The sequence below is a fragment of the Physella acuta genome, unplaced genomic scaffold, assembly GCF_028476545.2.
Source record: "Physella acuta isolate Inbredline_101_S28 unplaced genomic scaffold, ASM2847654v3 ptg000769l, whole genome shotgun sequence".
Classification (NCBI taxonomy): Eukaryota; Metazoa; Mollusca; class Gastropoda; family Physidae; genus Physella; species Physella acuta.
The window spans coordinates 207906-279994 of NW_026732287.1; the positions used below are offsets into that span (position 1 = coordinate 207906).

The following is a 72089-nucleotide window of genomic DNA, read 5'->3' on the forward strand; positions in this document are numbered from 1 at the left end:
ACACACCTACAAAACGAAGCGTTGATAAGGCGACCTCTGTGGAGAGTATGGTGCACCGTCTGCGACATATTACATCATTTTAGGAATTTTATTTTACGCAGGATGCCACCAATTCATCGCGACGAAAGTGATGTACGACTTACAATAACGAAACAATTGCAAACCATTTAGCGGACTTGAAATATTTTGGCCATTGTTGGGGAGACCCCGATTCCCTACAGCGTCACATACAAGCAGGACTGTTTTATTTAATTGATCCCAACCTCTCCCCACCCATGAATTTTGTTCTCATCACTTTTGTGGTGGCGAAAGACCCTAATTTAATTGACTTTTATTTCTTGAATTAAAAAACACAACTATTAACAAACAAAATAATACAACAAAAACTACTGAAATATTCATGAACGGATTAATTTTTTTGACCCACTTTTATTTCTGGGACTGATTTAAATCCTTTTATCTTTGGAAATGTTTTGATATCTGACGTCAGGAGACTTACCGTCGGGCGGGTGAATAGACAGACCGCCAGACGTGGGGCTGTGTAAGGCCAGCTCGAGAGAACAACTCTCTACAGATATTACAGATACTTTATTTCCTTAAGTAAGTGGGGAAGTCACATCGGAAACAAAAATCTCACACGAAAGTACACAAGAGAAAAAAGCACATACAAAACTATGTGTGTCAGGAATCACACCATAGATATTCTAACAACATAAATAAAATAAGATTACATCAAAAGATAAAAAATACAAACTTTTATTCAATTTTAAAAATAACTGAAAGCTAAAAATTGGGTATTTAAATAACAAGCATCCTCTGTGGCTAGAAGCTGCTTGTTATTATTGCTACATTAGTGTGATTAGATTTCATTTAAACCATATAGAAAAATGCTTTATACATATTTATAATTAATGTCATCATATTTTCCTTTTTGTGCCCAAGATACATGGGGCCGCTTAAATCAACTGACATCTGTAATAAAATATTATGATACAAAATCAGTTGGATGAACGTTGTGCCTGCAGTGGTTTGTCATGAGAACTGTTAGGGTGAAGTTTGTCATGGGAACAGTTAGGGTAAAGTTTTAAAACTTGGACATCAAATGGACGACAGCCATGAAGACGACGTTGATGTAGCGTGTGGCACCACCACAGATGGTGATGGCGTTGTTCCGGCGTTTGTCACTGTCCAGCTCATCTGTCCCTGTGAAAATAGCACGTGATGTTAGCTCAACGTTAGAGTTAGAACACAATTATAATAGCACGACATGTTAGCTCAGTGTTAAACTTTCATTAAACACAATTATAATTACACACACACACACACACACACACACACACACACACACACACACACACACATATATATATATATATATATATATATATATAGGCGAAAGGAGAGGGGAAAGGCGGAAAGGTACATATATCACCGGGCGTCGACTCTAGGGGCGCCAAAATGGGTTGGAAAAAAATTAAAAGCTCATTTTAGCTGCTGTTTTGAACTATAATCATAAAAAAAATATATAGGGGGGGGGGGGGGGCACCAAATTGAAAGATTGCCCCAGGCACCGGGTGGGGTCGCTACGCCACTGAATATATATAATTATATAATAAGTATATATAATGTACATATATATGTTATATATTTATATATATAATATTGATTTCATCTAAAATTTAGGGATCTATAACATAATCGGGCTGGTAGTGTGTCAGTCCTTCCTTCCTTCTGTCATTGGTATAGACTCTAGAACCAACACCACATGCCTTGATTTTATTTTGCATAGCCATTGTCTTATTTTAATAGAGTTGGGTCTATTTATGTAACAACTTATTTGCATACGTCAACAAAAGAACGTAAAGAAAATATTAAATACACACACATTGCAAAACATATTAAACAAATCAATGTCGAATATTTTTGCTTATATTCCTAGAAAAATAATGATTCATTTAAATAACAGTAGTGTCGAATAAAACGAATCAATTAAAATGTTTAATTATTATGCCAGGAGAGGTAATTTAAAAACAAATTCAACTCACGCGAAATATTGCAACTAAGTAATTCTTTTTTTTTACTTCTACCTTATTGATTAGATTATTTATATTGTTTTCTGATTTGTTTTATAGGTTTTTAAAAAAAATATTTCCGTGATCTCTTAAAATCACTATTTTGTTATTATTATTTTTTAGTGTTATTAGAAGGGATGGTTAAATTAAAGAATGTGAGAAAGGCTCTCTCTGGGCGCGGACGTCCCGTAAAGAATAATTCGTGTGTGTTTTCTTTTGTGTTTTCTTTTGTTTTTTTCGTTTGGCGTCGTGTTTGCGTTTTTGTTTGCGTGTGCGTGTCGCGGTTCTTTTGTGTTTATTTTTGCGTTCGCGTGTTGCGTTTGCGTTTTATTCTGTGTTTGCTTTGTGTTCGCGTTGACGTTATGTTTGCGTTTTTGTTTGAATTTGCGATTGTTTGCGTTGTGTTTTCTTTTATGTTTGTATCTATATGGTGTTGCATTGTGTTTGTGTTTGGTTTTGTTCTGTTCCCAAGTTGGTACATTTAAAAAAAAGATTCAACGTGACGAAGCACGGGTATGCAGCTAGTCTTTAAATACACGTACATTTCTCTATTCCACTAGTATGGTTTAACATGGTCTAACAGTATGTTAACACCCCGCTACCGTCTCGGGTCACTGACTGTCAGAGTTGAACGGATGCCAGTGTGACACGCATGAGGTGACCCAGCACGTAGGGCGCTGAATGGTCATCTCTCGCTTACAGGGTATAATGTAAGTTACAGGCGTGGAGTGTACGTCCGGTACAATGTTTGCTACAGGCATGGAGTGGGTAAAGATTAGCAGTAGACCAAAGTATAACATTTGATGTTTGAGGTAAACAGGCAATGATTAGCAGTAGACCAAAGTATAACATTTGATGTTTGAGGTAAACAGGCAATGATTAGCAGTAGACCAAAGTATAGCATTTGATGTTTGAGGTATAGGCTACAGGCAATGATTAGCAGTAGACCAAAGTATAGCATTTGATGTTTGAGGTAAACAGGCAATGATAAGCAGTAGACCAAAGTATAACATTTGATGTTTGAGGTAAACAGGCAATGATAGTCCAGACCAAAGTATAACATTTGATGTTTGAGGTAAACAGGCAATGATTAGCAGTAGACCAAAGTATAACATTTGATGTTTGAGGTAAACAGGCAATGATGAGTTCTTACAGTGGATCTCTTGGTTTTTGATGTAGTTCAGGTATCTGGTTTTCAGAGATTCACAATTCTCTAAAGTGGTCTCACATTCCACAGCGCTGGCACATTCGTAGAACTTGAAGGCGTTTTCTCTGAAAATATGAGAACCGTTAGGAGGAAGGAAAACGTGTTAGTTGCAGATTGTTGTCATGGTTACAGTTATTCTCAGAGCGAAGATTTCTTCACGTTTTAAAAATACTTCACACATTTTTTTTAACGATTGATCTCTCCTTTGATTTTTCTGGTCCATACCTTGTATTAGAGGGGTGTGGGAGTGAGGGAGGCGTATTGGGAAGGAAATGTGCGGCTAGCTTAGAAACACAAATTGGATTTAAAGCAATGTTGGGCTAGTCTAAAGCAATGATTGGCTAGTCTAAAGCAATGATGGGGCGAGTCTAAAGCAATGTTGGGCTAGTCTAAAGCAATGATGGGCTAGTCTAAAGCAATGTTGGGCTAGTCTAAAGCAATGATGGGCTAGTCTAAAGCAATGATGGGCTAGTCTAAAGCAATGTTGGGCTAGTCTAAAGCAATGATGGGCTAGTCTAAAGCAATGATAGGGCTAGTCTAAAGCAATGATGGGCTAGTCTAAAGCAATGATGGGCTAGTCTAAAGCAATGATAGGGCTAGTCTAAAGCAATGATGGGCTAGTCTAAAGCAATGATAGGCTAGTCTAAAGCAATGATGGGCTAGTCTAAAGCAATGATGGGGCTAGTCTAAAGTAATGATGGGGCGAGTCTAAAGCAATGATAGGGCTAGTCTAAAGCAATGATGGGCTAGTCTAAAGCAATGAGGGGGCGAGTCTAAAGCAATGATGGGCTAGTCTAAAGCAATGATAGGCTAGTCTAAAGCAATGATGGGCTAGTCTAAAGCAATGAGGGGGCGAGTCTAAAGCAATGATGGGCTAGTCTAAAGCAATGATAGGCTAGTCTAAAGCAATGATGGGGCGAGTCTAAAGTAATGATGGGGCGAGTCTAAAGCAATGATGGGCTAGTCTAAAGCAATGATGGGCTAGTCTAAAGTAATGATGGGGAGCCACTACCCCTCTATGAGCACGAATGTAACGCATCTGTTGGGAGGGGGGGGGGGGGCTCACCTACCCACCCATGAATTTGCTAATGTGTAATTCATGTATAAAGGGGTCATCTCCCCCACCCCTGAATGTGCACCTGTGTAAAGGGTTCCCCTCCCCCACCCCTGAATGTGCATCTGTGTAACACACCTATAAAGGGGTCCCCTCCCCCACCCCTGAATGTGCACCTGTGTAACACACCTGTTCTCCCCCGCTGCCAGGTACTGCATATGACATTCCCTCATCCCTTTGTCGTAGTTGCCGGGTGGGACGGTGGTTGTCACAACAGGTGTGCCATCTGTGGTGGTTGTTGTAGTTGTGGTGGTGGTGGATGGTGTCGACTTGCTCGTTCTTGTAGAAGTCACGCACAGAGATCCAGAAAACAAACAAGCTGGGAAATTATTGAAATATTAATGTCCAGAAATTATTGAAATCTTAATGTCCAGAAATTATTGAAATCTTAATGTCCAGAAATTATTGAAATCTTAATGTCCAGAAATTATTGAAATATTAATGTCCAGAAATTATTGAAATCTTAATGTCCAGAAATTATTGAAATATTAATGTCCAGAAATTATTGAAATATTAATGTCCAGAAATTATTGAAATCTTAATGTCCAAAAATTATTGAAATCTTAATGTCCAGAAATTATTGAAATCTTAATGTCTTGAAATTATTGAAATATTAATGTCCAGAAATTATTGAAATCTTAATGTCCAGAAATTATTGAAATCTTAATGTCTTGAAATTATTGAAATCTTAATGTCCAGAAATTATTGAAATCTTAATGTCCAGAAATTATTGAAATCTTAATGTCCAGAAATTATTGAAATCTTAAGGTCGTGAAATGATTGAAATCTTAATGTCGTGAAATTATTAAAATCTTAATGTCTAGAAATTATTGAAATCTTAATGTCCAGAAATTATTGAAATCTTAAGGTCGTGAAATGATTGAAATCTTAATGTCTTGAAATTATTGAAATCTTAATGTCCAGAAATTATTGAAATCTTAATGTCCAGAAATTATTGAAATCTTAAGGTCGTGAAATGATTGAAATCTTAATGTCTTGAAATTATTGAAATCTTAATGTCCAGAAATAAATCTTAATGGCGTGAAATTATTGAAATCTTAATTTTCAGAAATTATTGAAATCTTAATGTCGTGAAATTATTGAAATCTTAATGTCGTGAAATTATTGAAATCTTAATGTATAGAAATTATTGAAATCTTAATGTCAAGAAATTTTAAAATCTTAATGTCCAGACGTTAGACCAGAATAGTTAAAACCAGTCTACTAGACATGTTCATCATATCCTGAAGTTATATTAGCCTAGTCATATCATTGTGAAATAAATAAGAACGTAAAATCATTTAGGTAATTTTGCTTGGATGGAAAAGGACCCGGGTCCTGACACTGGCCGTAGTCAGGTCCGAACATCCTTAAAATATTAACTACAATTGTTAAAAGACAAAGATTTCAGTGAGATTGTTTTGACAAATAGTTTCAGACTGGAATCTTTGGGCTTTGTTTGACCTCGTGACTTAGAGTTTGTGTTAGTAAAACTGGGGTCGTACACCAAGTTACTATTGTGTGAAGGTTTTTTAATGACTTAATTAAATATCTTTATCGGAAGCCAAATTGGAGATAGGAAGTAAGCTGAGCATTAAATAAATTATTTTAAATTAAAAAGATTTATATTTAAAATATTTTAAATCTTTCAGGCCCTTAAATATGGCCCAATCCTTTCTACGCTAACTGTCGCTAGCAGACTTGGCAAGCAGACGTACACGAATGATTACGTCACAAGATAAATGTGGCGCCCTGATAGCTGAAGTCGATGATGTATTCAGTCATTGAGTTGTCTCTGTCATAGCTGACAGTCATTGAGTTGTCTCTGTCACAGCTGACAGTCATATAAGTCATGATACCAGTCTTTGTCCAATCATTCGATCTGCATGTCATCTAGTTTACACCCAGCTCATCAAGTCTGATTTAAGCCAATATTTTTTTGCTCATCAAGTCTGGTTTAAGCCAATATTTCTCAATAAAAAAAACGAATTATTGCCTATTATTTTCCAAGAGATATTTTACAAACACACAAGAATAAGAACAAGTTAGGGAAAACTTACATAGAAGGAAAACAAGGGTGTGTAAGAAACTCAGGAGATCCATCTTGTACAGTAAAACAGTCGGCTCCACGCAGAAGGACAGTCGGCTCCACAGAGAGTAGGACAGTCGCTCCACCCACAGATATCCAGGGAACACTCACAGTTCAGTAGAAACTGCTGACTGCAGCAAAATTAAATCTAAATATTTTAATGTTAATAAATAATGCTGCACATCAGTATTTGCTGTGTATGTACACAGTACATGTGTGTGTACACAGTAGATGTGTAGGCTGTTGTACTCGCCCCGCCCCCATAAGCCAATTGACCACAGGCTGGGTCAGTTGGTCAGGTCACAGCGGTTCCCACAGTGATGCCAGCACCTCAGTTGTCATGGTAACTGTCTCACAATGATAGCAGCACCCAGTTGTCATGGTAACTATCTCACAATGATAGCAGCACCCAGTTGTCATGGTAACTGTCTTGTCGTCATACGCCTTTGTAATTTAGTGAAAAAAAATTTATAAAAGTTAATTAAAGAATATCCACAATGTTTGATTAAAAGACCAATTTAGCCCAAGATGAAACAACAGTTTATGTGCATGTCATCTCGGAAAATAAAGACCATCAAATTCTGCTTGATAAAGATATATAATTAATTGAGGATAAAATCAACCGCTTGTTTAGACTGTCCTTTTTACAAGATTTTATTTAGTTCGCAACGCCTGTTAGTGGGTTTGTGGCAAATCTTGTAAGTCATTTTTGACCCACTTTTAATGCAGCGATTGCGTTCAAACTTTCCAAATACGTCTCACTTAGATAACAATACAAGTCTATCTACTTTTTAAATTTAATAAGATGTTTAATTAGTTATTAAAATTAATTAAACGGGTTCGAAACTGAGGGGAAATAACAATTACATGTATCAATAGATTGACCCTAACATGAAGTGACCCGAACACTTTCAAGTGGGCTTGACATGGCCTAAGTTTAAATATGGGAGGCTGGACTTTTGTCGTCGACATTTCTTCTCCTGACAATCTGGTCGCCCCCACAACAATCTAGTCGCCCCCACACCAATCTAGTCGCCCCCACACCAATCTAGTCGCCCCCACAACAATCTGGTCGCCCCCACACCAATCTAGTCGCCCCCACAACAATCTAGTCGCCCCCACACCAATCTGGTCGCCCCCACACCAATCTAGTCGCCACCACACCAATCTAGTCGCCCCCACACCAATCTGGTCGCTCTCACACCAATCTAATCGCCCCCACACCAATCTGGTCGCCCCCACACCAATCTAGTCGCCACCACACCAATCTAGTCGCCCCCACACCAATCTGGTCGCTCTCACACCAATCTAAACGCCCCCACACCGATCTGGTCACCCCCACACCAATCTAGTCGCCCCCACACCAATCTGGTCGCCCCCACACCAATCTAGTCGCCCCCACAACAATATAGTCGCCCTCACACCAATCTGGTCGCCCCCACACCAATCTAGTCGCCCCCACACCAATCTGGTCGCCCCCACACCAATCTGGTTGCCCCCACACCAATCTGGTCGCCCCCACACCAATCTAGTCGCCCCCACACCAATCTGGTCGCTCTCACACCAATCTAATCGCCCCCACACCAATCTGGTCGCCCCCACACCAATCTAGTCGCCACCACACCAATCTAGTCGCCCCCACACCAATCTGGTCGCTCTCACACCAATCTAAACGCCCCCACACCGATCTGGTCACCCCCACACCAATCTAGTCGCCCCCACACCAATCTGGTCGCCCCCACACCAATCTAGTCGCCCTCACACCAATCTGGTCGCCCCCACACCAATCTGGTTGCCCCCACACCAATCTGGTCGCCCCCACAACAATCTGGTCGCCCCAACAACAATCTGGTCGCCCCCACACCAATCTAGTCGCCCCCACACCAATCTGTTCGCTCTCACACCAATCTAGACGCCCCCACACCGATCTGGTCACCCCCACACCAATCTAGTCGCCCCCACACCACTCTGGTCACCCCCACACCAATCTGGTCGTCCCCACACCCCCACACCAATCTAGTCGCCCCCACACCAATCTAGTCACCCCCACACCCCTACACCAACCTTATCGCCCCCACACCAATCTGGTCGCCCCCACAACAATCTGGTCGCCCCCACACCAATCTGGTCGCCCCCACAACAATCTGGTCGCCCCCACACCAATCTAGACGCCCCCACACCGATCTGGTCACCCCCACACCAATCTAGTCGCCCCCACACCAATCTGGTCGCCCCCACACCAATCTGGTCGCCCCCACACCAATCTGGTCGCCCCCACACCAATCTGGTCGCCCCCACACCAATCTGGTCGCCCCCACAACAATCTGGGGACCGCTGTCCTCTCACAATGTTTGCCATGTGCAGCCATGCATAGCGAGCAGGGTCAAGGACCTTAGTTTAAAGGTGACCCAAAACTTGAGGCAACCGTCACGGTTGATCAAGTGCACACACCAGGTGTGTTTAAATACAGGGTATGTGGGGATCTATTTTTAGCAACACAGCTCTGATACGTAGGTCGAGTTGTGATAACACATTTTTTATAGTCAACAGACAAGACTTGCCCTGGTAAATAGAGAGGAGTGGAGTGGCCAATATAGTGGGGTGGCCAATATAGTGGGGTGGCCAACATAAAGGAGTGGGGTGGCCAATATAGTGGGGTGGCCAACATAAAGGAGTGGGGTGGCCAATATAGTGGGGTGGCCAATATAGTGGGGTGGCCAACATAAAGGAGTGGGGTGGCCAATATAGTGGGGTGGCCAACATAAAGGAGTGGAGTGGCCAATATAGTGGGGTGGCCAATATAGTGGGGTGGCCAACATAAAGGAGTGGGGTGGCCAATATAGTGGGGTGGCCAACATAGAGAAGTGGGGTGGCCAACATAGTGGGGTGGCCAAAATAGAGGGGTGGCCAACATAGAGGGGTGGCCAACATAGAGGGGTGGCCAACATAGTGGGGTGGCCAACATAGAGGGGTGGCCAACATAGTGGGGTGGCCAACATAGTGGGGTGGCCAATATAGTCGGGTGGCCAACATAGTGGGGTGGCCAACATAGTGGGGTGGCCAACATAGTGGGGTGGCCAACATAGTGGGGTGGCCAACATAAAGGAGTGGGGTGGGGTGGCCAACATAGTGGGGTGGCCAACATAGTGGGGTGGGGTGGCCAATATAGTCGGGTGGCCAACATAAAGGAGTGGGGTGGGGTGGCCAACATAGTGGGGTGGCCAACATAGTGGGGTGGCCAATATAGTCGGGTGGCCAACATAAAGGAGTGGGGTGGGGTGGCCAACATAGTGGGGTGGCCAACATAGTGGGGTGGGGTGGCCAATATAGTGGGGTGGCCAACATAGTGGGGTGGCCAACATAGTGGGGTGGCCAAAATAGAGGGGTGGCCAACATAGAGGGGTGGCCAACATAGAGGGGTGGCCAACATAGTGGGGTGGCCAACATAGTGGGGTGGCCAAAATAGAGGGGTGGCCAACATAGAGGGGTGGCCAACATAGAGGGGTGGCCAACATAGTGGGGTGGCCAACATAAAGGAGTGGGGTGGGGTGGCCAACATAAAGGAGTGGGGTGGGGTGGCCAACATAGTGGGGTGGCCAACATAGTGGGGTGGGGTGGCCAACATAGTGGGGTGGCCAACATAGTGGGGTGGGGTGGCCAACATGGTGGGGTGGCCAACATAGTGGGGTGGGGTGGCCAACATAGTGGGGTGGGGTGGCCAACATAGTGGGGTGGCCAACATAGTGGGGTGGGGTGGCCAATATAGTGGGGTGGCCAACATAGTGAGGTGGCCAACATAGTGGGGTGGCCAACATAGTGGGGTGGCCAACATAGAGGGATGGGGTGGCCAACATAGTGGGGTGGCCAACATAGTGGGGTGGCCAACATAGTGGGGATGGCCAACATAGTCAAGTTGGGTGGCTAACATAGTGGGGTGGCCAACATAGTCGGGTGGCCAACATAAAGGAGTGGGGTGGCCAATATAGTGGGGTGGCCAACATAGTCAAGTTGGGTGGCTAACATAGTGGGGTGGCCAACATAGTGGGGTGGGGTGGCCAACATGTGGAGTGGGGTGGGGTGGCCAACATAGTGGGGTGGGGTGGCCAACATAGTGGGGTGGGGTGGCCAACATAGTGGGGTGGCCAACATAGTGGGGTGGCCAACATAGTGGGGTGGCCAACATGGTGGGGTGGGGTGGCCAACATAGTGGGGTGGCCAACATAGTGGGGTGGCCAACATGGTGGGGTGGCCAACATATTGGGGTGGCCAACATAGTGGGGTGGCCAACATAGTGGGGTGGCCAACATAGTGGGGTGGCCAACATAGTGGGGTGGCCAACATAGTGGGGTGGCCAACATGGTGGGGTGGGGTGGCCAACATAGTGGGGTGGCCAACATAGTGGGGTGGCCAACATGGTGGGGTGGCCAACATAGTGGGGTGGCCAACATAGTGGGGTGGCCAACATAGTGGGGTGGCCAACATAGTGGGGTGGCCAACATAGTGGGGTGGCCAACATAGTGGGGTGGCCAACATAGTGGGGTGGCCAACATAGTGGGGTGGCCAACATAGTGGGGTGGCCAACATAGTGGGGTGGCCAACATAGTGGGGTGGCTAACATAGTGGGGTGGGGTGGCCAACATAGTGGGGTGGGGTGGCCAACATAGTGGGGTGGGGTGGCCAACATAGTGGGGTGGGGTGGCCAACATAGTGGGGTGGGGTGGCCAACATAGTGGGGTGGGGTGGCCAACATAGTGGGGTGGGGTGGCCAACATAGTGGGGTGGCCAACATAGTGGGGTGGCCAACATGGTGGGGTGGGGTGGCCAACATAGTGGGGTGGCCAACATAGTGGGGTGGCCAACATGGTGGGGTGGCCAACATAGTGGGGTGGCCAACATAGTGGGGTGGCCAACATGGTGGGGTGGCCAACATAGTGGGGTGGCCAACATAGTGGGGTGGCCAACATAGTGGGGTGGCCAACATAGAGGAGTCGGGTGGGGTGGCCAACATAGTGGGGTGGCCAACATAGTGGGGTGGGGTGGCCAACATAGTGGGGTGGGGTGGCCAACATAGTGGGGTGGGGTGGCCAACATAGTGGGGTGGCCAACATAGTGGGGTGGCCAACATAGTGGGGTGGGGTGGCCAACATAGTGGGGTGGCCAACATAGTGGGGTGGCCAACATAGTGGGGTGGGGTGGCCAACATGGTGGGGTGGCCAACATAGTGGGGTGGGGTGGCCAACATAGTGGGGTGGGGTGGCCAACATAGTGGGGTGGGGTGGCCAACATAGTGGGGTGGCCAACATAGTGGGGTGGGGTGGCCAACATAGTGGGGTGGGGTGGCCAACTTAGAGGAGTGGGGTGGCCAACATAGTGGGGTGGGGTGGCCAACATAGTGGGGTGGCCAACATAGTGGGGTGGGGTGGCCAACATAGAGGGGTGGGGTGGGGTGGCCAACATAGTGGGGTGGCCAACATAGTGGGGTGGGGTGGCCAACATAGAGGGGTGGCCAACATAGAGGGGTGGCCAACATAGAGGGGTGGGGTGGCCAACATAGAGGGGTGGCCAACATAGAGGGGTGGCCAACATAGAGGGGTGGGGTGGCCAACATAGAGGGGTGGGGTGGCCAACATAGTGGGGTGGCCAACATAGAGGGGTGGGGTGGCCAACATAGTGGGGTGGGGTGGCCAACATAGTGGGGTGGCCAACATAGAGGGGTGGCCAACATAGAAGGGTGGGGTGGCCAACATAGTGGGGTGGCCAACATAGAGGGGTGGGGTGGCCAACATAGTGGGGTGGGGTGGCCAACATAGTGGGGTGGCCAACATAGTGGGGTGGGGTGGCCAACATGGTGGGGTGGCCAACATAGTGGGGTGGGGTGGCCAACATAGTGGGGTGGCCAACATAGTGGGGTGGGGTGGCCAACATAGTGGGGTGGGGTGGCCAACATAGTTGGGTGGCCAACTTAGAGGAGTGGGGTGGCCAACATAGTGGGGTGGGGTGGCCAACATAGAGGGGTGGGGTGGCCAACATAGTGGGGTGGGGTGGCCAACATAGTGGGGTGGCCAACATAGTGGGGTGGCCAACATAGTGGGGTGGGGTGGCCAACATAGTGGGGTGGGGTGGCCAACATAGTGGGGTGGGGTGGCCAACATAGTGGGGTGGGGTGGCCAACATAGTGGGGTGGCCAACATAGTGGGGTGGGGTGGCCAACATAGTGGGGTGGGGTGGCCAACATAGTGGGGTGGGGTGGCCAACATAGTGGGGTGGCCAACATAGTGGGGTGGGGTGGCCAATATAGTGGGGTGGCCAACATAGTGAGGTGGCCAACATAGTGGGGTGGCCAACATAGTGGGGTGGCCAACATAGTGGGGTGGGGTGGCCAACATAGTGGGGTGGCCAACATAGTGGGGTGGGGTGGCCAACATAGAAGAGTGGGGTGGGGTGGCCAACATAGTGGGGTGGCCAACATAGTGGGGTGGCCAACATAGTGGGGTGGGGTGGCCAACATAGAAAAGTGGGGTGGGGTGGCCAACATAGTGGGGTGGCCAACATAGTGGGGTGGGGTGGCCAATATAGTGGGGTGGCCAACATAGTGGGGTGGGGTGGCCAACATAGAGGAGTCGGGTGGGGTGGCCAACATAGAGGAGTCGGGTGGGGTGGCCAACATAGAGGAGTCGGGTGGGGTGGCCAACATAGAGGAGTCGGGTGGGGTGGCCAACATAGAGGAGTCGGGTGGGGTGGCCAACATAGAGGAGTGGTCAACATTGAGAAATATACGGAAAAAGTCACAGGAAAAAAATGTGTGTTTGTATTGAATTTTTTAAATCCTTATATCCACTAAGAAATGAGAAAGTGCATATCAACATATCGCGATTTGTCTGTATAAATTCTTATGCTCTATTTAATATCACACGTACAATTTTTAGTGTGAAGAATGTAGTTTTTGATTCCGATATACATATAACATTTCATAGAATTAAGTGAATAGAATGTTCCAACCTCCTCATTTTATTTTCATCTTTTTATCTTCTCGTATATACGAAGTATAGAGAAAGTATTGTAATCGTGCACAAAAATCACTTGAAATTTTAACAATTTTCACCGTATTACACCTCAGTCCTTCATCACATCCGAAGTATAGAGGACTTATTTTAATCGGGCAAAAATTATCAATCCAGATTTATCAAAATTAAGAGGTTTTATGCGTAATCCAGTCTGAAAAACTGGGCTTTGCAATTCTGTCCGTATGTCTGTGTGTCTGTCTGTCTGTCTGTGTGTAAACACGATTACTTGAGTACCGTTACAGCTAGGTTGATGAATTTTCATATATAAGTATTTTATCAAAATCGTAGATCCGTATCAACTTTTGAGCGATTTCCGATAACCGGAAGTGGTACTTTTTCTACTTTGAATTTTTCAAAAGCCTATAACTTGAGTACTATTTCAGATAGATAAATGAAATTTCACATGTAAGTATAAGATCTAATTCTCTACCTTCTGTTAAATTTCGAGTAATTTCCGTTGACCGGAAGTAGTAATTTACGCTACTTCCGATTTCTCAAAAAACTAATGTAAATTTTTAATGTACTAAAAATATTGCGCACTATTATGCACTTTTTTTTTATTTGGCATTCACTTGGTGTGCAATTCTTTTGTCTACGAGATTTTATTCTATTTTTAAAACTTTAAGTATTTAAAATGGATTAAAAATCATGTCTATAGCCCGAGTTCCCATCCCATGTTGTTTTATATAAGAATATTCGAGAAAGTTTAGGGGAGATCATTCCCGGTATATTTAATTAAAATACTAATTTTGAATCGGCTAGATTAAATAGTAAGAAAATATAGTTGATGTGATTTGCTCTCCTAAACTCGTCGCAACTATTTGTTCAATAATCACTACTGCATACATTTACCACGTTCATTACTTAACACAGGATCACGACAAAATAATAAAACACAGGATCACGACAAAAAGCCGACAACATTTTAAAGTCAGGTTAGGTCCAAAACGTTAACAATGCACAATGTGGAGAGACAAGACCGAACGATAAAGACTATTAATGAAGACTTACAGTTAAAACACATAAAACACAATGGTGTGTCTCAATTTCTTTTAGAACTAATTTATCTATCAGGGGTTTTATAAAATTAATGTAACACAATTTAAGATGAAAGCTAGATTATTATTAAAAAACCATAATGTAACATGTGGTTGGACTGTAGTTTAACTGAACAGTGTGTGGATTAACTGAATAGTGTGTGGTTTAAGTGTGTGTGGTTTAACTGTGCAGTGTGTGGTTTAACTGTGCAGTGTGTGGTTTAACTCTTTAGTTTGGCTTCTCTAGAGGTTATTGCGTGCACAAAATCTCTCAATCTACAAACAATACTTCATTCGTTAAAAGCAACCAATCTAAAGCATAACAGTTTTAATCAACCAAAAACATTTAATTTGTCCTAAATGTCTAACAATGTGTCTGTCCAATTAGTTCAACATGCGCACCCTGTTAGTTAATTACAAATTGTTTTTAGTTAATTACAAATTGTTTTTGTCTACATCAAGCTGTTAACAATTAAATGAAATGTATAACAGGAATACATACGAGGAATAAACCAATATTGGAAATGTACAAACGTAATTGTCACTACATCGAATACATCTACAAGAAAGTACATTGTCTACTGTGGCCGATAAAAATTGTAGACAGGTGGTATAATTAGGAATGTCTAGAGTCATAAATGTTGCGTCAAAATGTCGTCTACTCATCGACAGTGCCCTTTTTTTTGTAAATTAATGCCTTATTGATGATAAGTAATACGTCCCCTCAATGTCCTTCTAATGTCCAGATTTTTCTATGTCCCAGTAATGTCCCGATGTTTCTGGATGGTTCTCTAATGTCCCAATTTTTTCCGGTCAATGTCCCTCTAATGTCCCGATGTTTTAATGTCCCTCTAATGTCCCGATGTTTGTCCGGTCAATGACACTCTAATGTCCCGAAGTTTTTCCCTCAATGGGTCTAGTTATCCCTCTAATGTCCCTCTAATGTCCCCCCCCCCCCAAAGTCCAGATGTTTGTCCCAGTGTTTACTGCCACATCAGTCCCACGAGTGTCGCGACCAGCAGACAGCAGCCCGTCACCACCACGGACATTCTAGGGGATGTAACTCCAGAAAATATATCATCAACAACACCTGAAAAAAAAATACTTCCCTTTAATAAGAACCGAGGCAGCTAACTTAACTTGCAAAACTAAATAAAAAGGCCTTATTTTTTTTTTTAATCGTGACCTTTCCATTATGTCTACATCAGAAAATCACTATTGACCGCGGGATTTGGATAAAATCTGGCAAAATCTGACCGGCCAAAGCCTAAGGTCAGACACGAAAAAACTGGCTGGTCAGTTCACTAACTGACCGACATTGAGGCCGTAATACACACATTGTGTGTGTGTATGTGTGTATGTGTGTATGTGTGTATGTGTGTATGTGTGTATGTGTGTATGTGTGTATGTGTATATGTGTGTATGTGTGTATGTGTGTATGTATGTATGTGTGTATGTGTGTATGTGTGTATGTGTGTATGTGTGTATGAGTGTATGTGTGTATGTGTGTATGTGTGTATGTATGTATGTGTGTATGTGTGTATGTGTGTATGAGTGTATGTGTGTATGTGTGTATGTATGTGTGTATGTGTGTATGTGTGTATGTGTGTATGTGTGTATGTGTGTATGTGTGTATGTGTGTATGTGTGTATGTGTGTATGTGTGTATGTGTGTATGTGTGTATGTGTGTATGTGTGTATGTGTGTATGTGTGTATGTGTGTATGTGTGTATGTGTGTATGTGTGTATGTGTGTATGTGTGTATGTGTGTATGTGTGTATGTGTGTATGTGTGTATGTGTGTATGTGTGTATGAGTGTATGTGTGTATGTGTGTATGTGTGTATGTGTGTATGTGTGTATGTGTGTGTGTATGTGTGTACAACTTATTTCTAGAATGGCACCGCACGATGCCTGCTGCTCATCTAAGAGCGGAACTGACCGTTCAAGACATCATCAATGGACTTGAGGGCCTGCTGCTTGAGATCCTCGCCCACGGCGTCCAGGTAACAGTTGACTATCTGCACACACGTCTTAGCGGCCGCGGCTGTTTGTCTGCACTCGTACAAACAGGCAGATTTAGTCAGTGGTTCAGTCAGTGGTTCAGTCAGTGGTTCAGTCAGATTTAGTCAGTGGTTCAGTCAGTGGTTCAGTCAGATTTAGTCAGTGGTTCAGTCAGTGGTTCAGTCAGTGGTTCAGTCAGTGGTTCAGTCAGATTTAGTCAGTGGTTCAGTCATTTAGTCAGTTGTTCAGTCAGATTTAGTCAGTGGTTTAGGCAGATTTAGTCAGTGGTTCACTCATTTAGTCAGTGGTTCAGTCAGATTTAGTCAGTGGTTCAGTCATTTAGTCAGTTGTTCAGTCAGATTTAGTCAGTGGTTCAGTCAGTGGTTCAGTCAGATTTAGTCAGTGGTTCAGTCAGTGGTTCAGTCAGTGGTTCAGTCAGTGGTTCAGTCAGTTTTTCAGTCAGTGGTTCAGTCAGCTTTAGTCAGTGATTCAATTAGGTGAACATAAGAACACTTTAAATATCTACTTAGGTATATATATATATATATATATATATATATATATATATATATATATATATATATATATATATATATATATATATATATATATATATATATATATATATATATATATATATATATATATATATATATATATATAAGAGAATGGTTGTAAAAGACCTACTGGTTGACCAAGGATGCTGTAAAAGCCACGAGACACTGGTTGATCTGTGGTTGACAGTCGATGACCTTCTGTGTGGTGGGGAACAGGTTGGAGAGGTCAAGCTGGGCCTGGGTACTGGGCAGGCAGCACGTGACTGGTGACGACACAAGGTTGACCAATCACGTGACAAGACGACATTTTACAAGAATTAATGTTTATAGACGTGTGTTTTATTAAAAATAAGCATTGTTAAACTTATTGCAGAAATACAGAGACAATTTTACAAGAATTAATGTTTATAGACGTGTGTTTTATTAAAGATAAGCATTGATGTTTATAGACGTGTGTTTTATTAAAGATAAACATTGTTAAACTTATTGCAGAAATACGAAGACATTTTTTTTTAAAAATGTTGATCACTTGAATTAGTCGCAGGTCCACGACTTAGAAATAACTCTGGTAGCTAGTACAGGTTAATTTGGTCATCCATTTTAACTTAAACCGACGAGAAATGGAAGTGGGGGGGGGTGAGGTGTTAATTATTAGGTTAACGTCCACAGGCTAATTAAACTCTCTGCTTACATACTATCTTTAGTCTTACACTAAGCTCCTTACATCTTTCATTACAGCCAACTGTTGTCGTACACTTAGCTCCTGTAGCATATTTCTGTCCTGGTTCTGTTCACGAATCACATTCATCATGACACATTCTGTCAGCCAACAAGTCAAGGACCCAAATGTCAGTAGCCAATATGCCAGTAGCCTATATGTCAGAAGCCCATATGTCAGAAGCCCAAATGCCAGTAGCCTATATGTCAGTAGCCTATATGTCAGGAGCCCATATGTCAGTTGCCCTGCTAGTCAAGGAATTTATCGGGCGCCGATGTTGTTTTAGCATTTTCTCGGTACTCAAAGAATTCGGTTTGGTTGATTATTAAATTCCTTGGAACCCATTTGAAAAGCTTTTTAGTCGCTGTCGTTGTTTAGTCTGTACACAAAAACATTGAATATAACATTGACAGTTTTTCTAAGCTCAAATTGTAGTTCACATAAAAGCCCCCCCCCCCCCCCTTTCTGTATTGCTGGAAGAAATTCTGTTCTTTCGCATTTCTCTCCATAAGGAAATACTCCTTTGTTGTAAATCATAAATTTGTTGTAAGTTATAAGATTGTTGCAAGTCATAAGTTTGTTATAAATATGTCATAAGTTTGTCATAAGTTTGTCATAAGTCAAATCTCTGTCACAAGTGAATAGTGTCTGCAGAAATAAAGTTATCGCGGTGAGGTCACGCATGTAAGTTAGTTACTGAGTACATGTTGATCAATCTATGTAGTGTAAAATTCTTGTTAGGCTATCGAGTTCTCGTTTTACTTTCTCGTATTTGAAGTATAGAGGAAGTATTGTAATTGTGCAAAGAAATCTATTTTCACAAATCTCGACTTTTTTCACCTCCCCGAGTCGGAAAAACATGGTTTTGCAATTTTGTCCGTGTGTCTGTGTATATCTGTATGTCTGTGTATGTCTGTGTGGTTTTGTGTCTGTGAACACGATAATTTGAGTAACATTACAGCTAGGTTGATGAAATTTATTATATCAAATATTATATCAAATTTGTACTTCTGTATCAACTTTCAACCGATTTCCGGTAACCGGAAGTGGAACTTATTCTACTTTAGGTTTTTCAAAAGCCTTTAACTTGAATTGCTTGAAATAGATAGACGAAATTTTACATATACAAGTAAACTATCTAATTCAGTGCCTTCTATCAAATTTTGAGTAATTTCCGTTGACCGGAAGTAGTACTTTACGCCATTTCCGATTTCTCAAAAAAAAAAAAAACCGCTTATGAATTTATTAAGTACTAATATTCCGCATTATTATACATATAATGTTGGCTGTTCACTTGGTGCGCAATCCTTTTTTTTTCCTGCGAAATTCTATTCTATTTTAAAAGTATTTAAAAATGGATTAAAAATCTTGTCTATATCCCGAGTTGCCATCCCCTGAGTGATATCAGAAAATTCAAATAAGTTTAGGGGAGATCACTCCCGCTATTTTAGCTGATGTGAATAAATATGCAAATGTCTTCTATAATAGACTTACCCATATATGCACAGTTTTAGTACCGGTAAGTAAAATTGTCATAATAGTTTTTTTTTTAATTTTGTTTTATAAGTTGTATCGTTGTAAGATTATGAAATGTGCTCTCTCCTGATGAAACTTCTTTAAACTTGTTAAATAGACATGCAGGTTAATTAACCTCATAGATTCACTTTATTTTACTTTCAGATACAATTTGTTATACGCTTTGGAAGCAATTATTATTTATTATAGTTTATTTATATTTTGTAAATCTGTATCAGTCCTCACAAGCCGATGATGAAAACTGTAATACTAAAGCGAACACACAACTGACGCTGTAAATTACATGTCTGAGGCAAAAAAAAAAAAATTATAAAATATTAACTCCACTTAATTACTATAGATCTAGATCTATATGCAATTGATGTTCATGTCTTTGATGCTGTGTAAAACTATTTTAAATGTTTAAAACAATTAAATTAATTAAAACAAAATAATTATAGTTTATTTTTTAAAGGTATTCAATTTGTATTTTTACTCCCCCTTTTTAAATAAAAATAAATGAAAAAATAAAATTTTCTTAAGTGATACGTGAATGTTAATGTAACACTCTATGTGTATGTGATGTATGTATGTGTGTGCTGTGTATGTGTATGTGTTTGTGTGCTGTGTATGTGTGTGTGTGTGTGTTGTGTTGTGAGTGTTTGATTGAATTGAGTACAAGCGAATGAGTTTGTTTCACCTACTTTTAAAGATAGGGTGTTAAAAAAAGTTAATACATCAAATATTTTCAACGCAGTAAGTTATTTTATTTGTTATGAACACATATGGTATCCATAATCACATAATCTTGAGCTCCTGACAAACCAACATTAAAAAAAGGTGTGGATCCTTTAAAAATTTCGGTTTTGTGTACCTTCTAGTAATTTAAAAGAACGCAGAAAAAAAAGACAAATACACTTTACGGAAAGTTTCAGAAAAAAAGAAAAATACACTTTACGGAAAGTTTCAGAAAAAAAGAAAAATACACTTTACGGAAAGTTACAGAAAAAAAGAAAAATACACTTTACGGAAAGTTACAGAAAAATCCGAACGAGAGACAAAAACACAAGTACTCACCCAGGAGTCCAAACAAAATCCAAAACATTTTTTTTCTTCAACCACGCGTCAGGTTTGTATTGCGTCTGCCGGAGAATTGGTCCGGGTAGCTTACTGTTGTTGCAAGTTCTAAAGTGGTCGGGGTAGCGTAATGATGCAGTAAGTTGTGCAACCAGTCACATTTTGGTGTGCAGCCTCCCCCTCCCCATACGTATCTATATTTAGTGCGTCACGACTCGCTAAAGTTGGTGCACTAAGTACATTCTCCAAGACTTTCTCAAGCCCTCCCCCCGCCATCCCCTACCTCTATCACCGAGTTTATAAAGAAAAATGCGCTGCTAGTTATCATGGCTGATTAACAAGCAAGAGATGTTGGGCTATCAAAACATTTTATAAGAAGTGGTTTATGAATAGCTATAGTAATATGTTCGTGATTCACACACGCTTGAAGGCCCATCAACACGGTAACGCTATGGGAGATTTGTGAAGAGTTTGCCCCAGCAACATGGTAACATTGTAGGGGGGGGTGGGGGGTGGGAGATTTGTGAAGGGTTTACCCCAGCAAAATGGTAACGTTGTGTGTGTTTAAAAAATATTTATAATTCAAAATAACAGCTAAAATGAGCTTATTTTGGCGCCCCTAGGGTCGGCGCTCGGGGACATATGTACCACCCTGCCCCCCCCCCCCCCCCCCTGTCGCTACGCCTTGGGGAGGGGGGATTTGTGCACAGTCAGAAATATGGTGAGAGCAACCGCTGATGGTAGACTATTCTTGAGTCACATGCGCACTGAGAAGTGACGCGGCTAACCGTTGCCAATTAACATATTTAATTAATCACTCAACATGTGTATAAACTAAAAGTTGAATGTGAGCTATTGAATGTATTATTTGTATTATTATATTTTTGTGTGTGAATCGGTGCGTGAATGTTCTACTGGACAGTGGCTGAGGGGTTTCCCTTTCGGCTAACCGGGTATTGAAGGCCGAATGACTGCTAGGATTGTCCCTTATTTACCCAGAATGTAGATCTTATCAGAGCGGATTGTGTTAAATGTGATTCAAATATTTCAGGTAGTGTATCACCCTATTGACAGTTTGATTAAAATATTTCAGGTAGTGTATCACCCTATTGACTGTTTGATTCAGTTTTAACCGTTGCACCACCCCCCCCCCCCCCCGCATGACTGAGCTAGCACATAAAGTTTTTTCAGTATCGTCATTCATCCGTCATACGTCATCCGGCGATAAAAGACCAACGAAGGACTCTAGTTGCGTCAGTCATACATGACTTGATTCCCGGAGTTCTTGCTGGAAGCGTTTCAACCGTCCCTCCAACCGTCTCTCTAACCGTCTCTCTAACCGTCTCTCTAACCGTCTCTCTAACCGTCTCTCTAACCGTCTCTCTAACCGTTTCTCTAACCGTCTCTCTAACCGTCTCCCCAACCGTCTCTCTAACCGTCTCCCCAACCGTCTCTCTAACCGTCTCTCTAACCGTCTCTCCAACCGTCTCTCTAACCGTCTCTCTAACCGTCTCTCTAACCGTCTCTCTAACCGTCTCTCTAACCGTCTCTCTAACATTTCTCTAACCGTCTCTCTAACCGTCTCTCTAACCGTCTCTCTAACCGTCTCTCTAACCGTCTCTCTAACCGTCTCTCTAACCGTCTCTCCAACCGTCTCTCTAACCATCTCTCTAACCGTCTCTCTAACCGTCTCTCTAACCGTCTCTCTAACCGTCTCCCCAACCGTCTCTCTAACCGTCTCTCTAACCGTCTCTCTAACCGTCTCCCCAACCGTCTCCCCAACCGTCTCTCTAACCGTCTCTCTAACCGTCTCTCTAACCGTCTCTCTAACCGTCTCCCCAACCGTCTCTCTAACCGTCTCTCAAACCGTCTCTCTAACCGTCTCTCTAACCCACTCTCTAACCATCTCTCTAACCGTCTCTCTAACCGTCTCTCCAACCGTCTCTCTAACCGTCTCTCTAACCGTCTCTCTAACCGTCTCTCTAACCGTCTCTCTAACATTTCTCTAACCGTCTCTCTAACCGTCTCTCTAACCGTCTCTCTAACCGTCTCTCTAACCGTCTCTCTAACCGTCTCTCCAACCGTCTCTCTAACCATCTCTCTAACCGTCTCTCTAACCGTCTCTCTAACCGTCTCTCTAACCGTCTCCCCAACCGTCTCTCTAACCGTCTCTCTAACCGTCTCTCCAACCGTCTCTCTAACCGTCTCTCTAACCGTCTCTCTAACCGTCTCCCCAACCGTCTCTCTAACCGTCTCTCTAACCGTCTCTCTAACCGTCTCTCTAACCGTCTCTCCAACCGTCTCTCCAACCGTCTCTCTAACATCTCTCTAACCGTCTCTCTAACCGTCTCTCTAACCCTCTCTCTAACCGTCTCTCTAACCGTCTCTCTAACCGTCTCTCTTCTCTAACCGTCTCTCTAACCCACTCTCTAACCGTCTCTCTAACCGTCTCTCTAACCCACTCTCTAACCGTCTCTCTAACCGTCTCTCTAACCCACTCTCTAACCGTCTCTCTAACCGTCTCTCTAACCGTCTCTCTAACATCTCTCTAACCGTCTCTCTAACCGTCTCTCTAACCGACTCTCTAACCGTCTCTCTAACCGTCTCTCTAACCGTCTCTCTTCTCTAACCGTCTCTCTAACCCACTCTCTAACCCACTCTCTAACCGTCTCTCTAACCCACTCTCTAACCGTCTCCCCAACCGTCTCTCTAACCGTCTCTCTAACCGTCTCTCTAACCGTCTCTCTAACCGTCTCTCTAACCGTCTCTCTAACCGTCTCTCTAACCGTCTCTCTAACCGTCTCTCTAACCGTCTCTCTAACCGTCTCTCTAACATCTCTCTAACCGTCTCTCTAACCGTCTCTCTAACCCTCTCTCTAACCGTCTCTCTAACCGTCTCTCTAACCGTCTCTCTTCTCTAACCGTCTCTCTAACCCACTCTCTAACCGTCTCTCTAACCGTCTCTCTAACCGTCTCTCTAACCGTCTCTCTAACCGTCTCTCTAACCCACTCTCTAACCGTCTCTCTAACCGTCTCTCTAACCGTCTCTCTAACCGTCTCTCTAACCGTCTCTCTAACCGTCTCTCTAACATCTCTCTAACCGTCTCTCTAACCGTCTCTCTAACCCACTCTCTAACCGTCTCTCTAACCGTCTCTCTAACCGTCTCTCTAACATCTCTCTAACCGTCTCTCTAACCGTCTCTCTAACCCTCTCTCTAACCGTCTCTCTAACCGTCTCTCTAACCGTCTCTCTTCTCTAACCGTCTCTCTAACCCACTCTCTAACCGTCTCTCTAACCCACTCTCTAACCGTCTCCCCAACCGTCTCTCTAACCGTCTCTCTAACCGTCTCTCCAACCGTCTCTCTAACCGTCTCTCTAACCGTCTCTCTAACCGTCTCTCTAACCGTCTCCCCAACCGTATCTCTAACCGTCTCTCTAACCGTCTCTCTAACCGTCTCTCCAACCGTCTCTCCAACCGTCTCTCTAACCGTCTCTCTAACCGTCTCTCTAACCGTCTCTCTAACCGTCTCTCTAACCGTCTCTCTAACCGTCTCTATAACCGTCTCTCTAACCGTCTCTCTAACCGTCTCTCTAACCGTCTCTCTAACCGTCTCTCTAACCGTCTCTCTAACCGTCTCTCTAACCGTCTCTCTAACCGTCTCTATAACCGTCTCTCTAACCGTCTCTCTAACCGTCTCTCTAACCGTCTCTCTAACCGTCTCTCTAACATCTCTCTAACCGTCTCTCTAACCGTCTCTCTAACCCTCTCTCTAACCGTCTCTCTAACCGTCTCTCTAACCGTCTCTCTTCTCTAACCGTCTCTCTAACCCACTCTCTAACCGTCTCTCTAACCGTCTCTCTAACCCACTCTCTAACCGTCTCTCTAACCGTCTCTCTAACCCACTCTCTAACCGTCTCTCTAACCGTCTCTCTAACCGTCTCTCTTCTCTAACCGTCTCTCTAACCCACTCTCTAACCGTCTCTCTAACCGTCTCTCTAACCGTCTCTCTAACATCTCTCTAACCGTCTCTCTAACCGTCTCTCTAACCGACTCTCTAACCGTCTCTCTAACCGTCTCTCTAACCGTCTCTCTTCTCTAACCGTCTCTCTAACCCACTCTCTAACCCACTCTCTAACCGTCTCTCTAACCCACTCTCTAACCGTCTCCCCAACCGTCTCTCTAACCGTCTCTCTAACCGTCTCTCTAACCGTCTCTCTAACCGTCTCTCTAACCGTCTCTCTAACCGTCTCTCTAACCGTCTCTCTAACCGTCTCTCTAACCGTCTCTCTAACCGTCTCTCTAACATCTCTCTAACCGTCTCTCTAACCGTCTCTCTAACCCTCTCTCTAACCGTCTCTCTAACCGTCTCTCTAACCGTCTCTCTTCTCTAACCGTCTCTCTAACCCACTCTCTAACCGTCTCTCTAACCGTCTCTCTAACCGTCTCTCTAACATCTCTCTAACCGTCTCTCTAACCGTCTCTCTAACCCTCTCTCTAACCGTCTCTCTAACCGTCTCTCTAACCGTCTCTCTTCTCTAACCGTCTCTCTAACCCACTCTCTAACCGTCTCTCTAACCGTCTCTCTAACCGTCTCTCTAACCGTCTCTCTAACCGTCTCTCTAACCCACTCTCTAACCGTCTCTCTAACCGTCTCTCTAACCGTCTCTCTAACCGTCTCTCTAACCGTCTCTCTAACCGTCTCTCTAACATCTCTCTAACCGTCTCTCTAACCGTCTCTCTAACCCACTCTCTAACCGTCTCTCTAACCGTCTCTCTAACCGTCTCTCTAACATCTCTCTAACCGTCTCTCTAACCGTCTCTCTAACCCTCTCTCTAACCGTCTCTCTAACCGTCTCTCTAACCGTCTCTCTTCTCTAACCGTCTCTCTAACCCACTCTCTAACCGTCTCTCTAACCCACTCTCTAACCGTCTCCCCAACCGTCTCTCTAACCGTCTCTCTAACCGTCTCTCCAACCGTCTCTCTAACCGTCTCTCTAACCGTCTCTCTAACCGTCTCTCTAACATTTCTCTAACCGTCTCTCTAACCGTCTCTCTAACCGTCTCTCTAACCGTCTCTCTAACCGTCTCTCTAACCGTCTCTCCAACCGTCTCTCTAACCATCTCTCTAACCGTCTCTCTAACCGTCTCTCTAACCGTCTCTCTAACCGTCTCCCCAACCGTCTCTCTAACCGTTTCTCTAACCGTCTCTCCAACCGTCTCTCTAACCGTCTCTCTAACCGTCTCTCTAACCGTCTCCCCAACCGTCTCTCTAACCGTCTCTCTAACCGTCTCTCTAACCGTCTCTCTAACCGTCTCTCCAACCGTCTCTCCAACCGTCTCTCTAACATCTCTCTAACCGTCTCTCTAACCGTCTCTCTAACCCTCTCTCTAACCGTCTCTCTAACCGTCTCTCTAACCGTCTCTCTTCTCTAACCGTCTCTCTAACCCACTCTCTAACCGTCTCTCTAACCGTCTCTCTAACCCACTCTCTAACCGTCTCTCTAACCGTCTCTCTAACCCACTCTCTAACCGTCTCTCTAACCGTCTCTCTAACCGTCTCTCTTCTCTAACCGTCTCTCTAACCCACTCTCTAACCGTCTCTCTAACCGTCTCTCTAACCGTCTCTCTAACATCTCTCTAACCAACTCTCTAACCGTCTCTCTAACCGACTCTCTAACCGTCTCTCTAACCGTCTCTCTAACCGTCTCTCTTCTCTAACCGTCTCTCTAACCCACTCTCTAACCCACTCTCTAACCGTCTCTCTAACCCACTCTCTAACCGTCTCCCCAACCGTCTCTCTAACCGTCTCTCTAACCGTCTCTCTAACCGTCTCTCTAACCGTCTCTCTAACCGTCTCTCTAACCGTCTCTCTAACCGTCTCTCTAACCGTCTCTCTAACCGTCTCTCTAACCGTCTCTCTAACATCTCTCTAACCGTCTCTCTAACCGTCTCTCTAACCCTCTCTCTAACCGTCTCTCTAACCGTCTCTCTAACCGTCTCTCTTCTCTAACCGTCTCTCTAACCCACTCTCTAACCGTCTCTCTAACCGTCTCTCTAACCGTCTCTCTAACCGTCTCTCTAACCGTCTCTCTAACCCACTCTCTAACCGTCTCTCTAACCGTCTCTCTAACCGTCTCTCTAACCGTCTCTCTAACCGTCTCTCTAACCGTCTCTCTAACATCTCTCTAACCGTCTCTCTAACCGTCTCTCTAACCCACTCTCTAACCGTCTCTCTAACCGTCTCTCTAACCGTCTCTCTAACCGTCTCTCTAACCCTCTCTCTAACCGTCTCTCTAACCGTCTCTCTAACCGTCTCTCTTCTCTAACCGTCTCTCTAACCCACTCTCTAACCGTCTCTCTAACCCACTCTCTAACCGTCTCCCCAACCGTCTCTCTAACCGTCTCTCTAACCGTCTCTCCAACCGTCTCTCTAACCGTCTCTCTAACCGTCTCTCTAACCGTCTCTCTAACCGTCTCCCCAACCGTCTCTCTAACCGTCTCTCTAACCGTCTCTCTAACCGTCTCTCCAACCGTCTCTCTAACCGTCTCTCTAACCGTCTCTCTAACCGTCTCTCTAACCGTCTCTCTAACCGTCTCTCTAACCGTCTCTCTAACCGTCTCTATAACCGTCTCTCTAACCGTCTCTCTAACCGTCTCTCTAACCGTCTCTCTAACCGTCTCTCTAACCGTCTCTCTAACCGTCTCTCTAACCGTCTCTCTAACCGTCTCTATAACCGTCTCTCTAACCGTCTCTCTAACCGTCTCTCTAACCGTCTCTCTAACCGTCTCTCTAACATCTCTCTAACCGTCACTCTAACCGTCTCTCTAACCCTCTCTCTAACCGTCTCTCTAACCGTCTCTCTAACCGTCTCTCTTCTCTAACCGTCTCTCTAACCCACTCTCTAACCGTCTCTCTAACCGTCTCTCTAACCCACTCTCTAACCGTCTCTCTAACCGTCTCTCTAACCCACTCTCTAACCGTCTCTCTAACCGTCTCTCCAACCGCCTCTCTAACATCTCTCTAACCGTCTCTCTAACCGCCTCTCTAACCGTCTCTCCAACCGTCTCTCCAACCGCCTCTCTAACATCTCTCTAACCGTCTCTCTAACCGTCTCTCTAACCCACTCTCTAACCGTCTCTAACCCACTCTCTAACCGTCTCTCTAACCGTCTCTCCAACCGCCTCTCTAACCGTCTCTCTAACCGTCTCTCTAACCGTCTCTCTAACCCACTCTCTAACCGTCTCTAACCCACTCTCTAACCGTCTCTCTAACCGTCTCTCTAACCGTCTCTCTAACCGTCTCTCTAACCGTCTCTCTAACCCACTCTCTAACCGTCTCTAACCCACTCTCTAACCGTCTCTCTAACCGTCTCTCTAACCGTCTCTCTAACCGTCTCTCTAACCGTCTCTCTAACCGTCTCTCCACATACCCATGGCCTTACATCTTGTAGTCTGGGCAGGGCTACAGTCCACCCCCCCCCCCCCCAGCCCCTCCTCCTGGGGACTTAAGAAAACCTGTTCTTTTGTTTCGGTTGGGTGGTGCTGATCCAATATGGAGGTACAACTTTAGTGATGGCGGTTGTCATTTATCTACGTCACGTGACTGTTTTTCAGGGCCTGCAGACTAGTGCGTGTGTGTGGGGGGGGGGGGGGGGGGGGAGGGAATGGTGGAAATGAAACGCTCGAATAAAATAATACCAGTGGCTGCATACTTCACTGCCTGCAAACCTCACTGCCTGCATACCTAACTGCCTGTCTACTTCAGTGCCTGTATACCTCACTGCCTTCATACCTTACTGCCTGCATACCTCACTGCATACCTCACTGCCTGCATACCTCACTGCCTACATACCTCACTGCCTACATACCTCACTGCCTGCATACCTCACTGCCTGCATACCTCTGCCTGTATACCTCACTGCCTGCATACCTCACTGCCTGCATACCTCTGCCTGTCTACCTCAGTGCCTGCATACCTCACTGCCTGTATACCTCATTGACTGCATACCTCACTGCCTGCATACCTCACTGCCTGCATACCTCACTGCCTGCATACCTCACTGCCTGCATACTTCACTGCCTGCATACCTCACTGCCTGTATACCTTACTGCCTGCATACCTCACTGCCTGCATACCTCACTGCCTGCATACCTCAGTGCCTGTATACCTAACTGCCTGCATACCTCACTGCCTGTATACCTCAGTGCCTGTATACCTAACTGCCTGCATACCTCACTGCCTGCATACCTCACTGCCTGTATACCTAACTGCCTGCATACCTCACTGCCTGCATACCTCACTGCCTGTATACCTCAGTGCCTGCATAGGGGTCTACCATAAATGATGTCACGCTTCTTTTGACGATTTTTACCTCCCCCCTCCCCTCCGTCACACATTGTCACCCTATAACCCCCCTCCCCCTCATCACACACCGTTACAAAATTACGGACCCCCCCCCTTCCCCCTTTCGAGTGTGACGTCATTTATGGACGACCACATACCTCAATCTCACTGCCCCAAAACGTCACAAAAATAAAACAAACAGCGTCTTTAAATATTTATTTGTATTTAAAACAAAAATCTACATGCTCCTGATTTATTAGTTGACCGTTTTTTTTAAACAAATAATTTGAGATTTTGTTGTGCGCATCATCAACAAAATCAAATCACGTGATCAAACAGGACACATGACACAAATAAATGCTGCTAAAATTTATTACCCGACTAATTTGTATTTTTTTTTTTTTTGAAAAACCTGATTTAAAAAAAAAAAAATGGAATCAATTACATTTCAAATATATATGTATTAGTCAAAGATAAAAAAAAACACCCCAGAGGTTTAATTTAAAACAAAAAAAAACCTCGTGAATCAAGGGGAATAGTCCAGGATCTACCTACACTTTTATAATTACTGTAGAGTTACCTAACTTGTAGAGAAGAACGTAGAGACCAACATACAGACTAGCAGCTGTAGAACTGTGCACATGAAGCTGAGATACGTCATAGATATTTCTCACCGGTTACTACACATCAGATTTATCTCTTCAAATATTGGAAGTTACATTCACACGGTCTTGAAAGGTTTACAAAAAAAGTATCAAGAACAAGTATCCGCCACACAGAAGAACAAACTTACAGCGAGAAAGTTGTATGGTGAAATGTTAAAGTCACACAAAGTTGTATGGTGAAATGTTAAAGTCACACTGAACAGCAGACAGCCAGCGTCACGTTACACAGGTGTGAACATTTCCGCCAGTCATCTAACTCAAGTAATTGAATCACTTTTGGTTGTCGAATGAATAGTTACATCACTTTGTTTTCAAATACCACGTGACGACTTGTGTGCCACATGACCCTTGACCTCGCGACCTTTGACCCTAAAACTACTGTCAGGACTGTCACGAGGAGGTGTTGAGGTTCGTGAGCCACAATGTCAAGGTCACAAGGACGGCGAGCAGGGACATGGTCTGTCTGGAAGCTCCAGCATATTGACCGCCGTCATCTGTAGGTAGAGGAGTGGATGTTGGCGTCACAGGACACACGCAGGACACACACAGGACACACACAGGATACACCATAGGACACACCACAGACACACCATAGGACACACCACAGACACACCACAGACACACCACAGACACACCATAGGACACACCACAGACACACCACAGACACACCACAGGACACACACAGGACACACACAGGACACACACAGGACACACACAGGATACACCATAGGACACACCACAGACACACCATAGGACACACCACAGACACACCACAGACACACCACAGACACACCATAGGACACACCACAGACACACCACAGACACACCACAGGACACACACAGGACACACACAGGACACACACAGGACACACACAGGATACACCATAGGACACACCACAGACACACCACAGACACACCATAGGACACACCACAGACACACCACAGAAACACCACAGGACACACACAGGACACACACAGGACACACCACAGGACACACCACAGACACACCATAGGACACACCACAGACACACCACAGACACACCACAGAACACACACAGGACACACCACAGACACACCACAGACACACCATAGGACACACCACAGGACACATACAGAACACACACAGGACACACCACAGGACACACACAGGACATACCACAGACACACCATAGACACACCACAGGACACACCACAGGACACACCACAGGACACAGTAGGTAGAAGGGTGGATGTTGGCGTCACAGTACACACCACAGGACACACCACAGGACACACCACAGGACACACATAGGACACACCACAGGACACATACAGGACACATACAGGACACACCACAGACACACCACAGACACAACACAGACACACCACAGACACACCACAGACACACCACAAACACAGAGGGAACTCAAATTACCACCTTTACCGACAGCAGCCCAAGTCTACCCAAGGCCAGGGAACAGTGTCGAAGCATTAATCCTCAGGCCACAGTGCTTATACTCCACCCCCAGGTGTCAACAACCCACCCTCAGGCCAATAGTGTTTATACTACACCCTCAGTGCAACCCCCCACCCCCCTACCTCAGTGCTAACCTCCTACCCCCATGCCCTAGTGTCCACCTCCACCCCAATGCCTCAGTGCCAGTCCAACTCCCAAAGCCCCAGGGTCCACCCCAAAACCAAAGCCCCAGGGTCCACCCCCACACCAAAGCACCAGGGTCCACCCCCACACCAAAGCCCTAGTGTCCACCCCAACCTCAATCCCCAGGGTCCACCCCTACACCAAAGCCCCAGGGTCCACCCCCACTAAAGCCCCAGGGTCCACCCCTACACCAAAGCCCCAGGGTCCACCCCCACTAAAGCCCCAGGGTCCACCCCCACACCAAAGCCCCAGGGTCCACCCCAACCTCAAGCCCCAGGGTCCACCCACCCCCAAGCACCACAGACTTACTACACAGCGAGAAGGTGAGCACTGAGTCGAGCGTTTGTTGTTGAAGACCGTGACCGTCAGCATCGCTACATTGTGTCGTGTTCTTCACACACAGGTAGTACTCGAACACTGCTCGTCTACAAGACAGGTGGGCCGTTAGACAGGTGGGCCGGTAGGTGGGCCGTTAGACAGGTGGGCCATTAGACAGGTGGGCCATTAGACAGGTGGGCCGTTAGACAGGTGGGCCGTTAGACAGGTGGGCCATTAGACAGGTGGGCCGTTAGACAGGTGGGCCGTTAGATAAGTGGGCCGTTAGACAGGTGGGCCGGTAGGTGGGCCGTTAGACAGGTGGGCCATTAGACAGGTGGGCCATTAGACAGGTGGGCCGTTAGACAGGTGGGCCGTTAGACAGGTGGGCCATTAGACAGGTGGGCCGTTAGACAGGTGGGCCGTTAGACAGGTGGGCCATTAGACAGGTGGGCCGTTAGACAGGTGGGCCGTTAGATAAGTGGGCCGTTAGACAGGTGGGCCGTTAGACAGGTGGGCCGTTAGACAGGTGGGCCATTAGACAGGTGGGCCGTTAGACAGGTGGGCCGTTAGATAAGTGGGCCGTTAGACAGGTGGGCCATTAGACAGGTGGGCCATTAGACAGGTGGGCCGTTAGACAGGTGGGCCATTAGACAGGTGGGCCATTAGACAGGTGGGCCGTTAGACAGGTGGGCCGTTAGACAGGTGGGCCATTAGACAGGTGGGCCGTTAGACAGGTGGGCCGTTAGATAAGTGGGCCGTTAGACAGGTGGGCCATTAGACAGGTGGGCCATTAGACAGGTGGGCCGTTAGACAGGTGGGCCATTAGACAGGTGGGCCATTAGACAGGTGGGCCGTTAGACAGGTGGGCCGTTAGACAGGTGGGCCATTAGACAGGTGGGCCGTTAGATAAGTGGACCACTAGACTGATAGACACAAATAATGACAACAGGTTGTATAGATAGACATGAATGACAACAGGGTCGTATATTTACCTTGTACTGGGGGAGGAGCGGTAAATGAGGCCACATCCATCGATGTAGCTCGAGCAGGCTGTGGGTCGGGGTGTGGTAGTTGACTGGGCAGTGGACACCCCCACACTCACGCCACACACCACTACGTACAGAAACAAACGCAATAAAAACAATTGAATCAAATAGGCAAGCAGATTATAGAAAACATAGAATGGCGAGGGTTTGACTGGAACAAAATATTCAGTTACAGTTTACGTCCAGCATCGCCCCCCCCCCCCTTCCCCAACTCTCAATTAATGTCCGTCGCACATCTAAGCCTGCGTTGTCTGAATATAACCGTCAGACAAAACAACAAACGATCTCATGTGTCAAAGGTTACATCAAATGTGTGACCCACCACTCTGTGAAATATTCAACACTCTCTTTACCATTCAACGTACAAACAGTTGACTTAAGTATACCCTTTCAATGCACACCTACCGTTGACTTACGTAAACACCCGCTTTATTTCTGGCACTTAGTGTCACGTGACACGCCCCCCTGGCCCGCCACCCTGGCCCGCCACCCCTGGCCCGCCACCCCTGGCCCTGCCCACATCTATCTAAAGTTGCGGCCTCTCAGCTTTGACTGCCGCGCCGAGCGAGTGGCTTCCATGGTCTACTGACGCCAGTTGATACAACTAGTCACTGCAGGCTGTAGGTAGTTGTGTAAGACGTCACATGGGCTGTCTGTGACTAGCAAATATTGTAAGACGTCATAGAGACTGTGACTAATAAAGACTTGTAAGACGTCACATTGACTGTCTGTGACTAGCAAATAATTTAAGACGTCACAATTACTGTCTGTGACTAGCCAATATTGTAAGACGTCACATGAGTTGTCTGTGACTAGCGAAGACTGGTATGACTAAGCGTATTTTGACGCCTTGTAAACAACTTTAGGCTGTGCTCAACTTAAAAGGTCTTTGAGGAGAACTTGTTTTTTTTTAATGCGATTGAAGTTCTTTAATTACAAACACTTTAAAACCTTAATCTATCAATATTTAAGTTGAAAAATTTAAATAAAAAAACCAGTATGGTTTGGCTAGAAAAAACCTCGAACACATTCAAAATCTCCCCTCACAACTACAACTACAAGAACACACAAACAACGACAACAACTACAAGAACACACAAACAACGACAACAACTACAAGAACACACAAACAACGACAACAACTATAAGAACACACAAACAACGACAAGAACACACAAACAACGACAAGAACACACAAACAACCACAAGAAAACACAAACAACTACAACAACTACAAGAACACACAAACAACGACAACAACTACAAGAACACACAAACAACTACAAGAACACACAAACAACGACAACAACTACAAGAACACACAAACAACTACAAGAACCCACACAAACAACGACAACAACTACAAGAACACACAAACAACTACAACAACTACAAGAACACACAAACAACGACAAGAACACACAAACAACTACAAGAACCCACAAACAACGACAACAACTACAAGAACCCACAAACAACGACAACAACTACAAGAACACACAAACAACGACAACAACTACAAGAACACACAAACAACTACAAGAACACACAAACAACTACAAGAACACACAAACAACGACAACAACTACAAGAACCCACAAACAACGACAACAACTACAAGAACACACAAACAACGACAACAACTACAAGAACACACAAACAACTACAAGAACACACAAACAACTACAAGAACACACAAACAACGACAACAACTACAAGAACACACAAACAACTACAAGAACACACAAACAACTACAAGAACACACAAACAACGACAACAACTACAAGAACACACACACAACTACAAGAACCCACACAAACAACGACAACAACTACAAGAACACACAAACAACGACAACAACTACAAGAACCCACACAAACAACGACAACAACTACAAGAACACACAAACAACGACAACAACTACAAGAACACACAAACAACGACAACAACTACAAGAACACACAAACAACTACAAGAACACACAAACAACTACAAGAACCCACACAAACAACGACAACAACTACAAGAACACACAAACAACGACAACAACTACAAAAACACACAAACAACTACATCAACTACAAGATCACACTAAGAAAGAAGGAAAAAGATAGCACTATTAAAGCGGACAAGAGGTCATCACTCATCAGAGGTCAAAGCCGCCCAAAATACAGGACACACTAAGTCAGGCGTATCAAAGCTGATTTTTGAGTGTATGTGGACTGATGTACTGCTATGTGGTAGGTTTATGTGCTATGTGCTATGTGTGTTATGCTTATAAAAGTACAAATATCAATGACGTCTCGCGGTCAGTCATGCGTGCAATAGTTTAGAGCATAAGTATTTACATAAATATATTTAATTGCATTTATACCTAAACATGTTCCAAACCTTATTGATAAAACAGAATATCTAAACGCTTAGCCATACCCACACCTTCCTAATACATCTACATCTACATATCTGTTTACACATAACATACACACACACATATATACATATATATATATATAAATATTATATATATATATATATATATATATATAAAATTAACGAAAACTGTAATTGAAGTAGCAAATTGAGCGCTACGACCTAATGTACTCACCAAGAACTATAACCACCGCTAGTGTCTGCATTCCATCAAGGGAGACAAATCCACAGACAGCACCCCACGATGGATTGAAAGTTGAGGGTTAGCAAACTTGAGGAGAATTCACCTGAGTTGCTAGCGTGCGACAAATGTAGGGGATCTAACCCAACTTCACTGGAAGATTAGTCGTCTGACACCAGCAGGGGTGGGGAGGGGGGGGGGGGCGGTGGGAGTGTCACATGTAGGCCTGGTTTGTTTACTTATTCATGGGGGCGTTTCTCAAGTTTCCCAACCTAGGGTCTATTCGTTGGATAATTGTATCAGGCCATACATCTAACCTAGGGTCTATCCGTTGGGTAATTGTATCAGGTCAGTCATCTAACCTAGGGTCTATTCGTTGGGTAATTGTATCAGGTCAGTCATCTAACCTAGGGTCTATTCGTGATTGTAGGAAAAAAAGTCACAGGAAAAAAAGTCACAGGAAAAAAAGTCACAAATATATATTTACTTGATATTTGGTAATACTTTTATGTATTAAATATTTAGAGAGTGCAAATTAACTTAGGATTAATTAAATTTAATGTAATGTGTGTAGGCTGTATACGCATAGTAATTTTTATAATTCATCTAAAAATATTTAGTAAGAAGTATGTAGATTGTAATTATTTTAAACTTAAGATTAGTAGCATTTAATAGAATGCTCCAATGTCCACGGTTTTCATCGTGTTTTTTTAAATACCAACATTAAATTACCGTGAAATGGTAAGTTCATCTGACTTGCTGTCCTCAACTCATGGCAACAATAGTTATATTTAGTTCAACCACCCTTACTGCCCACATTTATCACGCTCATTACATAACAAAACTTAGGATCAAACAGAAAGCCGACAAGGTTCAAAGGCTGTCATTGACGCATAACGTCAACAACACAAAATATGTTCGGACAATGCCTACTGAGGAGAGGCCGACCAGAGAATAGCCTACGGCAAAACTTGCCTAAATTTCTTTTATTAACTTTTCTACCGCGTATTTAACTAAATACGTAGCAAAAGTTGATTGTTGTGTAAATTATCTTAGAGTATTTTTTACTTACAATTGTTATAAACCATAATGCTTTTAACGTCTATAAATAATTTATGCTATCAAAAATACAACCCACAACAATAAACATACAAAAAAATCAAAATATTTCTAAAAAGATTTTTGTGACTTTTTTTCTGTGACTTTATTTCTGTGACTTTTTTTCTGATAAAATTTTTCCACTGTGACTTTTTTTCTGTGACTTTTTTTCCTAGCAAAAACTGTGACTTTTTTCTGTGTTTTTTTTTCCTGTGACTTTTTTTCCGTTTACCCTATTCGTTGGGTAATTGTATCTGGTCAGTCATCTAACCTAGGGTCTATTCGTTGGGTAATTGTACCAGGCCATACATCTAACCTAGGGTCTATCCGTTGGGTAATTGTACCAGGTCAGTCATCTAGCCTAGGGTCTATTCGTTGGGTAATTGTATCAGGTCAGTCATCTAACCTAGGGTTTTTCGTTGGGTAATTGTATCAGGTCAGTCATCAACTTTAAACTAGGGTCTATTCGTTGGGTAATTTTACCAGGTCAGTCATCAACTTTAAACTAGGGTCTATTCGTTGGGTAATTTTATCAGGTCAGTCATCAACTTTAAACTAGGGTCTATCCGTTGGGTAATTGTATCAGGTCAGTCATTTAACCTAGGGTCTATTCGTTGGGTAATTGTATCAGGTCAGTCATCAACTAGGGTCTATCCGTTGTGTAATTGTACCAGGTCAGTCATCTAACCTAGGGTCTATTCGTTGGGTAATTGTATCAGGTCAGTCATCTAACCTAGGGTCTATTCGTTGGGTAATTGTATGAGGTCAGTCATCTAACCTAGGGTTTATTCGTTGGGTAATTGTATCAGGTCAGTCATCAACTTTAAACTAGGGTCTATCCGTTGGGTAATTGTATCAGGTCAGTCATCTAACCTAGGGTCTATTCGTTGGGTAATTTTATCAGGTCAGTCATCAACTTTAAACTAGGGTCTATTCGTTGGGTAATTGTATCAGGTGAGTCATCTAACCTAGGGTCTATTCGTTGGGTAATTGTATCAGGTCAGTCATCTAACCTAGGGTTTATTCGTTGGGTAATTGTATCAGGTCAGTCATCAACTTTAAACTAGGGTCTATCCGTTGGTTATTTGTATCAGGTCAGTCATCTAACCTAGGGTCTATTCGTTGGGTAATTGTATCAGGTCAGTCATCAACTTTAAACTAGGGTCTATTCGTTGGGTAATTGTATCAGGTCAGTCATCTAACCTAGGGTCTATCCGTTGGGTAATTGTATCAGGTCAGTCATCAACTTTAAACTAAGGTCTATTCGTTCTTAATTATACGAGTCAAACATGAACTTTAACCTACGGTCAAACATTTGGTTAATGGTACAAGTTAAAACATACACTTTAGCCTAATCTGTTATGTGGTTATGTTTTGAGGCAAAGAAGTGTGGAAAGGAGAGAGAGAGTTTATGTTTTTGTTTGTGGTTGAGATTGTGGTGAGGGTTAAGGTTTATGTTTATGTTTGTGCTTATGTTTGTGTTTATGTTTGTGTTTGCTTTTATGTTTGTGTTTATGTTTATGTTTGTGTTTGCGTTTATGTTTGTGTTTATGTTTGTGTTGATGTTTGTATTTATGTTTGTGTTTGTGCTTTTGTTTGTGTTTATGTTTGTGTTTGCGTTTATGTTTGTGTTTATGTTTGTGTTTATGTTTATGTTGATGTTTGTATTTATGTTTGTGTTTGTGTTTATTGTTTGTTTTTGTTTGAGTTGATGGTTATGTTTGTGTTTATGTTTGACCAACGGATTGACCCAGGGTTAAAGTTGATATTTGACCTGGTTGTTTATTTAGACGTGGAAGGGCGAGGAGGGGAGAAGTTTCATATTGATGTTTGTGGCTGTGTTTGGTTGGGGTTAGGGTTATGTTTAGAATTAAATTTAGGGTTATAGATCGCGGTTCTCTACAGCTAAGTTTTTTTCACAGTCGTTAGATCGGAGAGCTTGAGTCACTGGCTGGTGTTGATTGACTACTCGCATTCATCAAACGTCCTCGACCTTGCTTTTTCAAGTTTGCTTAGCCAAACAAGACCTCACATGAATCCTGCAGGGTACTTACGGGAGGTGGCAGACATTTTGTATTGACCTCTTAGTGGGGCAGACATTTTGTATTGACGTCTTAGTGGGGCAGACATTTTGTATTGACGTCTTAGTGGGGCAGACATTTTGTATTGACGTCTTAGTGGGGCAGACATTTTGTATTGACCAGATAGTAGGGCAGACATTTTGTATTGACCAGATAGTAGGGCAGACATTTTGTATTGACCAGATAGTGGGGCAGACATTTTGTATTGACCTCTTAGTAAGGCAGACATTTTGTATTGACCTCTTAGTAGGGCAGACATTTTGTATTGACCAGATAGTAGGGCAGACATTTTGTATTGACCTCTTAGTAAGGCAGACATTTTGTATTGACCAGATAGTGGGGCAGACATTTTGTATTGACCTCTTAGTGGGCAGACATTTTGTATTGACCAGATAGTAGGGCAGACATTTTGTATTGACCTCTTAGTAAGGCAGACATTTTGTATTGACCAGATAGTAGGGCAGACATTTTGTATTGACCAGATAGTAGGGCAGACATTTTGTATTGACCTCTTAGTAAGGCAGACATTTTGTATTGACCAGATAGTAGGGCAGACATTTTGTATTGACCTCTTAGTAAGGCAGACATTTTGTATTGACCAGATAGTAGGGCAGACATTTTGTATTGACCAGATAGTAGGGCAGACATTTTGTATTGACCTCTTAGTAAGGCAGACATTTTGTATTGACCAGATAGTAGGGCAGACATTTTGTATTGACCAGATAGTAGGGCAGACATTTTGTATTGACCTCTTAGTAAGGCAGACATTTTGTATTGACCAGATAGTAGGGCAGACATTTTGTATTGACCAGATAGTAGGGCAGACATTTTGTATTGACCTCTTAGTAAGGCAGACATTTTGTATTGACCAGATAGTGGGGCAGACATTTTGTATTTACCTCTTAGTGGGGCAGACATTTTGTATTGACCAGATAGTAGGGCAGACATTTTGTATTGACCAGATAGTAGGGCAGACATTTTGTATTGACCAGATAGTAGGGCAGATATTTTGTATTGACCAGATAGTGGGGCAGACATTTTGTATTGACCTCTTAGTGGGCAGACATTTTGTATTGACCAGATAGTAGGGCAGACATTTTGTTTTGACCAGATAGTAGGGCAGACATTTTGTATTGACCAGACAGTAGGGCAGACATTTTGTATTGACCAGATAGTAGGGCAGACATTTTGTATTGACCAGATAGTGGGGCAGACATTTTGTTTTGAACTCTTAGTAGGGCAGACATTTTGTATTGACCTCTTAGTGGGGCAGACATTTTGTATTGACCTCTTAGTAGGGCAGACATTTTGTATTGACCAGATAGTAGGGCAGACATTTTGTATTGACCAGATAGTAGGGCAGACATTTTGTATTGACGTCTTAGTGGGCAGACATTTTGTATTGACCAGATAGTAGGGCAGATATTTTGTATTGACCAGATAGTAGGGCAGACATTTTGTATTGACCTCTTAGTAGGGCAGACATTTTGTATTCACCAGATAGTAGGGCAGATATTTTGTATTGACCAGATAGTAGGGCAGACATTTTGTATTGACCAGATAGTGGGGCAGACATTTTGTTTTGAACTCTTAGTAGGGCAGACATTTTGTATTGACGTCTTAGTGGGGCAGACATTTTGTATTGACGTCTTAGTGGGGCAGACATTTTGTATTCACCAGATAGTAGGGCAGACATTTTGTATTGACCAGATAGTAGGGCAGACATTTTGTATTGACCAGATAGTGGGGCAGACATTTTGTATTGACCTCTTAGTAAGGCAGACATTTTGTATTGACCAGATAGTAGGGCAGACATTTTGTATTGACCTCTTAGTAGGGCAGACATTTTGTATTGACCAGATAGTAGGGCAGACATTTTGTATTGACCTCTTAGTGGGCAGACATTTTGTATTGACCAGATAGTAGGGCAGACATTTTGTATTGACCAGATAGTAGGGCAGACATTTTGTATTGACCTCTTAGTAAGGCAGACATTTTGTATTGACCAGATAGTAGGGCAGACATTTTGTATTGACTAGATAGTAGGGCAGACATTTTGTATTGACCAGATAGTAGGGCAGACATTTTGTATTGACCAGATAGTAGGGCAGACATTTTGTATTGACCTCTTAGTAAGGCAGACATTTTGTATTGACCAGATAGTAGGGCAGACATTTTGTATTGACCAGATAGTAGGGCAGACATTTTGTATTGACCTCTTAGTAAGGCAGACATTTTGTATTGACCAGATAGTGGGGCAGACATTTTGTATTGACCTCTTAGTGGGCAGACATTTTGTATTGACCAGATAGTAGGGCAGACATTTTGTATTGACCAGATAGTAGGGCAGATATTTTGTATTGACCAGATAGTGGGGCAGACATTTTGTATTGACCTCTTAGTGGGCAGACATTTTGTATTGACCAGATAGTAGGGCAGACATTTTGTTTTGACCTCTTAGTAGGGCAGACATTTTGTATTGACCAGATAGTAGGGCAGACATTTTGTTTTGACCAGATAGTAGGGCAGACATTTTGTATTGACCAGATAGTAGGGCAGACATTTTGTTTTGACCAGATAGTAGGGCAGACATTTTGTATTGACCAGATAGTAGGGCAGACATTTTGTATTGACCAGATAGTGGGGCAGACATTTTGTTTTGAACTCTTAGTAGGGCAGACATTTTGTATTGACCTCTTAGTGGGGCAGACATTTTGTATTGACCAGATAGTAGGGCAGACATTTTGTATTGACCAGAAAGTAGGGCAGACATTTTGTATTGACCTCTTAGTAAGGCAGACATTTTGTATTGACCAGATAGTAGGGCAGACATTTTGTATTGACCAGATAGTAGGGCAGACATTTTGTATTGACCAGATAGTAGGGCAGACATTTTGTATTGACCAGATAGTAGGGCAGACATCAAGCCCTCTATTGGTGATGTCGTCTACCCCATAATTCAATACTTCAAACACTTGAGACTGCATGCATCAACTCTATAGTTGAAAGAATTTAGGTCACTTAACAAATGCGCGATGATGTAGCAGATAAATGCCCTACGTTAGGATAGACAGCCGCTTGGTTTATTTTGTGTTGATCCCTTTCATGGACGCTGTCTGACATTTGGCAACTAGATCTACGGGAATGTCTGATGGGTGTCTTTGTGGTGTCTCCATTCTACAGGGTGTTTACAAGGTGTCTCCATCACCTAATTATGAAAAGATACACTTCCCCATTTGTACTTTAAAGTTATAGTTTGATAAGGTCCAACTCATTAATATCTAGCCCGTCCACATACCACATGTGTGTGAATATAGCCCCACACAAGTGTGGTGTAGCCCCACACAAGTGTGGTATAGACCCACAAACCACACCTATCGTGTTCACTAAACTTAAATGCGCAGTAAATGCAGAGATTGTGAAATGCATCCAGAGCCCAGTAGACTGGTTTGTCAAATTCTCAGCCTGGTGCGACACTGATCAAACAAATCAAACAGCACTGGAGTGGGTCAGGTGGATTCAAATTACAATTTGAGAAGTCGGGACAACTTTTGAATTTTCAGATCCAGCAATACAAGATTAACACATTGGCTCTCGGTTCAATATTGTCGTGTGTGAGATGGTGCAGCGATTGGGGGGGGGGGGGGGGAATAGGGCATATAATGTTCTGTAAGGGGAGGGCGTATTAGGGTAGTGGGGAGGGGAGAGCATATAGTTTATAAAATGGGAGGGGATGTTAGGGTTTGAATTTCAAGGTGTGGGGTGAGATGTGAGGGGTGAGGTGTGAGGGGTGAGGTGTGAGGGGTGAGGTGTGAGGGGTGAGGTGTGAGGGGTGAGGGGTGAGGGGTGAGCGGTATACCATTGTAGCTTACATCTCGCCAATCTACATCACTTTTGCTGTGCTGTACATAGTGTCACACTGTAGTGTCACACTGTAAAACCCTGCCAGTAAATCCTCAAAAAAAACCACAAACACATAAACGCACGCACGTAAACGCACACACTCACACAAACCCATCCATTCATAGCAAACCATCTTTTCACCTTACCATCCCGCCCTCTAGGCTATTTTAATGGTTTTTAACAAGTAATTTACAAGTCTTTTCAATACCTAAAGTAAACGATAGACCCCCCACCCTTACCCATTACTCTCCTGGAAAAAAAGTCCGGTGGAGTCGGGATTTTAAGAGCATGGGATAAAAATAGAATCGATATCAAACTAGTTAAGTAGAATATTTAAGCTATCGAAAAGTGCTAAACAAAAAGAAATACAATTTTTTTTTAAAGCGGACACATTTTTCTGTACTCTTTAATGTTCGTCATCAAAAAATGATTGACAAAGGGTTGTCGACATAAATGTTACTTGGTTGTCACAGGGTTGTCCAAGTGTTGTAAAATAGTTGCTTAATGGTTGTCACTAGTTGACACACGTATCGTAAAACACAAAAACTTTAAAACATTCATTTCAAACATTCAACTCAAACATTCATTTCAAACATTCAACTCAAACATTGGACAAATCCTACCCCCGCATTATCAATTATTGATTATACATTTCTTGTCACAATATAAAAATGTTTCCACAAAAACACGCGAAGCTTATAAAGAGAGTCAGTGGATAAAAAATGAAAGATGATCACCGCGAAGATCAAATAAAACACAGCGATGTACGCTAGCTGCCACGTGGAATTATGGACCTGATGACATTACATATTCTCCATTCCCTGGCCCGTTGACCTCATTCTAAACAATTTATTCAATTGGCGAGCGATCATCATTTCCCAGTCCGCTGGGACCCATTGAAGTGGAACAATTGGACAGTAGCTTTCATACCTGTTCGAAGGTTTGCAGAGGTACATTAGTGATTTACTACCGGCGTGTGTAGGTGGCTCGAACACACACACACACATACTCTACACGTACATAAACAGCCACACACACGCACACATACTTTACACCTAAATGTACACACACACCACCACCACCACCACCACCACCACCACCACCTACACCTACACCTACACCTACACCTACACCTACACCTACACCTACACCTACACCTACACCTACACCTACACCTACACCTACACCTACACCTACACCTACACATACACATACACATACACATACACATACACATACACATACACATACACATACACATACACATACACATACACATACACATACACATACACATACACATACACATACACATACACATACACATACACATACACATACACATACACATACACATACACATACACATACACATACACATACACATACACATACACATACACATACACATACACATACACATACACATACACATACACATACACATACACATACACATACACATACACATACACATACACATACACATACACATACACATACACATACACATACACATACACATACACATACACATACACATACACATACACATACACATACACATACACATACACATACACATACACATACACATACACATACACATACACATACACATACACATACACATACACATACACATACACATACACATACACATACACATACACATACACATACACAGTCGACTACGTCTACGCCCATACCCTAATCCACACCCACACCCACACTCACACTCACACCCACATCCACACCCATACCCATACCCATACCCATACCCATACCCATACCCATACCCATACCCATACCCATACCCATACCCATATCCATACCCATACCTATACCCACACGCACACTTACGACTATCTCTCTTCTCTCTCTCTCTCTCTCTCTCTCTGTGAATCTTTTTAAAAATGTACTAACTTGGGAACATAACAAAACCAAACACAAACACAAAAGAAAACACAAAGGCAAACACAAACGCAAAAAACAACACAAACGCAACACTAAAGCAAACACAAATTCAAAAGAAAACGCAAATTCAAACACAAACGCAAACGCAAACACAAATGCAAAGAAAAAAAAACACAAACGAAAACACAAGCGCTAAAACTAAATAAAACACAACGGAAAGGCAAACACAAACACAATCGCAAACACAAAAGAAACGCATACACAAACACAATGCAAACACAAAGGCCTCATTCGCAACGCAAACAGAAAAACAAACAGAAACGCAAACGCAAACATAAACTCAAAAACCAACCTAAACGCAAACAATAACGCATAGCATAAACAGAAACTTGAATGCAAACTTAAATGCATAGTGCTCCCATCCAGGCCGGGGCGCCAAATCGCACACTACCGAGGCGCTGTGGGTGACACACGATGCGAAAGGCTCTCACAAATGTTACACGCCAAGCGCTTGAGTGGAACTCCCAGGGAAAGCGGAACAGAGGGCGCCCAAGACAGACCTGGAGGTGGAGTCTTCTTGGGGAACTGAAGCCAACAGGGATGTCTTGGGAGATGACAAAATTAATAGCCGGGGATCGGAAGAAATGGAAGGAAATGGTGGAGGCCCTATGCTCCATAAGGAGCAAAGAGGAGTATGTCTAGTAAATAGCACCCCGTGGGGGCGCCGGCGGACGCACCTGATTGAAAAATAACAATATTCAGCGCTAATAGATTTATTTTTAAATAAACCCCACTGGCATAATTATTATACATCTGATTAAACATTTTAATTGATTAGTTCTACTCGACTGTTATTAAAATGAATCCATTTTTCTAGGCATATAAGCAAAAATATATAGGAACGGATGCACCCAACATCGAGAAACGACTGATTGTTTTCTTGTTTATCGATTCATCGATTTGTTATCCCAACTAATCAGTGCACTAGAAACATCAGGTAAACATCAAAGTAACATTAAAAAAACAACGCACGTGCTGCTAAACGGATCACGTGATGTTGTACTTGCTAACAATAGCTCAAGCCTGGGACTATGGTATGGCACTGGGGTGAGGCGATACATATTTGATGCCACCCTACCCTGGAACCGCCACAAGGATTTATGTGGCCGGAAGGTTTCACCAGCTACTGGGATATTTGTAATAGATGAGGTTTAAAGTGTTTAGCATCGTATTTGTGGATCGCTTTTTGGACTAGCTGGATCATTTGTTTGCCATCTCGCCTCAATGGCTCACCAATTGGTCACCATTTGCTCACCAATGGCTCACCAAATGCTCACCATTCTGATTTCCTTGTGTACGATGGCGTGTGTTACTGGAGCACTTTACTCCACCAGCTATGGGCCAGTCAACATGGCGGCAACACAATCGCCTGTGAATAACCTAACTCAATCTACGACTAATTTCCCACCATCTCAAACCTTACCACCATTGCCTAGTTTGCCGCCATTGCCTAGTTTGCCGCCATTGCCTAGTTTGCCGCAATTGGTTGTATTACCAACAACAACTTTACCACCATCAACTCCATCACCATTACCCACACCACCACCAACACCGACTACAGGAGCCTATCCAAAGCCTCCAGCATTGCCTAGCTTACCAACATTTCCTAGCTTACCACCATTGCCTAGTTTGCCGCCATTGCCGACTACAAACCCATCAGCCACTCTACCTACGATGCCGAGCTATGTGCGGACAAAGATATATTACAGCTGGAACAAGACTCTGATTTCTCCCCTTGACTACCAGCAGAGTTACTGCCCCATGAGATGTAATGGAGACAATGTGGTGTATATCAACAACTTGTTGCAGATGGTGTGTCCGACATTTTACTGTGCACCATGTAGCTGTCACAGGCCATCTTGTGAGATTTATGACGTCTGCTGTCCTGACATATATGAGAGTTACCTCCCCCCACCAGGAATGAAAAGTGGGATTTTCTCTTTGTCAGATTTTAATCCAATTAACCATTTAAACGACCACCCAGAGGATATTGCTGGTTACATTAACAGTAGCTATATCGCTAGCCACGTATCGAATACGACTAGTCGTGAATCGAATACGACCAGAAGATGGCACCCTCGACTTGATTGCGAATCCTACTTCGGTAAAAAACACTTCCTGTACGTCCGCTCATGTGCCGAGGACTACCAGGGTGATGTGGTCAAGTTATGTGAGGAAGATGTTTCACCTGAGGAGATCACATTGGATTTGATCACTCGTGTTGTAGACACTGACACACAAGTTGTCTATAGAAATAAATTCTGTGCACAGTGCAACAAGGTCACAAAGGTAGGTCATAATTTCTGTGCGAATTAAAAAATTTCTCCAAACATTTCGCCATTTTATTTTTGGTACAGTGCGATGACCGAGCGAGTACAAATAACAGAGGCCTGTATGCATTTACATGACACTTGCATTTTTAAAGCTTGTTGCTATAAAGTTATTTTAATATTTAGTTTATTTTCTACTTTTTAGTGATTCCTAATTTATTAAGTCGACACGACTACAATATTTGCTTTAAAACACCATCAGTAGATTGCGATATCTAAAAGACGATTAGCTGCCCCGTGAAAGCAGCCGTCCGTGACCACAATATACAGACAACAACAAGCTGATCAAGCGAAGGGTAGTTCTTAATCTTGTTAACACGTTTTTCTTAACTCAGCTTCGCGTTTGTTTGTTTGTTTGTTGTTAAAATTGACATCGAAAATTAGCCCACTTCTGATTGCTCTAGAGACCTGAAATTTGGCATGCATGCTACTTTCGCCTAACAATTTCAGATGCAATCATAAAAACTAGCAATTAGTGACCGTAATTAGCTTAATTTAATTACGCCCCAAGGACCATAAAATTGAGGACATGATTTCTAAAGATACCGACAAGACTTGAGGCCTATTGACACAGTTACTTCGGCCCCAATCGATGTGAGCGCGCTGGCCGTGATCGTATAGTGGTTAGTACTTCGCGTTGTGGCCGCGACAACCCAGGTTCGAATCCTGGTCGCTCAAGATTTTTAGTCCGTGTATTTATAAACACTTTTTTAAAAACCACGTTTTTCATGTGTAGCAACGGACTAAAAAGGAGAAAATAAAATACTTAAAAAAAAACTTTTTAAAAAACCACGTTTTTCTTGTGGACTAAAAAGTAGAAAATAAATTTTTCTTTTGTGCTTCCTCGAGCTGTGCAGATTCTTGTGATGACTGACAAAAAACGTGGGTCGGGCAGATGGGTCGGGAAATTTGATGGTGAACGTACCCACGTTTTTTGTCAGTCATCACAAGAATCTGCACAGCTCGAGGAAGCACAAAAGAAAAATTTATTTTCTACTTTTTAGTCCACAAGAAAAACGTGGTTTTTTAAAAAGTTTTTTTTAAGTATTTTATTTTCTCCCTTTAGTTTCAAAGCGCTTAAAAGCTAGTAATAGCTTTACTAATTCGACCCAGCTCTATAATTGTAAACATTAGACGTGAACCACAGTTCACCAGACTGGCCTTGTTATCTCCCCTTCTGCTCTTGGTATAGTAATCGGAGGTATCGCTAGTATTTAATCGTATTACGTCCTCTTGGTTTCGAAAAATTTAATTAATTTTTTATGACCAATTTAAGATGTTATTAAATTTAATAAATAGATATTTGTTCATTGTCCCTGAGGACAAAATTATCCGGATAGTTTGAACGAAATCGCTGCATTAGAAGTTGGTAAAATTTGAGTCACAAGAGTTGTCACAAACCCACAAACAGACGTTGTGAACTAAGTAAATGTTTGTAAAAAAGTTTTTAAAATTGGACTCTCTTACAGTCTAACATATGAGTCAAAGAGGAAATGGTTTTCCTATTGTAACCAGGATAAAATACACAGTTTTTTAAATTTTTATTTTGTGAAATATTCAAGGGAAAAAATGCTATTTGCTAAAAACTGTGTGTGTGTATGTGAGTATGTGTATATGTGTGTGTGGGGGGGGGGGGAAATGTCGACTGGTGTTTCATTTCACATGGAACAATTTCAAAACAATATAAATTTGTATATAAAATTATATCTGACATAAAATATCAATATATGTCATTCTGTTATACTTTCTAGTCAGCTTTCTATTTCAGGGTGTCGCTATGCCCCTGACCATCCGATGCTTTAACTACATGTCCGTCTATCAAGCTACAGATCCTGACGACCTACTGAGACTTGCTTTAGCAGACAACTCCTGTGTGGTCAAGCAGAAGTTCAGTGACACCCTGCCCATTGTGGACTGCGACCCAAACCAGTTCAGGTTTTACAAACTTGTCATCACACAAAAAATTATTTAATGTTGCACACGGCTTTCGAATGTAGTTAAATTGGTTTTATATTTACCAATGGTTGCCTGTCTAGCCAACTGCTCGTCTTTCTACCCCACCCCTGTCTGTCAAGCACTTTTCTACATTCCCCTCTACCTCACCATTTCCTGCCTCTCTACCCCTCTACCTCACCCTTGCCTGTCCATCACGACAATTTAAAATGGCTATCGCTCATTCTCTCCTGCAGTGTTTCTTCCAGACTTTTTTCTCCGGGGGGGGGGGGCACTTGAAATTTTTTTGGGGGGGGGGGGGGGGGCGGTGAACTTTCTTCGGGGGGGGGGGGGGGCGGACACTGTTAAAAGTATATATATTCTATATAAATTATATAAATTTCATTTGGTTCGGGGGGGGGGGGGGGGGCGGTAAAATTTTTTCAAGGGGGGCTTTGCCCCCCCCCCCCCCGAAGAGATGCCTGGAAGAAACTCTGCTCTCCTGCCGTTTCCTTCATATAACTATAATTCTCCATGAGATCCAGTGACGTGAAGCCTCAGCTTGAAGATTCCCCTTGTGCATGTCGTCCCCAGCTCCAGTAGTACAGCTCACAACTGCAGCTCACCCCACACCCAGGGTGATGACGTGGCCGAGGCATGCCGGGAACTCCAGGGCAACTCTCACCGGGTCTACAGCCAGTCCCCGCTGACTTTCTTCTCGAACATCTTCTGTGGAATCTGCAGCTTGGTAAGGGAGATGTCACAGAACATAGAACATTGACACTAGAACATTGACACAAGCACCAGAACATAGACACTAGAACATTGACACAGACACCAGAACATTGACACAGACACCAGAACATTGACACTAGAACATTGACACAGACACCAGAACATTGACACAGACACCAGAACATTGACACTAGAACATTGACACAGACACCAGAACATTGACACAGACACCAGAACATTGACACAGACACCAGAACATTGACACAGACACCAGAACATTGAAACAGACATCAGAACATTGACACAGACACCAGAACATCAACACAGACACCAGAACATTGACACAGACACCAGAACATTGAAACAGACATCAGAACATTGACACAGACACCAGAACATCAACACAGACACCAGAACTTTGACACAGACATCAGAACATTGACACAGACATCAGAACATTGACACAGACACCAGCACAGTGACACGGACACCAAAACAACAGAAAATTTAGACAGAGACATTATGGCATCAGGGCGTAAAAATAACCTCAGAACTTCATCATAAAAGAGTTTCGGTTTAAAACATCAGCTGGTACATCGTTGGAGAATATGTTTTTTTTTCTCTCTATTCCATAACTTTGGGATCTATTACTGCTATCGAAGAATTTTATTTAACACTGCATCTTTTGAGTAAGTTTTAAATTGTTAATATATTGAACAAATGCATGTAGCAATCAACAGGATTAACAATACCTCATTTTCAAGCTTTAAATTCAGATCGTTTGGTCTGTTCTATGAAACAATTTGTTGTATTCCAGGACACTTTCCCCTACTACGGGGTCTGCGATAAGGTTCCTCCCATCGACCCCCAGGCACCCACCTACCTACCCAGTCCACCCCTCTCTCTGCTCATGAACTTTGGCAGAAGTCAGACGTCTGATGGTGCCGAGACTTTGGTCAGTCGTTTCCACTACAGGAACTGTACTAATGGGAGGTGGGCGTCACCCAGTGTAAGTAACCAGGGGCGTCACCAAATGTAAGTAACCAGGGGCGTCACCAGGTGTAAGTAACCAGGGGCGTCACTTAGTGTAAGTAACCAGGGGCGTCACCAAGTGTAAGTAACCAGGGGCGTCACTTAGTGTAAGTAACCAGGGGCGTCACTTAGTGTAAGTAACCAGGGGCGTCACTTAGTGTAAGTAACCAGGGGCGTCACCAAGTGTAAGTAACCAGGGGCGTCACTTAGTGTAAGTAACCAGGGGCGTCACCAAATGTGATTGTTCAGTGGCGTCGCCGGGTGTACCTGAATAAAAGCAGCCTTTAAACTACCTTAGGATTTTATTAGGCATTTAGCATTGTAAAGAACTATCAGACTATAAATAAATGCTACAATCGAACTTTCAGGGCGACTGTCTGAAGCTACAATGTACTCCAGGTAAATCATTAGACAACGGAACCTGCACCACAGTGATGCCACAGGTCAGTGGACTTGGCTACAGGCTGAAGATATGGCTGGTGCCAGACATTGACAACATGACGGAGATTGTGCGAAACGTCTCCCTCTCTCATCTTTCTGATATATTTGTTGCTAAAGTAAGTTTTGTTTCATTGTATTGTTTTATTTTTTCTGTGTTTGTTTTCTCAGTATATCAACCTATATTTTCAACACTCGTGTGAGTCTCTCATCCTAATATATAAAAGCCCATGTGCGCACTTCTCTCTCTCTCTCTCTCTCTCTCTCTCTCTCTCTCTCTCTCTCTGTCCGCAAAATATTTTCGCAGGATATCACATCAGAATCTTCAGCAATATATGGAGAACTTGTTACGGACTTTTGTTGAAAATAATGTGGTAGATGTTTTAAATGTATAAACGCAATTTTATTTAAAGAAAAAAATAAAAATAAAGGCATATTCGAATGTAGAAAAACAGTTTTAATTATGCAACTGGAAAAGTGTTTATTGTTGAGAAAAGTACGCCGAAATCGATGACGTCACATGTCATATGTTTGAAGTACGGAGAGTACACAAAACCAATGGCGTCATCTTTCAATTTTAGAATACGAAGAAATGAACTATTTCATTAAAATTTGATTTAGATTTATAGATTTACTTATCGGGGCGTAATTTATACAATTTGCTCGGCCAAAACTAATACAAATTACTTTTAAAAATACAACATAAATATAATTGAGTCATTTAAGTCTTTTAATCAATGTGTGCATTCAATGTTGACTAATTATGTATATAATTTTCTTTATGTATATAATTTTGTTTTATTTTTTTATAATAGGTATTAGTAGCCTATGTTATTTTAAATGTCGGACTTTAAGCTATTTAGTTATTTTCTTGCTTTGTGACTAATATCGTTAAACCTGTAGTAAAGCACATTGCGTTTTGACCAATAACTATTTTATAAAATATTCTTCTAAAAATGTATACAATTAAAAATATATAGACCGATAATTCACGTGTAACCGGTACCAACGGTTAGTGTTTTATATAAACAACCAGAACCACTTAACAGCTTTGTGTTGCCCTCAGCTCCTGGAGATGATCTCCAACATCAGCAGCTACTGGGAGATGCGAGTGGGCGCTATGGTTTTAACTGGATCACGTGATACTAACATGCTAGCACTTGACACCTGTGTGGCCAAGAGGGCCAGATTAGAGCCCGATGTGGCCATGTCTCCCGTCTTGCTGTGGCTGGACGGCCATCTGGTGGCCAACAAAGATGCACACAGGGACGAATTTGAAACGGTCATCACCAAACTTTTATTCAATGACTCGATTCAACTCGACGTTGGGGGACCGGCCCGTCAACTCGACGATAGGGGACCTGCCAGACTTACCTTAACACCAGTCAACATGATCAACACGTCTGAAAGTGTGGCGTGTGATAACGGGACGTTACAACACTTCATCAACTGCATTGATGGGACTTTCACTTCAGACTCAACTCCTTTGTCGTTTTATATGCTCAGATTTTTAGATTTTTTCTTGAACATTTCCAACCTCCTATGGTGTAATTATGTGAGCTTTAACAAAACGTCCTACACTATTGAAGTGGACGAGACCAGAGCACCGCCTAAGATAAATATAGAGCTGGATCTTGTGGGGACGAGAATCACTTTCTCGGAATTCAGTGAGCTGAACATGTTGGCGCTTGACAGAGACGGCGTGCTCAACGTCTGCCGTCAACTGCTGGACACAAAGCTCGGTCAGATGGACGGGTTCGACCGTCTGAAAAATGTAGGTCGAAATTATTTAGGATCGGCTGAGTATATCCTGACTCTGGTTGTGATGTCTGTTTCCATGACGTGTCTTCTGGCGACTCTACTGACCTACAGTCTGTTTCCTGTGCTACGGAGCAGAGCAGGCAAGAGAAATATGTTTCTGTCTGGGAGTCTTCTGCTGGCACACGCGTCATTGTTGGCTACGTCACACATGTAAGTGTGTCATTTGTTAGCTACGTCACATACGTGTGTCAATTCTAGGTATGATACATTTTCATTAAAAGGTAAAGTAAAAATCAAAACCGTTACATAACTAAAATAATTAAGTTCAAAATTCTTTAAATTAATTGTTCTCAGTTTTTTGAATGTACATTAATTTTTATTTTTGGTTTTAAAAATTATTGTTTTCCCAGATCCGGCCCCAGCTGGCTGTGTACAGCTGTTGGTGTCTCCACCCATTTCCTGTGGCTGTGGATGTTCACGTGGACCTTCATCTGTAGCTTCCAGATGTTCAGGGTCTTCACGGCCAAGACGAGGAGCTCATATGCCTCGACTCGCGAACAAAACTGTCAATTTTTGAGTGAAATTATTTTCTCGTTCGTACCCCCTGTTTTGGCGACTGTGTCGGTTGTGGTGACGTCATATGTTACAACAGGAGGACGAACTACTGGGTACGGAGATGTCGTCTGCTATTTGAACTCATCCCTGCTAGTTGGTGAGTGCACGTCATCGCCTGTTAGAAATTGTAGCTTGTTTTTTCTGATTACTCAGATTTTATGATTTAAAATGTCCACAACACTTACTTCTAAATGGAAATCCTCAAGTAAGTCAAACCCAGAATCAGAAATAAATTCTTGCCTTGCTTTCATTGGTTTCATTGGTTTCATTGGTTTCATTGGTTTCATTGGTTTTATTGGTTTTATTGGTTTCATTGGTTTTATTGGTTTCATTGGTTTCATTGGTTTCATTGGTTTTATTGGTTTTATTGGTTTCATTGGTTTCATTGGTTTTATTGGTTTCATTGGTTTCATTGCTTTCATTGGTTTCATTGGTTTCATTGGTTTTATTGGTTTCATTGGTTTCATTGGTTTCATTGCTTTCATTGGTTTAATTGCTTTCATTGGTTTCATTGGTTTTATTGGTTTCATTGGTTTCATTGGTTTTATTGGTTTTATTGGTTTCATTGGTTTTATTGGTTTCATTGGTTTCATTGGTTTTATTGGTTTCATTGGTTTCATTGGTTTCATTGGTTTCATTGGTTTCATTGGTTTTATTGGTTTCATTGGTTTCATTGGTTTTATTGGTTTTATTGGATTCATGGGTTTTATTGGTTTCATTGGTTTTATTGGTTTCATTGGTTTCATTGGTTTCATTGGTTTCATTGGTTTCATTGGTTTCATTGGTTTTATTGGTTTTATTGTATTCATTGGTTTTATTGGTTTCATTGGTTTTATTGGTTTCATTGGTTTCATTGGTTTCATTGGTTTCATTGGTTTCATTGGTTTCATTGGTTTCATTGGTTTCATTGGTTTTATTGGTTTCATTGGTTTCATTGGTTTCATTGGTTTCATTAATTTCATTGGTTTCATTGGTTTCATTGGTTTCATTGGTTTCATTGGTTTCATTGGTTTCATTGGTTTTATTGGTTTCATTGGTTTCATTGCTTTCACTGGTTTTATTGGTTTTATTGTGTAGACCGAAATAATTGGAAATGTTTCAGGAGAATTTTTACCGAAGCTGATAATAACACTCGACTTAAGTTAATATAATTAGGTTAAATGCTGCATTTAACCTAATTAATCTGCTTCCATGGCCACCTTGCTATTTTTATTTTCCTGCTGTTTAAAATCTAACCATAACAGGAGTCTCTGTGGTGTCGCCACTAATGCTGATTGTCGTCTGCAACTTGACATTTTTCACCATCACCGTGGTGAAGATACACAGCGTAGCTCTGCTCCAGTCTAACGACAGACGTGAGGACCGCAAGAACCTGTTTGTCTACGCCAAGTTGTCCTCCATGACAGGAGCCTTTTGGGTGCTGGGGGTCATCGATGGGGCGGTGGACGTCAGTGCTTTGAGGTTGTTTGTTAATTTTTGCGATAGCTATGGTTGGTAAATGCTTTACAATAATAGATACAGTTGGCTAACGCTTATAGCTGATGAAAAATTACATTGTTAAACAGTGCTTTGAAGTTAAGAACTAATTTAAATTCAGGGACTTTTGTTTTCTTTCTTTTAAATTGCGTAACTTATCTATAGCAATTTTTTAAAATATATTTCTGACAGTCTCCTCAGTATAATATGTATTATTTTATTGAACAATGTTGCCTTTGGTTGTTGATATTAACAATATGATTATATTTTTAGAAGATATAATTACGTTTTACGTGAAGTTGTAGTTTGAGTACAACAAGCATTGTCCAATCATACCTGGAGATACAACTCAGTTTTTCCAGAGGCGTAGCGACCCTTCCCGGCGCCCGGGGACAAACTTTCGATTTGAACCCCCCTCCCCCTTGAACTTTTCATTTGCACCCCCCCCCCTTCAAACTTTCAATTTGGCTCCCCCCCCTAAGGTCGGCGCCCGAGGACATATGTCCCCCAGCCCCCCCCCCCCCCCCTCGCTACGCCTCTGGTCCAATCAGTAATAAGATTTATCCAATCCAACCACAGATACATCTCCATTGTGCTGAACGGACTGCAGGGAGTTTTTATCTTCGTCTCCTACGTTTGCAACAAGAGAGTTTTGAGCTTCATGACGGGCAAAGAACCGCTATCGACAAGTTTGTCCTACAAGACAGGACTGTCAAGTGACAAGTTTGTCCTACAAGACAGGACTGTCAAGTGACAAGTTTGTCCTACAAGACAGGACTGTCAAGTGACAAGTTTGTCCTACAAGACAGGACTGTCAAGTGACAAGTTTGTCCTACAAGACAGGACTGTCAAGTGACAAGTTTGTCCTACAAGACAGGACTGTCAAGTGATAAGTGACTTTCAAACGTGAAAAAAATAATTTTTTATTCTTCTTTTATAAAACAAAGCGTTGTCTAATTTTTTTGTTCCGTAAGATTTTGAATTTTTATAAAAATAAAAATATTTTTATTTACATATTTTTTAAATTTGTTTCTTCTTTGATATTTTCTGCTTTTTTTTATTTGAGCAACACTTCAGAAAGTAGCTAACCGAAGATACATTTTTGCAAGCTCAGAGACACACAGACACACACAGAGACACACAGAGACACACAGACACACACAGAGACACACAGAGACACACAGACACACACAGAGACACACAGAGACACACAGACACACACAGAGACACACAGACCATACAGACACACACAGAGACACACAGATACACACATGCAGTTTGCAAAACTGGGTTTTTCCGACTTAGCGAGGTGTAAAACGTCGAGATTTATAACATCTTTTTACATTTCTGTGTGATTACTTGCACCTATTCTCCTTCTAGGAGAAAGTACAAAGATCATGTCAGTTTATTGTTGTACAAACAGGAGAAAGTAAAAAGATCATGTCAGTTTATTGTTGTACAAACATGAGAAAGTAAAAAGATCATCTCAGTTTATTGTTGTACAAACACAACCAAATATTTTACAGCAATAACACCGGAAGAAAAAATAATTACCAAAACATTATTTTATTTCCTTTCATTATAGTTACCATTTGTTAATATTAACTTGCAGTGTTACTTCCAGACTTTTTTCTCCGGGGGGTGGGGGGTGGGGGGGGCACTTGAAATTTTCGGGGGGGGGGGGGGGGCGGTAAACTTTCTTCGGGGGGGGGGCGGACACTGTTAAAAGTAAATATTTTCTATATAAATTATATAAATTTCATTTCGTTCGGGGGGGGGGGGGGGGGTCGGGGTCGGGCGGTAAAAAAATTTCGGGGGTGGGGGGGGGGGGCTTTGTCCCCCCCGAAGAGATGCCTGGAAGAAACTATGTTAACCTGTTGTACTAAGGAGGACGAAAAGTTAATTATTTACATAATTATTTAGTCAAAAAATTTAAATAGTTTTTTTTTTAATTTAAATTCATTTCGAGAACTTAAAACGGACTGAAATTTTTATTTGCCACTTATTAGCTAACTCTGACTAAACGAAAGGTAGGAAATGAATTTTTTTTTAATTGAAGTCTTGACATATCCAGCTACATAAGGTTTTTAATTAGAAATTGATTTAAAATTTAGGAACAAAATAGGTTTACAGACTAAGACTAATTTTACCCTAAACAACTGAATAGTAATTACTTTATATTAAATTTTGCTAAAAAAAAATTATCGTAATTTTATATCCCTTCGTTGTTTTAAAAAAAAGTTTGTTTTTATTATTGCTCATGAGACAAATAAAATTTATTTTTTAAAACGAACTAACAAAATGCAAAAAAATATTTTGTTACTAGATCTAGACACTTTAATTATCTTTCAAAATCAAGATCGCATTGTTAACATTTTTAGACGTTGCGTTATTTAAATATAATATATATGTAATAAATTGTTTGACTAGCTAATGAAGAATATGTTATTAAAAGAATTAAGTGTGTGTGTGGTGTGTGTGTGAGAGTGTGTGTGTATGTGAGTGTGTGTGTGTGTGTGAGAGAGGGTGTGTGTGTGTGAGTGTGTGTGTGTTTGTGTGTGTGTGACGAAACACCACCACGTCAGATACCACAGCATCACAGCAGACGCCACACCACCACACCAAACAACACGCCACCATACCAAACAACACACAATCTTAGCAAACAACACGACATCACAGCACACCACCACACAATACAACACGCCACCACACGATACAACACACCACCATACCAAACAACACACCACCATACCAAACAACACACCACCACACCAAACATCACACCACCATACCAAACATCACACCATCATACCAAACATCACACCATCATACCAAACATCACACCATCATACCAAACATCACACCACCATACCAAACATCACACCATCATACCAAACATCACACCACGATACCAAACATCACACCATCATACCAAACATCACACCACCATACCAAACATCACACCACCATACCAAACATCACACCACCATACCAAACATCACACCACCATACCAAACATCACACCATCATACCAAACATCACACCACGATACCAAACATCACACCATCATACCAAACATCACACCACCATACCAAACATCACACCACCATACCAAACAACACACCACCATACCAAACAACACACCACCATACCAAACAACACACCACCATACCAAACAACACACCACCATACCAAACAACACACCACCATACCAAACAACACACCACCATACCAAACAACACGCCATTACAAACGAAAAACCTCTACTAATCGACCTTGGTGTTATTTTTAAAAGGTCAATCTTTTGATTATATAGATGAAATTAATTGAAAAAAAAATTTGAAATCAACTTTTAGTTATATTTTAGTTGTAATTTTTTTTTTCGCCAAATAATTACCTCATTAGCAAAACGTAAAATTCCCCAGCTGATAGGGTGAACTGTGAAATCCTTACGTTTCATCATGTGTTTCATCATTTGTGATTTTGTTATGAGTTTATAAAAACTTAAACAAAACCTAGATACCCACCAGCATGTCAGGACACTCTGCATTTCATCTTATTTAAATTTACAAGATACCTATTTAAAAGCTTTTATTTACTTCTGTTTGTTTGTTTGTGGGTTTGTGGCAAATATTGCAACTCGATTTTGATCAATTTATAATGCAGCGATTTCGTTGAAATGTTTTAATCTAGTTAAACATTGGATTAGTCATTAACATTTAATCAAACGATTTCAAAACAAAGGGGAGATAATAAGATTTAATAAAATACTTAAAAAAAACTTTTTTAAAAACCACGTTTTTCTTGTGGACTAAAAAGTAGAAAATAAATTTTCATACATTTGATGACAAAAAACGTGGGTACGTTCACCATCAAATTTCCCGACCCATCTGCCCGACCCACGTTTTTTGTCATCAAATGTATGAAAATTTATTTTCTACTTTTTAGTCCACAAGAAAAACGTGGTTTTTAAAAAAGTTTTTTTTAAGTATTTTATTTTCTCCTTTTTAGTCCGTTGCTACACATGAAAAACGTTGTTTTTAAAAAAGTTTTTTATATAGTTTATTTGCTACTATATCTAATGACTTGACTAAGTATGACTTGACTAAGTGTTTATAAATACACGGACTAAAAATCTTGAGCGACCAGGATTCGAACCTGGGTTGTCGCGGCCACAACGCGAAGTACTAACCACTATACGATCACGGCCAGCGCGCTCACATCGATTGGGGCCGAAGTAACTGTGCCAATAGGCCTCCAGTCTTGTCGGTATCTTTAGAAATCATGTCCTCAATTTTATGGTCCTTGGGGCGTAATTAAATTAAGCTAATTACGGTCTCTAATTGCTAGTTTTTATGATTGCATCTGAAATTGTTAGGCGAAAGTAGCCTACATGCCAAATTTCAGATCTATTGAGCAATCAGAAGTGGGCTAATTTTCGATGTCAATTTTAACAACAAACAAACAAATCCACAAACGCGAAGCTGAGTTAAGAATAAAATACTTAAAAAAAACTTTAAAAAAAACACGTTTTTCTTGTGGACTAAAAAGTAGAAAATAAATTTTCATACATTTGATGACAAAAAACGTGGGTACGTTCACCATCAAATTTCCCGACCCATCTGCCCGACCCACGTTTTTTGTTATCAAATGTATGAAAATTTATTTTCTACTTTTTAGTCCACAAGAAAAACGTGGTTTTTACAAGCTTTTATTTAACTCACTTCCTCTGTCTGTCGTAAGTCGTCAGTCTAGACGGAAACGCAGGAGTGAAAATTCGGACAGTTCTACTTGACCGATACGATTCACAGTTGGCACGTGGGTCAAGACATGAAGACAATGCAATCTGAATCTAAATTTGACTTAATTGGATGCCTAATTAATTTTTTATGAATTAATTAAAATTTGGACCGAATTAGTAGGCATGTCTAGCCAACCACACCACACGCGTCATCACCTTCAATAGCTGCGCCATCACGTAATGGCTGCGTTCAAAAACCATTGTGCGCCTACTGAACGTGATGTTCAGTAGGCGCGCAATGGTTTTTAGTCATGTAACTCTATTGTAAATAAAACATGTAAAGTACTGAAAAAAAATTCATAAAAAACGTTTTAATAACAAGCTTTTATGTAATGATGCACTAAAAAGTAGAAAATAAATTATAGACTACTATTTAAATAACTATAAAGAAAAGCGTGGGTGTCTTCCTTAACATTAGTAAAGGTATCCAATAGATACTAAAGTGACCCACGCTTTTCTTTATAGTTATTTAAATAGTAGTCTATAATTTATTTTCTACTTTTTAGTGCATCATTACATAAAAGCTTGTTATTAAAACGTTTTTTATGAATTTTTTTACAAGCTTTTATTTAACTCACTTCCTCGTCGGTCTGTCTGTCTTGACGGAAACGCAGGAGTGAAAATTCGGACAGTTCTACTTGACCGATACGATTCACAGTTGGCACGTGGGTCAAGACATGAAGACAATGCAATCTGAAACTAAATTTGACTTAATTGGATGCCTAATTGATTTTTAATGAATTAATTAAAATTTGGACCGAATTAGTAGGCATATCTAGCCAACCACACCACACGCGTCATCAATAGCTGCGCCATCACGACCACGTAATGGCTGCGTTCAAAAACCATTGCGCGCCTACTGAACGTGATATTCAGTAGGCGCGCAATGGTTTTTAGTCATGTAACTCTATTGTAGATAAAACATGTAAAGTACTGAAAAAAAATTCATAAAAAACGTTTTAATAACAAGCTTTTATGTAATGATGCACTAAAAAGTAGAAAATAAATTATAGACTACTATTTAAAAAACTATAAAGAAAAGCGTGGGTGTCTTCCTTAACATTAGTAAAGGTATCCAATAGATACTAAAGTGACCCACGCTTTTCTTTATAGTTATTTAAATAGTAGTCTATAATTTATTTTCTACTTTTTAGTGCATCATTACATAAAAGCTTGTTATTAAAACGTTTTTTATGAATTTTTTTTTTAAAAGTTTTTTTAAAGTATTTTATTTTCTCCTTTTTAGTCCGTTGCTACACATGAAAAACGTGGTTTTTTAAAAAGTTTTTTATATAGTTTTTTTTCTACTTTATCTAATGACTTGATTAAGTATGACTTGACTAAGTGTTTATAAATACACGGACTAAAAATCTTGAGCTACCAGGATTCGAACCTGGGTTGTCGCGGCCACAACGCGAAGTACTAACCGCTATACGATCACGGCCAGCGCGCTCACATCGATTGGAGCCGAAGTAACTGTGTCAATAGGCCTCCAGTCTTGTCGGTATCTTTAGAAATCATGTCCTCAATTTTATGGTCCTTAGGGCGTAATTAAATTAAGCTAATTACGGTCTCTAATTGCTAGTTTTTATGATTGCATCTGAAATTGTTAGGCGAAAGTAGCCTGCATGCCAAATTTCAGATCTATAGAGCAATCAGAAGTGGGCTAATTTTCGATGTCAATTTTAACAACAAACATCCAAACAAACAAACAAACAAACAAACAAACGCGAAGCTGAGTTAAGAAAAACGTGTTAAAAACGTGTTAAAAACCTAACAATCTCTCGATAGATTGTAATATTCAATAACAGAAGGGGAGATAACTAGACCCGATGAGCTGAGCTGTGGTTCACGCTGAATGTTGTTTGGTCACGGCTGGTTGCCCAAGTGTCGACCACGTAGAAGGGGCAGACAACTGTCTTGTAGAGATCTTAATCTACTGGTCAGTTTAACTAAATTAAATAATAAAAGGGGAGGTAACAAGAATAAAATACAGGAGATGGCGCCTTCAGCCTACCAGTTGACTACGAAGAAGAGGCAGACAACTGTCTTTTTGAGATTGCAAACTCTAGAAATCCGTTGTTTGTTTTTTTTTTAAATATTTTCAGCCCAACACTATATTGATCTAGCGTCAATTTAATTTTAGAACTAATTACTAAAAAATGGAAAATAAACAAATATAAAAACTTTTATAACAACAATCCTTTCGATACACTAAAAAAAGGAAACAATAAAAGTTGCTCATTTTAATAGAAGTGTTGGTCGCTGGGAAAGATTTTTGAATTTGTCTGTTGGTAACTTAGAGCTGCGTTTCTCTCGGCAGGAGCATGGGATATCACATTAGTTGTGGCCTGTTAGGGACTATGTGGAGTCTCAGTGGGTGGTGGTGTAGGCTGGTGGTCTAGCCCGGCTAGGCTAACATACAGGCTGTAGACCTTTGTGCTGCAGACAAACGACGCGAACATGAAGACGCCCTGCAAGCCGTTCAGTATAGCGGAGACATACCTGCGGAGCGATGTAAACGTCATGAGGTTATACATGAGAGTAAGTGGCTTATTTCTGACGTCTTAGTTTATATTGTGCCTTATATTGTTGTGGACATTAACTCTGTGTGAAATGTATCAACTATCTAAATAACTAATTTTTACGTTTAATATAAATTATTCAAACAGCGAGTTTAAAAATGTGTCAATAATCATAAAAGTGGGTCAGGTTTCCGGCATATTTTGGTGACGTATCCATCAGAACTGTGGCATATTTGGTGAAGTGATTTCGGCAAAATAAAAGGTTCTCTGGTTAGTTAATTATTATTCTGAACGTACAATCATTTTGCTTGTCAATATCAAAGAAATATATTCTCGAATTCTTTGGCATTATTAATAGAAACACCGAAAGGTAACCAAAGCAGCCTAAGACATATCCCTCATTATCAAACACTAGCCGTCTGTACCCGTTACACGTGAATTATAGACCTATATATTTTAATATATATTTTTATATATTTTAATGTTATACATGTTTGAGAAAAAATATTTTATAAAATAGTTATTGGTCAAAACGCAATGTGCTTTACTACACGTTGAACAATAGTAGTTACTATGCAAAGAAATAACCAAATAACCAAACTAAAAATCCGCCACATTTAAAATAGCATAGTCTACCAATACCTATTAGAAAAAATAAAACCAAATTATATACATTATTAGTCTACAGAATACCATATTAAATGCACACACTGATTAAGAGACTTGAATGATTCCGTTAAGAACCCAGTCATTAAGTTTTTTAAAAAGTAATTTGTTTTAGTTTGACCGAGATAATTGTATATATTCCCTAGCGTACATCTTGATAAGTAGATCTATAGATCTTGATCTAATTCAAATTTAAATGAAATAGTTCCTTTCTTTATATTCCAAAATCGGAAGATGACGACTACTATAAACACTTTTCCGGTTGTATAATTAAAATAGCATTTATACATTGGAATTTGCCCTTATTTTATTTTCCTTCTTTAAAAAAATATTTTATACATTTTAAGCATCTTACATATTATTTTCAACAAAAGTCCGTATCAAGTTATCCATATATCGTTGAAGATACTGATATCAAAGCCTGTGAAAATATTCTGCGGACACACAGAGAGAGAGAGAGAGAGAGAGAGAGAGAGAGAGAGAGAGAGAGAAGTGCGCACATGGTCTTTTATATATTTGGATTTATCAAAAAAATCACATCTGCTAAAACTATTAGGAAATGGTAATATAAACATTAAAGTAAAAAACTAACAAGCACCTCAACGCAGTGCTATCTAAGGCAACGGCGATGACCCCCAGCACCCAAAAAGCTCCTGTCATGGAGGACAACTTGGCGTAGACAAACAGGTTCTTGCGGTCCTCACGTCTGTCGTTAGACTGGAGCAGAGCTACGCTGTGTATCTTCACCACGGTGATGGTGAAAAATGTCAAGTTGCAGACGACGACCAGCATCAGGGGAGCAACCACGAAGATTCCTGTTGATTCATTATATTATTTCAAAGCTTAAAAATAAAACAATTTCTCACCTTGAATGACTTCAATAACAACTGCCAACAAGTACCAACTCCGAATATATTTTTTTGAATTATGTGACAAAAGATTTGAAGAAGTTCAGTTTGTTGACATGCGTTCTACTCGTTTTATGTCTCTGTAGCGTTTTGTACATTAGTGTGCCAGATTTTTTGTTTAGACATTTTATCTGAAATTTTTCTCCGAAGATATTACGTTCTAAATTATTTTGTCCTAACGAAAAGAAAAGACACGTATAATTGACACCAACTCACCAACAAGAAACGGCGAATTTAAGTAGCAGACAACATCACCGTATCCAGGCGTTACCCCGTGTGAAGTAACTAATGACATCACGACAGTCGTTACAACGACGACCATTGGCGAGATAAAAGATAAAAGTAATTGCTGAATCAACTCAACGGTCTGGTCGCGTTGGCTGATGGTGTAGTTTTGGATGTTGATTGCCGTGAAGACTCTGTACATATAGAAGCTACAGATGAAGGTCCATGTGAACATCCACAGCCACAGGAAATGGGTGGAGACACCAACAGCTGTACACAGCCAGCTGGGGCCAGATCTAAAACAAATACTATTATTAAAACGTAACGTAACAATTTTATTAACATTTACCAAAATGTAAAGTAAAACAAAAAATAATGTGTTGTTACTGTGTGTCATAGCGTAGATATAAAGAATTAGACGACTAGTAGAGGTTACAAAGGACGGTGCGAACTTGACTGTAGATGATTTGGTGCGAGAGTATTGTGCGCATGTTGAATACAATATTTGTGGCGCGAATGTGACGTGAGCATGACACGACAATGTACCAATGACGTAGACCGCGGCAGTAACGTGAGTTGGGGGTTAGTAATTGTAGGAGACTGATGTATTCTTTGATATTGTGCAAATAAGTGTGTATTAATAAAGTTAGTGTTCTTTTCATAAACGAAGTGGTTGACTTTTGCTAATTAGTGTCTGCGGAACATAAGAGTGATTCCCGTCCTACTCACAAGTATAATAGTTGTCGTATGAATAGTAGCAGATCAGAATATAGAGAAGATAAAATTATAAAATATATTTGAAACCCCCCATCACATATTGGTGGAGCACAAGTGGTCCTTAATTCCGCAAGTGGTGTTTTAAAAAGGATTCGAGTAAAAAGTTGTGAAGTTTGAAGCGGATTCGTGTTGACCAGAGGTGCTACTTGATCATCGCAGGGAAGCAAGATAAGTACCTTCCTCTGATTTTTTTTAAGTAACCGGGATTGTTTGGATCCTGTGCTGGTTATTCAGCAGTTTTTCTTCTTCGTGTTTGTTTTATGTCTTTATAGATCTAGTCTTGTTATTCTTAAATTGGCTGAGGCTTCCTAACGATAGGACACACTGAGTGTAGGCCTGCTATTTAAGAGGTACACATTTATAGTTAGCTGTATCACGTAATGTTCGCATTATCGTGTCTATAGTGCTGCTCCCAGCATTTTTTTTCTCTTTATAACCTGTCACGTGTTACGTACTGTGGTAGGCTACATCTATCTTACTCTCGCCCATTTATGTGTATCGTCCTGTTCAGTTAATGTTATTTTGTTACTCTTTTTTTTTCCACACATCACCTTTATTACACCACACTAAGACATGCCTCCATTTAACGAACTTCTAACTAGAACTAAGCCCGAGTTAGGCTTAGAGTATACCATTGGTGAACCATCGCTGAAGAAGAACAAATATGGAAAGCAAGACAAAGTTGTCGATGAAGATAAATTATTTGAGTTAGTCCAATTAAGACTTTTAGAGGATGCAGAACAGGAAAGACAATATCAAGTGGCGTTAGCTCACTATAGAGTTCAGCTAGAGGCCAAACGAGAAGAAGAATCCGTTCAAGCTAAAGCTAAATTAGATGAGAAATCAGAAGACTACAAAAAACGTGAAGCAGAAGTTGAATTTATGTTTGCCAAGGCTCGGCAAGAAAGAGAAAGAGAATCCGAACTTCGTAGAGCCGAGATGGAAAAACAATTTGAACTTTATAAAGCCGAGATTGAAAAACAAACTGAACTTGAACTAAGCGAAATGAGACTACAAGCAGAAATAGAGCAAAAAGAAATGGACGCTGAGTTACGTCAATACTCAGCAGACATAGAAGAAAAATTACGTCAAAATAAAAAAAAGTTAGAGAATCGATCACAAAAACACCATGAGTCAACGCTACAACAAAAAGCAGAGCTACCTAGATCTACTTATGAATATTACTACGATTCAGATGAATCATACAGTGAAACAGAGAGCAAGCCTACTACAAAAATTGATACGCCACACTCAATTCAAGAAGATACCACAACAGACCACAACATACAGATGAACTATTGTCGACAAAAGAACTATCACAATATCAGATGTTATTACTGCAATAGATCTGGTCACAAAAAGGTTAATTGTAAGAAACTATATGATGATAGACTCCAGCGGAATATACAGCAGAATAGACGTCAATACAAGAGACCAATTTATAGATCAGCATACATTACATCTTTTAGTGAAGCCAGCAACAGGAAAGAAACATTTACAGCCAAGATTAACAACAGTAATAGTGTAATTGTTGTTTAGTTTTCTTGAATATGTTGGCTATCTACAGTAAACAACAATGGTCGCACTTAATATGCGACGTAGCTAACAATGACAGACTTACATATGTGACGTACCTAAACTTGACACACTTACATATGTGACGTACCTAAAATTGACAGAATTACATATGTGACGTATCTAAAAATGACACACTTACATACGTGACGTAGCTAAAACTAACACACTTACATATGTGACGTAGCCAACAATGAAGCGTGTGCCAGCAGAAGACTCCCAGACAGAAACATATTTCTCTTGCCTGCTCTGCTCCGTAGCACAGGAAACAGACTGTAGGTCAGTAGAGTGGCCAGAAGACACGTCATGGAAACAGACATGACAACCAGAGTCAGGACATACTCAACTGTCCAGCCATAACGTTGTTCAGACCTTTTGGAACTGGTCAAGCTGTCCACTAGAGTGAGCTTTGTGTCCAGCAGTTGACGGCAGACGTTGAGCACGCCGTCTCCGTCAAGCGCCAACATGTTCAGCTCACTGAATTCCGAGAAAGTGATTCTCGTCCCCACAAGATCCAGCTCTATATTTATCTTAGGCGGTGCTCTGGTCTCGTCCACTTCAATAGTGTAGGACGTTTTGTTAAAGCTCACATAGCTACACCACAGGAGGTTGGATATTTTTATGAAGACGTTCGAAAAATTCATATACTCGTGAAAAGTGGAGTTGTAATTTGCTGAAAGTATAGTTTCTTCACTACATAAATAATTATTGACCAGTGTCCAGTACTTACAAGACATGATGTTCTCGGATTCCCTGAGCATAGCAACTTGCCTGAAAGTGACTTGAGTTTCTTGTCCAACTTTCAGCTGTACGGAGTTTTTTATCAACGTTTGTGTGATGATGTTCTCTATCTCGTCCCTTGGGACTTGAGTTATGGACAAAATAAAGGCATCCACCCAGAGGACGATGGGATAGCTCAGGTCCGTGCGTCGTTGAATGTGTTGGTCAGTCTTGAGGTCAATATCATTGTCTGTAGTGTGGAAGCTATTGTCTTGTTTAATCATGATGCCTATACTTTGCATCGAGTCACTGTTCACGGAAGACAGTATTTCTTGTAACTGCAAAAAAAATATAAATTACGATTCGTCAGAACACGTAGCATAAAAATGTCTTTGATTTTAAAAATTGAAATTAACTAATATCTAAGTGACACATTTATTAGAAAATCGATATTACAATATTTTTTGTATTACTTTTGAGTGAGTGCTGGTAAGAAGGAGAGGCAGTGAATAGTTGTTTAGCGAAGAGTTGTCTAAGTCAGGCACCATCCAAATCTTCAGCCTGTAGCCAAGTCCACTGACCTCAAGCAGAGCTGTAGTGCAGGTTCCGTTGGTCAACAATTTGCCGGGTGTGCATTGAAGAAGTAGGCATTCGCCCTGTACAAATAACTTTAAAAATATTGACTCTGTTGTTGTTATATTACTTTCTCGTAAACGAAGTATAGAGAAATTATTGTAATCGTGCAAAGAATCGAAAGCAAGATTTTCACAAACCTCGAAGTTTTACACATCCCTTTGTAGGGAAAACTTAATTTTACAATTCTGTCTGTATGTCTGTGTGTGTGTCTATAAACATGATAACTTAGCAACTGTAAGAGGTATGTTGACGAAATTTCATATACAAGTTTTAAATCAAATTTGTAGTTCTGTATCAAGAAAAGCGTGGGTCTCTTCTTAAATATAAGTACAGGTATCCAATAGATAATATAGTGTCCCGCGCTTTTCTTTATAGTTATTTAAATAGTAGTGTGTTATTATATATTTATAGAAAATAATTTATTTTCTCCTTTATAGTGCATTATTACATAAAAGCTTGTTGTTAAAAAGTTTTTTATGCAATTATTTAGTAAAAAATCAATTCTAAAATACTTACATTTTTTTAAATAGAAAAGAATCTCGTAGAAAAAAAATTGCGCACCAAATGAACCGAAAATAATAAGTTAAACATAAATTCATATACGTTTTTTGAGAAATCGGAAATAGAGTAAAAGACTACATCCGGTCACCGAAAATTACTTAAAATTTGTCAGAAAATAGAGAATCAGATCTTCATAAGATAGATCTTCATAAAGGCCTATATTATTATGTGAATTTTAACAAATTTAACTGAAAAAGTAGGCCTTAATTAAGAAATAGTCTTTAAAAAAACGAAAGTAGAATAAGTTTCGCTTCCGGTTATCAGAAATCTCTGAAAAGTTTATACAAATTTACAAATTTGACATTATACTTAAATATAAATTTCGTCCAACTGGCTGTAACGGTACTCAAGTTATCATGTTTACAGACAGACAGACAGACAGACAGACAGATTATTAATGTCCTTTAATACTTCATCTTTAGAAAATCGTTAAGCTAGAATACTTACATATTTGGTGAGTCTCAGTGAACTAGAATACTTACATCTTTTGTGAGTCTCAGTGAACTAGAATACTTACACCAAGAGAAATCCTGTAACCCTCTGTACAGTTGTCGTGGTGAAACTGATTCTTATCTGTTTCGGCTGTTGTACTTGGGCGGAAATGCAGCAGAAGTGTCAGTGGAGGATCAGGGGCATAGCTTGGCTCCTTAGGACCCGAACCAAAGCCTCGACATACCCCATAGTGCGGCTCTGATTGCTGGCCAAAATAAACACAACAGTTCTATCGGACTTCTTTTTTTTCATAACATGAGGAATTTTTTAAAGTATGAATGGTGTTAGGATTGGAAAAGAAAATTTTTCCTGCTTTTTCATTGTTCATTCAAACAGCTGTCTCACGTTAAGCCATTGGCTACTTTCAGCTCGAGTTAAATATAAACAGTTTGTAAATAGTGAATGACATAAAATAGTATATATATATATATATATATATATATATATATATATATATATATATATACTCATAATATACGTATATATTTATATAACATACCGACGAATACATATCAAACTAGTTATCTTAAAAATAATAAAACTATAATAAAAGAGAATGTGAAGAAGTAAACTGGTTTTTAAAGTGTATATTCTTTGGACACCGGCTAACCTGAACTTACTGAAGATGATAACGGTGTAGGGTGAAAGAGCTTTATTTAGTTCACTAACTACCCACTAACTCCTCACTAACTTCCCACTAACAGTTGAACTTAAATGCTACTTGACGATTTTTATTAGCTTCGCTATTTTCGTAATTTTTGCTCTTCACTCGTCTTCTCCTACATTCATTTTCATGTAAAGGTCGTTTATAACAAGATTTAGTAAGATGGTTTGTTTATTCCCCCCCCCCCCCCTCGTAACTCGAAACAAAAATTGCTCTCTTGACTGCTCGTATCTTGAAAATCACGTATGTAGGGGCACTAACTTTTCTCGGCACTCGTATGACGGAGCACTCGTGTTTCTGGGTAGTCGAATGTCGGGGCACTCGTATGTCGGGGCGCTCGTATGTCGGAGCACTCGTGTTTCTGGGTAGTCGAATGTCGGGGCACTCGTATGTCGGGGCACTCGTATGTCGGGGCACTAGTTTTTCGGTGCACTTATATGTCCTTTGATTGAACTTTCATCGCACGCTATTTCTCATGTTTTATTTTGATGCTACATGAATTCTCTAACGCTCATGAAAACAACCTATTTTTAATCCAAATGTTTGATCGATGTTCAAGCAACGTTTTGTACACACTAATGTTCTCACCGAGGAACATATCCCACAGAAAATATTTGTGTAGAACTTGGTGGGGTTGATAGAAAAAACCCTGAGATGATTTCCACGTAACTCCTGGCAGGCCGTCCAAACGTCTTCATCTGATGTTTCGGTCAAGCTGCACTCGCTTTCTGGGGTAGTGCTGACGTACAAGAAAATACACTCGTGTAAAATTGGTTAATTTAAATCACGTTTAAAATAAATGTAAAATTGGTTTATTTAAATCACGTTTAAAATGAATGTAAAATTGGTTTATTTAAATCACGTTTAAAATAAATGTAAAATTGGTTTATTTAAATCACGTTTAAAATGAATGTAAAATTGGTTTATTTAAATCACGTTTAAAATGAATGTAAAATTGGTTTATTTAAATCACGTTTAAAATGAATGTAAAATTGGTTTATTTAAATCACGTTTAAAATAAATGTAAAATTGGTTTATTTAAATCACGTTTAAAATAAATGTAAAATTGGTTTATTTAAATCACGTTAAAAATGAATGTAAAATTGGTTTATTTAAATCACGTTAAAAATGAATGTAAAATTGGTTTATTTAAATCACGTTAAAAATGAATGTAAAATTGGTTTATTTAAATCACGTTAAAAATGAATGTAAAATTGGTTTATTTAAATCACGTTAAAAATGAATGTAAAATTGGTTTATTTAAATCACGTTAAAAATGAATGTAAAATTGGTTTATTTAAATCACGTTTAAAATAAATGTAAAATTGGTTTATTTAAATCACGTTTAAAATAAATGTAAAATTTGTTTATTTAAATCACGTTTAAAATAAATGTAAAATTGGTTTATTTAAATCACGTTTAAAATAAATGTAAAATTGGTTTATTTAAATCACGTTTAAAATAAATGTAAAATTGGTTTATTTAAATCACGTTTAAAATAAATGTAAAATTGGTTTATTTAAATCACGTTAAAAATGAAAGTAAAATGTACGTAATTTACTCAACAGCTGAGACAAATTTTACCTGAACTGATCGGGATAACATTTTACAATGGGCGAGGCTTGGCTGAATCTCTGTAGGACTTTACAATTTTTATATTCATCGACATAGGCCATCCTCAGGAGCACATCTAGGCAAGTTGCCTTATATACAGCCAGGTAATTGTAACACTTTACATCTACAAACGCTGCTTTGGGCTGTGGTAGCAATATATAAGGACACACACATATACACATTCATATATGTGTGTGTTTATTTGTATATATATATATATATATATATATATATATATATATATATATATATATATATATATATATATATATATCGTGCGGCGTCAATTCGGCCAATGACGAAACGGCCCCGTCAAAACGACCCCGACAAAACGACCCCGTCAAAACGACCCCGTCAAATCGGCCCCGTCAAAAGGGCCAGCGACATATGGACCCCGTCATATAGGCTCCCGACAAATAGGCTCCCGTCATTTAGGCTACCGACAAATAGGCTCCCGTTATATAGGCTCCCGACAAAAGGGCTCCAGTCAATAAGGCTCCTGACAAATAGGCTCCCGTCATTTTGGCTCCCGACATATAGTCTCCCGTCATTTAGTTTTTTCCACAAAACGGCCCCCGTCATTACGACTCCCGACAAATAGGCTCCCGCCATTTAGTTTCTCCACAAAACGGCCCCAGTCATTACGACTCCCGACAAATAGGCTAGCGTCATTTTGGCTCCCGACATAAAGGCTCCTGTCAATTTGGCTCCAGACAAAAGGACCACTGACACAGTGGCGTAGCTACCGTAAAGCTAGCGTAAGCAAGGCATGGGGACCCAAGGCACATAGGGGCCCTTTTCCCTCATAAAAAATTAAAACTTTTACAATGGAATTTTAATATTTGTTACATATAAATAATTTAAAAAAGGAAAAAGGTTAAAAGTTCCAAAAAGCCCCCCCCCCCCCCCACCGTTTCGGGATTCAGTGTTTGTGGGTCAAACAGAGCCCAATCGTTATAATAACACTACAGGCTATATCACTTTGTCGTGCAAGACATTGAGAGAATCAGCCTATAAATAAACTTTTTAGCAGTAGTAGGCAAGCATAATAATATAGTATAAATACAAAATCAGGACATATAAAATACAAAATGTTGCCTTCAGAATATTTATATATTAAAAAATATCCATCGTAAGTAGAAGTTGATCTCTTCGTTTAACTCCTCTGTAGCCTAACGCAAAGGCGTAGCGAAGGCGAGGCGGGGGGTGCGGACCGCAACGGGTGAAACCATTTAGGGGGGGGGGGGGGTGACACCAAAGGCAAAACATTGTAAAATTTATAGAATGAAATGCCATTTTCCAGATCCATTAGTTAAAGTTAAATAGTCATCTAAGTACAAATCGAAAATTATATCAAGAGGGGGGGGGTGACACCACGACGTAAACGTAAACTATAAAGAAAACAATGCTACATCCAACTGTATTATAAACAGACTGTAGATAAACATCGTTACTATTAAGTCAGCA

General features: G+C 41.3%; 3 protein-coding genes across 3 annotated transcripts; all 3 read right to left on the reverse strand.

Annotated features, from left to right (window-relative positions):
- Positions 1-982: 982 nt before the first annotated feature.
- Positions 983-6644, reverse strand: LOC131950519 (uncharacterized). Its single transcript, XM_059312710.1, has 4 exons — positions 6454-6644; positions 4523-4712; positions 3226-3344; positions 983-1203 (listed from the first exon to the last, which is right to left on the reverse strand). Exons 1-4 carry the CDS (start codon positions 6494-6496, stop codon positions 1085-1087), a joined length of 471 nt encoding a protein of 156 aa, XP_059168693.1. The 5' UTR covers positions 6497-6644; the 3' UTR covers positions 983-1084.
- An 8252-nt stretch (positions 6645-14896) lies between these two features.
- LOC131950530 (uncharacterized) lies at positions 14897-20587 on the reverse strand. The gene is made up of 4 exons (XM_059312724.1): positions 20452-20587; positions 17272-17404; positions 16523-16635; positions 14897-15673 (listed from the first exon to the last, which is right to left on the reverse strand). The coding sequence occupies exons 1-4, from the start codon at positions 20477-20479 to the stop codon at positions 15567-15569; spliced, it is 381 nt and encodes a 126-aa protein (XP_059168707.1). The 5' UTR covers positions 20480-20587; the 3' UTR covers positions 14897-15566.
- Positions 20588-29051: 8464 nt separating this feature from the next.
- Positions 29052-35225, reverse strand: LOC131950527 (uncharacterized). The gene is made up of 4 exons (XM_059312722.1): positions 35072-35225; positions 32412-32532; positions 31411-31526; positions 29052-29956 (listed from the first exon to the last, which is right to left on the reverse strand). Exons 1-4 carry the CDS (start codon positions 35100-35102, stop codon positions 29853-29855), a joined length of 372 nt encoding a protein of 123 aa, XP_059168705.1. The 5' UTR covers positions 35103-35225; the 3' UTR covers positions 29052-29852.
- Between the last annotated feature and the right edge of the window lie 36864 nt (positions 35226-72089).

What these genes read in the sequence shown, in the direction of transcription:
- LOC131950519 (XM_059312710.1), bottom strand. Translation starts at nt 6,496, where the DNA reads ATGGATCTCCTGAGTTTCTTACACACCCTTGTTTTCCTTCTAT. An exon ending in CACCCTTGTTTTCCTTCTAT is followed by an intron (nt 4,713 to 6,453) that starts GTAAGTTTTCCC and finishes ATAATTTCCCAG; the next exon opens with CTTGTTTGTTTTCTGGATCT. An exon ending in CAAAAACCAAGAGATCCACT is followed by an intron (nt 1,204 to 3,225) that starts GTAAGAACTCAT and finishes CTATTTTCACAG; the next exon opens with GGACAGATGAGCTGGACAGT.
- LOC131950530 (XM_059312724.1), bottom strand. Translation starts at nt 20,479, where the DNA reads ATGTTTTGGATTTTGTTTGGACTCCTGG. An exon ending in GATTTTGTTTGGACTCCTGG is followed by an intron (nt 17,405 to 20,451) that starts GTGAGTACTTGT and finishes TGTCGTCACCAG; the next exon opens with TCACGTGCTGCCTGCCCAGT. An exon ending in ACAGCATCCTTGGTCAACCA is followed by an intron (nt 16,636 to 17,271) that starts GTAGGTCTTTTA and finishes GTACGAGTGCAG; the next exon opens with ACAAACAGCCGCGGCCGCTA.
- LOC131950527 (XM_059312722.1), bottom strand. Translation starts at nt 35,102, where the DNA reads ATGCAGACACTAGCGGTGGTTATAGTTCTTG. An exon ending in CGCTCCTCCCCCAGTACAAG is followed by an intron (nt 31,527 to 32,411) that starts GTAAATATACGA and finishes CCTGTCTTGTAG; the next exon opens with ACGAGCAGTGTTCGAGTACT. An exon ending in GCTCACCTTCTCGCTGTGTA is followed by an intron (nt 29,957 to 31,410) that starts GTAAGTCTGTGG and finishes CTCTACCTACAG; the next exon opens with ATGACGGCGGTCAATATGCT.